This window comes from Mchenga conophoros, linkage group LG2, assembly GCF_057382185.1.
Source record: "Mchenga conophoros isolate Kocher_MC1m ecotype Shallow Benthic linkage group LG2, M_conophoros_male_GT1.1, whole genome shotgun sequence".
NCBI classification, from domain to species: domain Eukaryota; kingdom Metazoa; phylum Chordata; class Actinopteri; order Cichliformes; family Cichlidae; genus Mchenga; species Mchenga conophoros.
In genome coordinates this window covers 235633-307721 of record NC_140527.1, presented here as the reverse complement: position 1 = coordinate 307721, position 72089 = coordinate 235633, and positions in this window count along the sequence as shown.

Genomic DNA, 72089 nt, shown 5'->3' with positions numbered 1-72089 from the left:
AGTGTATCCCACTTGTTACTATGTGGGCCACTGAAGAAGGCCTCGTCAGCGTATCCCGTTTCTATGTGGATCACTGAGAAAGGCATAACACAGTCTTATAAAATAAAAGACGAGTGCCTACCTTCGTCAGGATCCCACTTCTGACACCAAAATTGAAGGAAACGGTTTCCAGGGCCTAATCCGTGGATCGGCTTCCTCCGAGGCGTGGACGTCTATCAGCAGAGAATGTACCTTCACCTATCAGCAGAGAATGTCCCTTAGTCTGTAACACAGTCAAATATATTCTCAAGTAATATTCAAGCATGCCATTCAGCGTGTTAGTACGAGCAGCTCGGGAGCAGCTTGGGAGAACAAGAAAACAGAGACTGCTTTAGATTGTCTTCCCAAAGTGACTCAACTTTATTCACAAGTACAACAGTTTATATAGAGGGTAAAATTCATGAGACAGCAGATTTATCAGTTTAAACCAGTACAGACCAAGATAAGGGAGCGTCTTCCTGCCCTTGGGTGAAGAAGCATCCTTTGTGTAGTTTATTAGTTCAGCTACAATTGTGATTATCTCAGCGACATATTTTCAAGGCACAAAACGAAGAGTTCTTTCATTAGTGAAATCTGAAACAAACCATTTGGCCTTCAACAGGCGTCTAAAAGATTAAGAAACTAATGTAGCTGAGGGAGTGATCTCTGTGGTATTTCAACCTTGTTGAATGACAGAGTTTTCCTGTATAATGTCACTATAAAACAATATCCAGTAAATGCTCCCATGGTACTAAAATACCTAACAGATATCTTAAAACAAGTTGTGAATTAGCTATTCCAAAAACTCTGTTAAGTCAAAAAAGTCTGGCACAGTATACTGTGTACATGACCTTTATTGGAAAAGAACTGTCCAAACAGTAACAAACAGTAACTTCAGTCTATCATAGTACACAAAAATTTAAAGACACATTGTAAGTGTAACTTTGTTATTTTGTGTTCCTTTTCGAACTGCTAAACCAGTTAGCTACGCAACATATAAAACATAATAAAAAGAGCATTTGCAATTTCAAACAGAATTTGCAGAACAGATGTGTTTAAAGGAAAAAGTACTTTGTATTACATTAATAAGAATTTAAAAAAAAGAATTCAAGTGTAAATTGCAACTTCAACGCTATCAGATCCAAACCTTCCAACACAGACCTCAGTTACATCTTGCTCAAACAGCTCTACGTTTCAATAAAAATTTCTACAGCCTGCCAAGACTGTTTTGTATGAGCCTGTGGTGTCTTGGTCATGGATATTGTCCTTTAACACTTAAATCTGAATGACAGACAGAAGCGCTGCCACACATTTAGGATAGGTGAGTAGTAGTATGCCATAAGATACAGCAAACCTTCTCCAAGGTCATCTGTGGCAAATGTAGTGATGGGAGTGGTTCAAACTGCAATAATGCAATGCAATGACCCTTCAAAGAGCAGAAAGGGGCTGACGCTGGATCTTCTGTTGGCAAAAAGAAAAACAAAGACAAAATTGTACAGGGTGGGCCATTTATATGGATACACCGTAATAACATGGGAATGGTTGGTGAGATTAAAGTCCTGTTTGTGGCACATTAGTATATGTGAGGGGGCAAACTCCTCAAGGTGGGTGGTGACCATGGGGGCCATTTAGAAGTTGGCCATCTTGGATACAACTTTTGTTTTTTCAATAGGAAGAGGGCCATGTGACACATCAAACTTATTGGTAATGTCACAAGAAAAACAGTGGTGTGCTTGGTTTCAACGTAACTTTATTCTTTCATGAGTTATTTACAAGTTTCTCTTTGTTCACAGCCATTGACATGTTGAAGAGGTTAACACCTGAGGAGCGGATCGAAATTGTGTTGATAGCTGGTGAACGCAGTAACCTGGTCATTGCAGCAGATTTCAATGCAAGACACCCTATGAGACCACCCATCTCCCATGCTACAGTTCGCAAACTGCTTGCTAAGTTTCGTGAAACTGGTTCAGTGTTGGATTTGGCAAAATGTGGACGCAAGAAAACTGTCACTAATGAAGAAACACCAGTGGCTGTCCTAGTTTCATTCAGCAAGAGCCCACAGCGTAGCACTTGCCGCATGTCACTGGAGAGTGGCATTAGTCGAACATCCCTTCGGCGGTTATTAGCTACTCACAAATGGCACCCTTACAAACTCCAGCTACTGCAGCATCTCAACGAGGATGACCCAGATCGGCGCACAGAATTTGCAGAATGGGCAAAACAAAAATTGGAACAGGACCCTCAGTTCACACAGAAGATTTTGTTCAGTGATGAGGCAAACTTTTATGTGAGTGGTGTTAACAAACAAAACCACCGCTATTGGTCTGACACTAACCCACATTGGATGGATCCCTCCAAGACTGCTGGACCAACAAAAGTGATGGTTTGGTGTGGCATATGGGGTACAACGATAGTGGGTCCATTCTTCATCAATGGAAACCTCAAGGCCACTGGATATTTGAAATTGCTACATGATGATGTGTTTCCCTCTTTGTGCACTGAAGCTGGCACGTTCCCTGAGTTTTTACAGCAACATGGTGCACCACCACATTATGGGTGCCAGGTCCGAGCATTCCTAGATGAACAGTTTCCTGGAAAGTGGATTGGTCATCGTGGGCCAGTTGAATGGCCCCCATGGTATCCCAATCTGACCCCCTTAGACTTTTATCTTTGGGGTCATCTGAAGGCAATTGTCTATGGTGTGAAGATACGAGATGTGCAGCACCTGAAACTACGGATACTGGATGCCTGTGCTGGCATTTCTCCTGCGGTGTTGCTATCAGTGTGTGAAGAGAGGGAGAAGAGGGTTGCATTGACAATCCAACACAATGGGCAGCACATTGAACACATTTTATAAGTGTTCAGAAACTCGTAAATAACTGTTACGTCCCCACATAAAAGCTAGGCGATGAGGGTGGGGGACAGTAACAGTTGGAGCTGGGTGAAATGAAAAGAACGCCAGGAAGAGGTATTTAACACAAAATAAATCTTTATTATAATCAAATACCTCAATAATCATATAAATAGTAACAACAAAAAGAGACAGCACCGCTGCTTTAATGATAAATCAGACAGGTCAACCCAAAGAGATAGTGACCACTTCGACAAAAGAAAACAACAACAAGGCAACAACAGCAACAACAGAAAAAGACAGCAACGCTGCTATTAACAATAACCAGGCAGGCCAAACAAAATAATGGAGGCCGCCGTCACTTAAGGGAAACCACCGCTCAGTTAAGCACTACTCACAAAGAGCCACGCACAGTGGGGCTGGTCACACACAGCAGGCCTTTTCCATACCTAAACCAGTATCACACACTGACCAACACAGAGGAAATCCACCAGCAGCCTCTCCCACACCACCACACTGCTCTTCTCCAGCTTATCACCTCTGAGGGTAATTGGTGGTAACGAGGGCAGATGAGCAGCAGGTGTGTCCTAAAGGAGAAGGCAGGGGCAGAGAGAGACAAGGGGAGGGGCAAGAGGAGGAGAGGGAGAAGACAACACCACGCCCACACACTCCCACAGCCTCACAGGATGTAACAATAACTGATGAAAGAATAAAGTTACGTTGAAACCAAGCACACCATTGTTTTTCTTGTGACATTACCAATAAGTCTGATGTGTCACATGGCCCTCTTCCTATTGAAAAAACAAAAGTTGTATCCAAGATGGCCGACTTCTAAATGGCCACCATGGTCACCACCCATCTTGAGGAGTTTGCCCCCTCACATATACTAATGTGCCACAAACAGGACTTTAACATCACCAACCATTCCCATGTTATTACGGTGTATCCATATAAATGGCCCACCCTGTACAATGTACGGAGAAACTCCAAAGCTATCATGGTAGTTCAAATACTTAACCACAAGTATGTATTAGACTTAGACTTAACTTCATTGATCCCTTTGGGTTGCATCCTTAGGGTGATACATGAATGATGACAACCATAGATCAGATGCGCTACAGACCATATTAATGTTATTTTTCTTTAGATTGACAAATACTGTATAGAAAATCCCAAATATCCATGCCATTGAAAAATGTAATAAATTCTGCCTCATCACCGTTAGGATTATGTCTTTACACACTTTAGGAAATGACACACTGCACCTGTGATAGTTAAATATATAATTATTTCCAATTTATTTTCAGCTTTAGGGGTATTATTTGATAACAAATATGAAGAAACCCAGACCTGAAGGAAAAGAATCAGTGCTTCACTGGCATGTCCCATCTTCTTGGGTGGTGCAGTTCGTGATGGGAAGAGAGTTGGTAGTGTACTGAACAGGGCTATGTTTAAACAGAACAGGAAAGAAAGAACTAAATCAACTTTCAGTTCAATATTATTGCTATAATTGTAATCTTTCACTTACAACTGTTGTCACCAGAACTGCTACTTGGTGGCAAAAGCATGTTTGATCCACTACTTGATTCTGCATCATAATCTTCTCCCTGGTGACATGGTGAGATATCCATGAGACGCCTTTTCTTTAGTTTCATCCTAAATAAGTAAACGAAAATAGTTATATTACAGGAGTCCTAAACACAATGTGTCGTGCTAGGTGTTTTTAGATCAAAAGCGGCAAAACTTGCCTCTTTGTGAACATGAGCCGAACTGTTTCCTCCTCATAAAATTTTCAGGCCCTGGAAGCAGGTCCCTTAAATCGTCCCTACTGAGGGTGTGGAGCAAGACCTCATCTATGTTGGCAGCTTTAAATAAAAGTCAGTAACTTTCAGAAATGTAAAGGTTGTACATCTCTTTAAATGTATACATTTCACTGTTCAAGAAAGGAAACAATTCCAAATGGTCATTTTGTCAAATACATTTAAATGTAATTTCAAATATTTTATTGATTTGACAACATAAAACTGATTCTATGTAGGATCACTGTCAGTGTGTGCAACACAAAATTCACTTAGACATTAATTTGCATAAATATGCATATGCTTGGCCTACCATTTAGAACCGAAAAGTTGCAATCATCCAAACCCTCCATGATTTTCTGGTGTAGCTTTTGTCAGAACCTGAGGACAGAAAAACATATATAAGTTTTGCGAGATCCCAAGTTACTCGCAAAAGTTTGTCTTAATTTTTTTTTTATCCCATGTCCCTTGCGGGGCTCCGTACATAATGAACTGGCATTAGAAAAACAAATTTTAACAAATAACCCATCAATTACTATGACTGTGGTAGTCGTCTTTACAATTACATTACATTACAAGTTAAATGCAGACTTGGTATAAACCACCCCTTCAAACTTGGTATTGACCCCTACTACTCTGCCCGCCAAGAACTTCTTTCAGGTCTTTTTTCCCAAACAAGATGGCGTGTTGGTGGTGTGGGATTTGTTTTGTTTTTGTTGCCTTAACATGAACATCTCTTTTGAGTCATATTAATACAATTCATAGCCGTAGCCCAGACTTTCGTGTGATATGTGGGATTGGTGTTTGTACGGAGGAATACAGGAACCTAACCTAGTGCTAATACAATATTTAACTTTTTAATATGAACTAGACTATGGAACACCAAAATGTTAAAAATGTGTCATTGAATTTTTGTTTTACATTATAATATTTGATTAAATATTTCTTTCACTTCGATTTTTTTTTTTTTGTAATAATAGAAACATTTTGAGACACTTGAATTTTAAGCAGCTTTTTAAGCAGCAGCCAATGAGCGTTCAGGTCCCACCCACTGACCCTGATTGCCTGACTAAGAAATTCAGTTGTTAAATGACCTGAAATAAATACACCATTATGAAAAACCCGTTTTGGCTGTTTTAACATATGGCATAGAAACTGAACATTTAACAGTGTTTCCTGAAAACCCTCTCCTGTCTGATCATTTCCTGATAACATTTACATTTACAATTATTGATTACACAGCGGTGGAGAGTAGACTTTATCACAGTAGATGTCTTTCTGAAAGCGCTGTAACTAAGTTTAAGAATATAATCCACCCACTGTTATCATCTTCAATGCCCTGTACCAACATAGAGCAGAGCAGCTATCTGAACGCTACCCCAACAGAAGTCGATTATCTTGTTAATAATTTCACCTCCTCACTACATACGACTCTGGATACTGTAGCTCCCGTGAAAACTAAGGTTTCTAATCAGAAGTACCTGACTCCGTGGTATAATTCTCAAACACGTACCCTAAAGCAGATGACTCGTAATCTGGAGAGGAAATGGCGTGTCACAAATTTAGAGGATCATCATTTAGCCTGGAGAAATAGTTTGCTGCTTTATAAGAAAGCCCTCCACAAAGCCAGAACATCTTACTATTCATCACTGATTGAAGAAAATAAGAACAACCCCAGGTTTCTCTTCAGCACTGTAGCCAGGCTGACAAAAAGTCAGAGCTCTTTTGAGCCAACAATCCCTTTAATGTTAACTAGTAATGACTTCATGAACTTCTTCACAAATAAAATTTTTATCATTAGAGAAAAAATTACCAGTAATCATCCCACAGATGTAATATTATCTACAGCTACTCTTAGTACCATTGATGTTAAGTTAGACTCTTTTTCTCTAATTGATCTTTCTGAGTTAACTTCAATAATTACTTCCTCCAAACCATCAACGTGTCTTTTAGACCCCATTCCTACAAAACTGCTCAAAGAAGTCCTGCCATTAATTAATTCTTCGATCTTAAATATGATCAACCTATCTCTAATGATCGGCTATGTACCACAGGCCTTCAAGCTGGCTGTAGTTAAACCTTTACTCAAAAAGCCATCTCTAGACCCAGCAGTCTTAGCTAATTATAGGCCAATCTCCAACCTTCCTTTCATATCAAAAATCCTTGAAAGAGTAGTTGTCAAACAGCTAACAGATCATCTGCAGAGGAATGGTTTATTTGAAGAGTTTCAGTCAGGTTTCAGAGCTCATCACAGCACAGAAACAGCTTTAGTTGAGGTTACAAATGATCTTCTTATGGCCTCTGACAGTGGACTCATCTCTGTGCTTGTCCTGCTAGACCTTAGTGCAGCATTCGATACTGTCGACCATAATATCCTATTAGAGCGATTAGAACATGCTGTAGGTATTACAGGTACTGCACTGCAGTGGTTTGTATCATATCTATCTAATAGACTCCAGTTTGTTCATGTAAATGGAGAGTCCTCTTCACACACTGAGGTTAATTATGGAGTTCCACAGGGTTCAGTGCTAGGACCAATTCTGTTTACATTATATATGCTTCCCTTAGGCAGTATCATTAGAAGACATAGCATACATTTACACTGCTATGCAGATGACACCCAGCTCTATCTGTCCATGAAGCCAGATAACACACACCAATGAGTTAAACTGCAGGAATGTCTTAAAGACATAAAGACCTGGATGGCCGCTAACTTTCTGCTTCTTAATTCAGATAAAACTGAGGTTATTGTACTCGGCCCTGAAAAGCCTAGAAATATGGTATCTAACCAGATTCTTACTCTGGATGGCATTACCTTGGCCTCCAGTAACACTGTGAGGAACCTTGGAGTCATTTTTGACCAGGACATTTCCTTCAATGCACATATTAAACAAATATGTAAGACTGCGTTCTTCCATTTGCGCAACATCTCTAAAGTTAGAAATATCCTGTCTCAGAGCGAGGCTGAAAAACTAGTTCATGCATTTATTACTTCCAGGCTGGACGACTGTAATTCATTATTATCAGGATGTCCAAAAAACTCACTGAAAAGCCTTCAGTTAATCCAAAATGCTGCAGCAAGAGTCCTGACAGGGACTAGAAAGAGAGAGCATATTTCTCCTGTTTTGGCTTCCCTTCATTGGCTTCCTGTTAAATCCAGAATTCTGCTCCTCACATACAAGGTCTTAAATAATCAGGACCCAACCCTAACCCTTTTAACCTTCATTTTAACCCTGTTCCAAACAAGCCATTAACCTTAACATTTAACATCCTTTGTAAGGACTCTTTTATTGCAGTTGACATTACACAGTTTGACCTAGGGGTGAATTTCCTGGGACTTTCACTCCTGTGAAGATTGTGACATTTTATCAGCACAGGTCTACATGCTTCAGATCAGCAAAGTGTGAAAACCTCTGCTTCTACAGAGGTGGTGACACTTCCTGAAGATCAAATGAATTTGATTATTCATGTAAGAACTTTCTTTTTCACGTGGCTGCACGTATATGAGAACTCTACAGCGAAACCATGTTTGAAACATCAATTTATTTTCTGTGGTGATGGTGACAAAAACAAGGCAACATTATTATAAATGTGATATTGTGATAAATAATTCATATACAAGTAAAAATTAAAAGGATACACAAACACAGGAAACGTACATAAGTTAATCAGCACTACACAAATTGAGATCAGAGGCACGTTGAATATGGAGTGATGTTTCTGTTTCATCTGTCACCCGCTGCTTTCAACTATCTGCATCACAAGTCTGGCACAACTTCAAAACAGGACAGAACTTTGATTCAGCTTTTCTTATCTTTACTGTGTTCCCTCGTCCTTTATTTGATCAGATATCACAATCTGTGGAGTACATGGAGTCAACAGAAGAAAAGAGGCTGGATGCATGTTAATGTCCAACACGAGAGCAATGACACAGCTCTGTGGACACATGATGGTTAGTGTAGGAAAAGGATCCAGCTAGTCCTGTTGGTGATGCCACACAATTGATGACATGTAAGTGAGGACAGTTGCTCTTGTATTGTGTACACACACACACACACATGATGTGAATCTGAAGTATGTCTGTTTTACATTTCTTTATAATTTTACGGAGCTGCTTTAGAGGCATCCAGATTTAATTATAAAACATACATAATATGCACTCTCATTAATGAAACTATCCAACATAATATACATACTATGGTTATGACTTGGCTCTTTTCCTTTATTCTTTAATTATTGGAATATTGGCTTGAAAGCATTTTTTCATCGTGTTCTTTAAAAAGCAACAAAAATTAAATGATTAAGAAACTAATCAGAAAAATCATTATGCTGGAAACTCATTAGTTGCAGTCAACATTCAACAGCCGCCCACCTCCTCTGCCAAACCACAGAAAATATCTTTGTAATGTAAAATGGCGTAGCTATTGTCATGGCTAGGTGGTCCTCACCGATTACCTTGCCATTTTTTGGGGGTGTTTGTGTGTACTGCGTCGTGTTCTCCTCTCCATCTTGTGCATGTGTTTTGCTGCGGAGACATGTACCTCCGGAAGCCGTGGCACGGCACGGCAGCTGACCGGAGGGGAGGGTCCGGAGCTGGAAGCGTCGCACCTGTACGTAATTATTTCGCCGGCTACAACTGATCTGAAGCAGCCCTATTTAACGGTGCAGTCGAGTCACAACCAACGCTGGAACGTTGAACTAAACCGGGTAGCGTAATCGTGGCTAGTATACTCAGCTTGTGAAAGAGAGAACGGTTGAGTTACCGTGCGGGTGTTTTTCTCATCTGCCCCCAGGATTCAGAGATCGGAGGAGGAGCCGGCACAAGGAGCGGTTTTGGATTATTACAGCACTGCTCTTTCTGGATTACAGACTCGAACTATTGACTCACCTTTTCACTGTGAATAAATTCACTGTCACTCTGCAAGAAGTCTCGCACCTGAGTCCTTTACTTCCATTTCTCCATGACAGAACGTTCCAGTCAAGCGGACTCAGCGGACTCGTCATCCTGGCGGCGCGAGCTGTCGCTCCAGGCGGGGCAATTAGAACGCCACGAGAAAATGTTACACCATGTCTCCAGGGAGCAATCTGCGCTAATCCAGGTTGTGACGGAGCTAAAAGGTATGCTGCTATCTCCGTCTGGAGCTGCGGGGGGCCCTTCACCAGCGCCACCCCCGATCAGCGTCGCTGCTGCTTGCCCACTGCCTCCCTCCCCTCCTCCACCGCCACGGGAACATTCATTGCCTGTCCCGGAAAAGTTTTCTGGGGAATTAGACAAGAGTAGGGGATTTTTGACGCAGTGTGCCCTCATCTTTAGGCAGCAGGCTCAGGCCTACGCCACTGATGGTTCTAAAATAGCCTTGATGGTGGAGCTGTTGACGGGCCGAGCCTTGCAGTGGGCGCAAGCGGTCCTGAACTCCCAGCCTCAGATTTCTTACACTGAGTTTTTGAACAAATTTCGTGGCGTTTTTGATAAAGGAACTAACCCTGACAGTGCTGCGCATAGGACGTTTACCTTGAAGCAGGGCCGGAGGAGCGTCGCTGACTTCTCGGTGGACTTCTGGATCCTCGCTGAGGAGACTGGTTGGGAGGAAACGGCGCTCCGGGGCGCCTTCTTGAACAGTCTGAATGAGGGACTGAAGCGTGAGTTGGCTACAAAAGACTTGCCTAACACTTTGAGTGCGTTGATTGATTTATGTATTAGGTTGGACGACCACCTGCGGGAGTTCGGCAGGCGGACACCGGGAGGCGCTAGGTGGCGGGCGGAATTGCCGGCTCTGGAATGGAGAGGGACGGACCTACGGAGGCGGAGGAGCCTATGCAGCTAGGCAGAACACGATTGAGCTCCACAGATTGGAGGAGGAGACGCCAGACGGGTGAGTGTTTTGCATGTGGGAAGAAGGGACATTTTGCTGACGCATGCCCCTCTCGGGGAAACGACCAAGCCCGTCAGTAGCTGTGGGAATACTGACGGGTGCGACCATGAACACTGCCTCCCATCTGAGTTTTCCTGCTAAGTTGGTTTTTCAATCTCACACCCATCTGTGTAGTGCGTTAGTGGATTCTGGGGCCGAACAGAGTTTTCTGGATGAATCGCTCGCTAGGAGGTTGGGTTTTCCTGCAGTCCCTCTCCAGGAGCCCCTTCAAGTGTTGGCTCTTAACGGCAGCCCGTTAGCGGAAATAACTCATCGCACAGCCGATCTGACCTTAGTTCTTTCTGGTAACCATGTCGAGAGAGTTTCCCTGTTTCTGTTTAGAGCCCCCGGCACACCATTGGTCTTGGGGTTCCCATGGCTCACACAACACAACCCGCGGATCGACTGGGCTCAGGGACGCGTGACAGGATGGAACGAGTGGTGCCATGAACATTGTTTACGTGCAGCGGTGCCCAGTTTATTGCCCCTAACTCCAGCGGCTCAAGTGAAGGCACCTGATCTTTCAGCCGTCCCTCCGGAGTACCACGATTTGGCTCAGGTATTCAGCAAAGACCTGGCAGTGTCCCTCCCGCCTCATCGCCCTTACGATTGCGGGATAGATCTGCACCCCGGCGCCCCATTACCCACCAGCCGGCTTTACAGCATCTCAAAACCCGAACGTGAGACGATGGAGCGTTACATCACAGACTCCCTTGCTGCCGGTCTAATTCGCCCATCCACGTCCCCGCTGGGGGCTGGATTCTTCTTTGTACAGAAAAAAGACAAGTCTCTCCGCCCCTGTATAGATTTCCGGGGCCTGAATAAGATTACAGTCAAGAACAGATATCCCCTCCCTCTTCTGGCCTCAGCGTTCGAACTACTCCAGGGGGCGACCATCTTTTCCAAACTCGACCTCCGTAATGCATACCATCTGGTTCGTGTTCGCAAAGGGGATGAATGGAAGACGGCGTTTAACACCCATCTGGGGCACTTCGAATATTTGGTTATGCCTTTCGGACTCACCAACGCCCCCGCTGTTTTTCAAGCTATGGTTAATGATGTGCTGCGTGACTTTATTAACCACTTTGTGTTTGTCTATTTAGACGACATCCTAATTTTCTCCAGGACCCGAGCCGAACACGTGAAACAGGTGAGACTGGTGCTGCAGCGTTTGCTGGAGAATCGGCTTTTCGTCAAGGGTGAGAAGTGCCAGTTTCATGTTCAGTCTGTGCCGTTTTTGGGGTTTATTGTGGAGAAGGGGCAGTTGCGAGCCGACCCTGCCAAAGTGAGGGCAGTGGTAGAGTGGCCCGAGCCCAAGACACGTCGGGAACTGCAAAGGTTTCTCGGGTTTGCCAACTTTTACAGGAAGTAAAAAGTCATCTACAAAGATTTAAGATGGCGGCGCGCACAGACGCAGCGGCCCGGAGCTCCTACACTTTTGCACTTTTGGTGGTACTGTGTATTATTTCACACAGTCTGGGGTTACTTCAATACAACAGAGATGATCTACTACAACTAAGCCATGGAGATCTTCAACTAACATCCGAGTATCTCATCCCCCCGGAGATCGTTAAGCAACCCCCGGGGCTACCCGCAACAGCAAGCCGCAGGAGGAGACGTTGCGAGCGGAGGCAGAAGAGAGGCAAGCGGGGAGGCCTGTGGGCACGGCTAAAGACTAGTCCGTTTAAACCACCACTCCCGATCATATTCCTCTCCAACGCCCGTTCAATCCGTTACAAACTGGATGAAATACGACTGCAGATCGCCACTCGACGGACTTTTAATAACTGTTCGTGCATGATTTTCACTGAAACCTGGCTGGACAGCGCCATTCCCGATGCGGCTATCGATCTAGCAGGCCGCACCGCCTATCGAGCCGACAGGTCTGCGGACTCGGGTAAGAAGACTGGCGGGGGGCTGTGCATCTATATTAACAACCTTTGGTGCACGAACGTCACGGTAACGGAAAAACTGTGCAGTACAGAGGTAGAACTGTTGGTGTTAAAGTGCCGTCCATTCTATCTCCCTCGGGAATTTTCTGCCGTTTACATCTGCGCTGTTTACATTCCACCAGATGCTAATGCTAAGCTAGCATTAGCACAATTGAGCAGCAGCATCAATAACAGCCTGGTAGCACACCCGGACAGTGTCTTTATTGCGGCTGGGGATTTTAACCACGCGGACCTGAAATCTGTACTTCACAATTTCCACCGTAATGTGAAGTGTGCTACCAGAGGAGATAGAACGTTGGACCAGGTGTACACCAACATGGCAAATGCGTACAGAGCCCAGGCTTATCCCCACCTGGGTCTGTCAGACTATCTCTCCCTTCTGCTACACCCAATATACACACAAAAGATCAAGAGCACTGGGATTACAACCAAAACCGTGAGAACATGGCCGCAGGACGCTATTCCGATGCTTCAGGACTGTTTCCACTGCACAGACTGGGATGTATTCAAGGTGCAGGACACTGACAATCGTGTCGCATTGGACAGTTACACCTCCACTGTCTTGGACTACATCTGTTTCTGTGTGGACAATGTAACAACTTGGAAACGATTCCGTGTGTTCCCTAATAATCCACCCTGGATGACACACGGAGTTCAACAACTTATTCGAACAAGGAACAACGCTTTCAAATCCGGGGACCAGGAGGCATACAGTGCTGCCAGGGCCAACCTGAGAAGAGGCATCAAGACTGCCAAGCAGCAGCACAGGAGGCGTATCGAGGCCAGGTTTGAGAACAACACAAACCCAAGGCAGGTCTGGGAGGGCATCAGGGCTATCACGGACTACAAAAGAAGAACACCATCACCCTCAGCCGACAGTTCTACTCTGGCTGAGGATCTAAATCTCTTTTATGCCCGTTTTGACAGGGAGAACACCGACCCTGACCTGTCCCCTCTCCCCTCAACCGACCCTGCTCTGGTCCTGAGCACTCATGAGCTGAGGCGTGTGTTCCGGAGCATTAACACCAGGAAGGCGGCCGGGCCGGATGGAGTGCTGGGCCGGGTGCTAAAAGACTGTGCTGCGGACCTGGCAGACGTCTTCACCTCTATATATAACACCTCGTTGTCCTGTTCACTGGTACCATCCTGTTTCAAAGCAGCAACCATCGTTCCCATCCCAAAACAGTCAAATGTCACATGTCTGAACGATTTCAGACCTGTGGCACTCACCCCATTCCCGCCAAATGCCTGGAGAGACTGGTCATTAAACACATCAGAGCTGCTTTTCCACCATCCCTGGACTCGCACAGTTTGCATACAGGGAGAACCGGTCAACCGAGGATGCGATCGCCACAGTGCTGCACACATTACTGAAGCACTTGGAACACAGGAACACCTATGCACGGCTCCTCTTTGTAGACTACAGCTCGGCTTTTAATACCATCCGGCCATACAAACTCCGTCCCAAACTCCACCAACTGGGACTTAACTCCTCTCTGTGCAACTGGATTGTGGACTTCCTCACTAACCGTAGACAGAGTGTCAGAGTGGGTAAGAACACCTCTTCCACCCTTGTGGTCAACACCGGTGCCCCTCAGGGGTGTGTTCTGAGCCCTCTGCTATACACTCTCTTCACCCATGACTGTATTTCCTCCTGCGCGTCCAATCTCATTGTTAAGTTTGCAGATGACACTACAGTGCTCGGACTTATATCCAACAATGATGAGACAAACTATAGGACAGAGGTGCAACAACTAGAGTCATGGTGCCACGACAATAACTTGGTCTTAAACACAAAAAAGACCAAGGAGATCATTGTAGATTTCCGGAAGAGGGGTCATAACAACCATCTGCCTCTCTTCATTGGTAGTGAGGCGGTGGAGAGGGTGAGCAGTTTAAAATTCTTGGGGGTAACTGTGACTGAGGACCTGTCCTGGGGCAACCATATCACCTCAGTTGTACGGAAGGCCCAACAGCGCCTCTACTACCTGAGGAGACTGCGGAGCGCACACATTCCCAGATCTCTGATGTTGAACTTCTACAACTGTGCCATCAGCAGCGTTCTGACGTATGGATTTCTAGTGTGGTTCCCCAGCTGCACCAAGGCCGATCAGCAAGCACTCCAGCGGGTGGTGAAAGAAGCTGGCAGAATTATTGGAACAAGTCTGCCAGAGATCAGTAATATCTTCCCCACTCGCTGTCTGAGGAGGGTGCACAGTATCCTGCGGGACCAACATCACCCTGCGCGCCACCTTTTCCATCTGCTGCCCTCAGGGAGAAGGTACAGGTCTATACAGGCCAGAACATCCAGACTGGCCAACAGCCTGTATCCACAGGCTGTGAGGCTCCTGAACTCTCTGCCCCCCTCTCACGGACAATAACCATATCCAACTTCTTAATAGCAATGAACTGGTCTGCATTGGTGCATCATATCTTTATTCTCTTCCCCCTCCTGCCCCCCCCCCTCTTTCTTAAATAGATAACTATCATATCTGATATCATATCTCACAGTACAATAATATTGAATGGGTTGCATTGTTGTATTTTGTCATGTTTCTCAGGTCTTTGTCTGAATTTCTACGAACATTATTGCTAAGGATTGTCTTATTGCATTGGAGTCACACTGGGTTAAATATGTACACTTGGGTTTTAAGGGGTATTTATTATTTTCTTCTTTTTTTTGGGTTGTATGGAAGCCCCAAACGCAATTTCATTGTTCTTGACAATGACAATAAATAAATAAATACTAAAAAAATACTAAAATACTAAGTTCATCAGAAACTTTAGTGCGGTGGTCTCTCCTCTCACACGGCTCACCTCTCCCAAGCAGCCTTTTCTCTGGTCTAGTTCAGCACAGCGGGCGTTTGCCCATTTGAAACGTCTGTTTTCCTCTGCTCCCATTTTGATCCAGGCTGACCTCACCCAACCATTCGTGGTGGAGGTGGACGCATCGGACTCAGGGGTGGGGGCCGTTCTCTCCCAGCGGGTGGAGGGCAGGCTGCACCCATGTGCCTTTTTCTCTCGACGGCTGACACCAGCGGAACGGAACTATGACGTGGGCGATCGGGAGCTCCTCGCCATCAAACTGGCCCTGGAGGAATGGCGGCACTGGTTGGAGGGAGGAGAACACCCCGTGGTGATTTGGACAGACCATAAGAACTTGGCATATATCCAGGCAGCTAAGCGTCTCAACGCTCGTCAAGCCAGGTGGGCCCTGTTCTTTACACGTTTCAATATCTCTATAACCTACAGACCGGGATCACGCAACACGAAGCCCGATGCTCTGTCACGCCAATTTTCACCCCACATGGATGACGAAGAGAGGCAGAGACCCGTTCTGCCCGCCTCATGCATCGTGGGGGCCATCACATGGGAGATTGAGAGGACGGTCAGAGAGGCCCAGCAGCAGGAGCCAGACCCAGGGACGGGCCCTGATGGACGGTTGTTCGTCCCCACAACGGTCCGGGGCAGAGTTATACACTGGGCCCACACCGCAAAGTTCTCCTGCCACCCTGGTAAGAACCGCACCATTAGTTTTTTGCGACGTTTGTTTTGGTGGCCCTCTCTCCTCAGGGATGTTCGGGACTATGTGGCGGCCGTCCCACCTGTGCTCGGAATAAGACCCCCAGTGCTCCCCAGGCCGGTCTCTTGCACCCTCTGCCCGTCCCCAAGCGCCCCTGGTCGCACATCGCTTTGGATTTTGTCACCGGTCTACCGCCGTCGTCAGGTAACACGACCATACTCACTGTGATAGACCGTTTTTCCAAGGCTGCGCACTTTGTGGCATTGCCTAAGCTCCCGACGGCCTTGGAGACTGCTCGGCTCCTCACTGATCATGTTTTTCGATTACATGGACTGCCACGGGACATTGTTTCTGATTGGGGTCCCCAGTTTACTTCTCGGGTGTGGAGGGCGTTTTGTTCGGAACTGGGGGCCGGAGTGAGTTTGTCTTCAGGTTTTCATCCTCAGACGAATGGTCAGGCGGAGCGGGCGAATCAGGAGTTGGAGTCTATGTTGCGCTGTGTGGTTTCCTCGAATCAATCCACCTGGAGTGGCCAATTAGCTTGGGTCGAGTACGCTCACAATTCCAGCATGTCAGCGGCCACTGGGGTGTCTCCGTTTGAGGCGTCACTGGGGTACCAGCCGCCTCTACTCACCATCACTGAAGGCGAGCTGGCCGTCCCCTCCGTTCAGCATCATATGAGACGCTGCAGGCAAGCGTGGCGCGCCACCCGGGCGGCTCTGTTGAGGACGGCGGAACAGAATAAGAGGCTGGCTGATCGTCGCCGCACCCCTGCCCCTGCCTATTGTGTTGGGCAGCAGGTGTGGCTCTCTTCCAGGTATGTTCCTTTGCGGACTGAATCCAGGAAGTTGGCCCCGCGTTTCATTGGGCCCTTTTCGATCCAGGCTGTTCTGAACCCAGTGACTGTTCGCTTGGCCCTTCCTCGTGCCATGAGGATTCATAATGTGTTTCATGTTTCCCAGGTGAGACCGGTCCGGACCAGCCCTTTGTGCCCGCCCTCCGGGCCCCCGCCGCCCGCCCGGGTTATCGACGGCACCCCGGCGTATTCCATCACCCGCATTATGGATGCCCGGCGCCGCGGTAGGGGCTTTCAGTTCTTGGTGGATTGGGCCGGGTATGGTCCGGAAGAACGTTCCTGGGTGCCGCGGTCTGCGATTCTCGATGACGCCATGGTGAGAGAGTTCCGCCGCCGGCACCCTGACAAGTTTGGTCGGTCGCCGGGAGGCTCCCGTTAGTGGGGGGGGTACTGTCACGGATAGGTGGTCCTCACCGATTACCTTGCCATTTTTTGGGGGTGTTTGTGTGTACTGCGTCGTGTTCTCCTCTCCATCTTGTGCATGTGTTTTGCTGCGGAGACATGTACCTCTGGAAGCCGTGGCACGGCACGGCAGCTGACCGGAGGGGAGGGTCCGGAGCTGGAAGCGTCGCACCTGTACGTAATTATTTCGCCGGCTACAACTGATCTGAAGCAGCCCTATTTAACGGTGCAGTCGAGTCACAACCAACGCTGGAACGTTGAACTAAACCGGGTAGCGTAATCGTGGCTAGTATACTCAGCTTGTGAAAGAGAGAACGGTTGAGTTACCGTGCGTGTGTTTTTCTCATCTGCCCCCAGGATTCAGAGATCGGAGGAGGAGCCGGCACAAGGAGCGGTTTTGGATTATTACAGCACTGTCACTGAGGGGAGAAGTCATAGGAGCGGTTTTGGATAATTACTGCACTGCTCTTTCTGGATTACAGACTCAAACTATTGACTCACCTTTTCACTGTGAATAAATTCACTGTCACTCTGCAAGAAGTCTCGCACCTGAGTCCTTTACTTACATTTCACCATGACAGCTATAGCTCAACACCTTTGTTATCTTTAGTACACTGTAAAAAAGACAAGATAAGACAAGACAAGAACTAACAGACTTAAAAACACCTTTGTCCCACACGCCATCAAACTGTTTAACTCCTCTCTGGAGGGGAGAGGGAGGGGAAACAGGAGGACAAAGGAGGGGGGAACAACTAAGCTGTAGTGCCTCTTCACCTCACTGTACAATACCTTGTGCAATACTTTTGTAAATAGTCAACAGTGCAATAGACTCAATACTTGAAATGTGCAATTCACTTGTATTTTTATTTTTTATTCCTATTTATTCTATTTATCCCCTTTGTATATTTTATTTATATTTGTCTCTGTATTTATATGTGTGTGTGTGTGTGTGTGTGTGTGTATATATATATATATAACAATTCTGTAACTGTAACTTCGGTCGTTGCTGTGCTTTTTGGAAGTCGAATTTCCCAGAGGAACCCACCCGAGGGATTAATAAAGTTCTATCTTATCTTATCTTATCTTAAAAAGATCCGTATATTTAACAGTGAAAGACAGTAAAAACACGACAGGAAAAACCTGTTAACTATAAAACAGTTTAAAACTGTTGATTTGATGTGAAATTGCCGTAAATAAAGAAATGTAGAAAAACTGTAATATGTACATTTTTTCTCTGAAAAAAATACATAAACCTACTGTAAATCACTCTTGCATAGTTTTTTTAACGGAAGATTCCAATAAAGTTTAGAACAGGCAAACACAATTTTTTTTACATTTATTTATTGAAAAAAATACAGGTTTTAATTGCTGAATGTAAGCATGGTTGTGCTGGTAATGGATACATGCTGTAATATGACTTTGTGATTTTTGCATTAATTTCACATAATAATAATAATGGATTAGATAGCAGTTTTCACGAAGCCCAAAGCACTTTACATTAAATCCATTCTTGATTCATAGCACATTTAATACAGCATATTCATATAACAGGTACATATGTCCCAAGATCTTTATGCTAGAAATGTATTAGGGCAATTTTTGGATGTAGTTTTTGTAAAGAATATGGGATGTAGCTGTTAAATCTACATTCTGTTGAACTCAATAAACCATGAGTTTAAAATGTAAAAGCTAACAACAACTTGAGAGACCTACAGCTAATGATAGACATACTATATTATTGAGTGAATTCATATAATCCCAAAAGTGTTAAAACAATAATCTGTTGTCTGTTCTATTTATTCATAGTTAATTATCATATGAAGAAAAAAGATTTTAAAAGCACCTCCTCCCAAAACTAGGCGTTTAGAGCACCGTTTCACATCAAGGCGCCTGATTTCAAACGGGCCAATCAGCGCACTGCATCAGGCTCCACCGCAGATAACGTCTGTACAGCTCCACACAAGTTTTGCTTTGGACTACGGCAGCACGCTATCTTCATTTTCGTGGACTTGTTTCTCATTTTTTAAAATTTAACGTCTGCCACAGCTCGTCTTCAGTCACTACGGTAAGAAAATAATCCAACTTGGTTTATTTATCGACAGCATTGTGTTGCAGGCAGTGAAGGCGCAAATGATAAATTTACGTTAGCTTTAGCTCGTTTCTAGCATTAGCTACATCAGGCTGAAAAGAGCCTTGCAAAACCAGCAGTGCGCGTTTTGAGACGGATATATTAATGGAAACCGTCTAATTAGTATAGCTACATTTGAATGCTTTGTCTAAATGCGGCCTGGATTTTCCCGCCTTGTTTGACATCCGGCTGAAGCTTTAAGTTAGCTAGCCTCGCAGCTGTGTCATATTGATTATGTATTTTTGCAGCATATGTGGAGAATCGGTTCAGTCCGTGAAAGCTTATGTTTTGCATTGCAGACTGCATCGTAATGAACCCCGGTGTATTTATGTGTTGAAGTAAGTTGTAAGCAGGTGTTTTCTGGATATGCTGCTTTAAAGTCTCACTTATACCGCCACCACACTGGTACCGCAACTGTTTCTCAGAATGCTACCTTAATGGATTTGAATTGCACTGTCTCACGTTTTGTGAATGCCAGTGTGAGGGAACTAAAGCTTTGATTGCTCACTTACAGGAACACATAGAAGAGGGACGGCATGTAACTTGTCCAGTGAGAGGATGCCAAAGTGAGTTCTCTGTAAAATCTACATTTACCTCCCATATGTCTAGAAAACACAAACGTTAGGAAAATGTGATTTGTGGTTTAAACAAAGATACTCAGAGAGTCCATCTACAAGTGCCACCATACAGGAAGGTGCCAGTGTATCAGATATAGAAGACCCTGGTATGGATGGGTCTAATTTCAGTGACCTGTATCTCAGAAATGTATGTATGTTTTACATTAAACTACAGGGACAGCATCTTCTGCCAGCATCTTCTAAAAGATATGTCAGTTTCAGATGAAGACATAAAAATCTGTGACACAGTAAAACAATCTGACTTGTTCTCAGCTTGTCACACAGGGCCCATGAGAACTGCTTATTCAAGAGTTCAGTGCTTTAAAGATGTGTTCAAGTATGTTGAACCCAGAAAAGTGTTTTTGGGCAGGGACGAGAACAGGATGGAGAGATTTGCCTATTATGTTCCTCCGCTAAATATTTTGAAGGGTATGCTGGAATCAAGTTTTTGGCAAGGTCTCATATCAGTGAATCCTAATAATGTTTCAAGACCAGATATTCTCAGGGACTGTTGTGATGGTAACGTGTTTGTGTCAAACAAATTTTTTCAGGAAAATCCACATTGCCTCAAGCTGGTTCTATACCAGGATGCATTTGAAGTAGTGAACCCACTTGGTTCTGCCAAAAAGAAGCACAAGGTTTTGGCTGTGTACTTCTCTCTACTCAACATCCCACTAACACCCTTCATCATTGTTTGCGGTAAGCTGAAAGAGCAAAATTCAACTTTTTTTTTTTTCTGTTGTAACTGCCACGTTCTTTGTACTCTTGGCTTGTTTAGTTTCATGTTCTGTTGCTTCCTCACTAATACACTGGATAACACAACCATATAAGTTCAACTAGTAACAAAACTCATCCTATGATCCATGTAACAAGTATCTCTGCATTTGTATATATGACTGACATTAAAGCTCTTGTTATTAAAGTTTTTAATTTGTTGTTGTTGTTGTGTTAATTCTCAGGTTCTTCCTGCTTCGCTGCTGAAACATTCATGTTGAGCATTGATAAGAAGACTGTCAACGACCGCATCACAACCTTCCAACCCGTTCTCACTCCCAAAGCGTAACATTTTACGCTAGGTGACAAATCGTCACCATATTACGTTTTCGGCTACCCACCACGTTCCTAAATGACGACCTCGGAAAACAGAGGAAATATGAGAACCCTCTGGACTGAATCTACACATGTTCGCTCTTTTTCTTCAAATCGCTTAGAAACACGCTATTTAACATCATTTAACATATATCCAACAATGATGAGACAAACTATAGGACAGAGGTGCAACAACTAGAGTCATGGTGCCACGACAATAACTTGGTCTTAAACACCAAAAAGACCAAGGAATCATTGTAGATTTCCGGAAGAGGGGCCATAACAACCATCTGCCTCTCTTCATTGGTAGTGAGGCGGTGGAGAGGGTGAGCAGTTTAAAATTCTTGGGGGTAACTGTGACCGAGGACCTGTCCTGGGGCAACCATATCACCTCAGTTGTACGGAAGGCCCAACAGCGCCTCTACTACCTGAGGAGACTGCGGAGCGCACACATTCCCAGATCTCTGATGTTGAACTTCTACAACTGTGCCATCAGCAGCGTTCTGACGTATGGATTTCTAGTGTGGTTCCCCAGCTGCACCAAGGCCGATCAGCAAGCACTCCAGCGGATGGTGAAAGAAGCTGGCAGAATTATTGGAACAAGTCTGCCAGAGATCAGTAATATCTTCCCCACTCGCTGTCTGAGGAGGGTGCACAGTATCCTGCGGGACCAACATCACCCTGCGCGCCACCTTTTCCATATGCTGCCCTCAGGGAGAAGGTACAGGTCTATACAGGCCAGAACATCCAGACTGGCCAACAGCCTGTATCCACAGGCTGTGAGGCTCCTGAACTCTCTGCCCCCCTCTCACGGACAATAACCATATCCAACTTCTTAATAGCAATGAACTGGTCTGCATTGGTGCATCATATCTTTATTCTCTTCCCCCTCCTGCCCCCCCCCCCTCTTTCTTAAATAGATAACTATCATATCTGATATCATATCTCACAGTACAATAATATTGAATGGGTGCATTGTTGTATTTTGTCATGTTTCTCAGGTCTTTGTCTGAATTTCTACGAACATTATTGCTAAGGATTGTCTTATTGCATTGGAGTCACACTGGGTTAAATATGTACACTTGGGTTTTAAGGGGTATTTATTATTTTCTTCTTTTTTGGGGTTGTATGGAAGCCCCAAACGCAATTTCATTGTTCTTGACAATGACAATAAATAAATACTACTACTACTTACTAAATTAAAGTCCTGGTTAAGGTCAGGAATAAGGTTATGGTCAGGGCTAGGGATAAGGTTAGGTTTAGGGCTGGAATACAGGGCTGGAACGTCTATTACCGCGGGAGCGTCATTGCACTGGATTCCAGCCATAACCCGCCGCGTACCCTAAGAACGCCGAAGGTCTCCTTTCACGTTCCTCAGGAACGCCGTGGGACGAGACAAAACGTCGACATGTTACGCCTCGGGAGTGAGAACGCTCTGAACCTTCACCTCTGCTATCTGCCTAATGTTTGGCAGTTACTACTGCTTTAACATACACTACCCTGTAGAACTACGATCAACACTGGAATTCCTTCAACGGTAAAATTTATTTTATTATGGATTTATTTTTGTGCTTTTCAAACTTGGCCATTTGATATCCCACCTCAGGTTGTTAATTTCCTCAATCTCTCTCGCCCTTTTTTCATGAAGGTGTCTCTTTTCCATAAATCCTGAGAGAGGCACCAAGGTTGAATCCAAGAAGAAAAAAGTGTTCTCAGTCAATCCCAGAGTCCTCACTCTCATCTCAGACATTGCTGACCATGAGTGGATCTAGTCCTACCCCTCTTGTTTGAGACAAAGTGATAAAGGTATACTATGTTACATACTCTACAGGTGTTCTGTTTTTGAAACAATTGTTACATTTCTGATTGTGAGTGGGAAGTTTAACAATGTGAAGTTTTACTAGACACAATTTGTAAAAGTACATGGTCTACTTTTGATTCACTGTTTTATATCTGAAAAATTTATCTGGTAAAAATGTGGTAAACCTGCGATTTTGTTTCTTGGATTTTAATTTTCCCAGTTTTAAAGATATTTGTATTCCAATAGTGTAAAAGTATGCTGCATGTACATTGCTGGCATTTTGTAGTTACCCAAAAAATTGCAGTTGAAATTCTCAAAACAAGTGTAAAGTTTTTGTTTGTACCTGATGCAGTTTTAAGATGTACATTTTCAGGTTTACTGCTCAGTTCTGTGTGCAAAATATGTGGGTGTAAACTTGTTCCTGTAATTTCTTCAATTCAGATTTTCTTTCAATTATAGAAAAAATGTTTAATTCTCTATATTTGTATTTGGGCAATTTGAAAAGTCAAGATTTTACATGTACTGACATTTATGTAGTGAGAACAGCACCAAAACACTTAAAGGTGTCTGAATTGTCTGCTAAAGGTAATGTGAAGTATAATGTGTGCTCAACTTACAGCACTGGTTTTGCACAGTTTGAACAGAACTTGTAAGAATTCTGTGATTCCTCACTGTTACTGTCATGGAGATAACTAGTAACTATTCGTGATTTGTTGAGTACAAATGTAAATGTTTGATGTTCAAAACATCAAAGATGTTAAATAAAATACTTTTTTTGGAAATTTAAGGTGGACATTTTTGTGTTACATTTAGTAATTTGAATAAAATCATGATTTGTGTATTAAGCTTACAGAGTAGAACACTTTTTTTTTTTTTCTTTTTTTTTTTCTAAATGACATCAGAAACAGCAGTATGCGACATTACGTGATGGCAGAGCTTCAGTTCATCCTTTGTCATTTTTTTTTTTTTTTTTTTTTTTAATAAATAGGACAGGGGGAATGAATGAGAGAGAGAGGGGGAGAGAAAGAAAGAAAACCAAAGGGGAGAAGAGACGGTGAGAAGGGGGGGGAAGAGAGACAAAAAAAAAAAAAACAAAAAAAAAACTCCTGGGTCACCTGTATGGAGAAAAAAACAAACAAACAAACAAACAAAAACAAACAGAGGAGACAGCAAACAACAAAGAGCAACATAATAATAGAGAAAACAAAGCACCATCACGATAAACTAGCTAGTCATAGATATCAGTATTTACTAAGTAATAAACGATATTGTGCAGCACGCAAGATAGACAGCGCACAGTGTGCTTTGAGGCAGCAGCCAAGAAAGCTTTAGTCCGCGTCTGTGAATACCCATGTGTGCATACCTGTGTGGATCAGCATGCTTGCATTCCAAAGGTTTCTCCATGTAATGATCTGCTAGGGAGTGTGGGGGGGCCACAGCCCCGTCCTCCAGGGTGTGAAGCGGGTATGGAGGAGATCAAAACTCCAGACCTCCAGAGGCCCCCAGAACACAAGAGACCATGGAAGACCAACAGAGGGGCAGCCGCGCCACTGTCCCAGTAAGAGCTGAGGAGAGTCCCAGATGAGGGCTCGCCCAGCAGCCGCGGAGCAGAAGTCAGGGGGAGTTGCAGTGACGCGCCCGTGAGCTCCGCCGGCCCCCAGCTGCGCCTGAGTGACCGAGCCCTAGGCCGAGAGGCCAGGGGCACCCCACCTCCAAAGGGGCCCGAGCGAGCCCCAGGCCCCAGGCACAGAGTAGAACACTTAAGAGCACTCTAGTCTAAAAACGGTTACAGAATAAAATTGTATTTTTTTATTTTTTGATAGTTAATTTTACAGGGAAAAAATGTTTTCTGGCACAAACTTTATTTTATATGTTATTTTCATGTTAATTCTAGGGAAAAACATTTTTTCTTCAAGTTAAAACATTTTCTTCTACGGTAAAATATTGACCCTAGCACTGTTTTTAACCGTAAAATCAACAATAACAATACCTTGTTACCGTTAAAGAAGAAAATGTTTCACCCGTAATTTTACGGTAGATTTCTGGCAACCACAGCTGCCAGCGTTTTACCGTAAAATCTACAGTTTTGTTTTTTTTACAGTGTAGACACACCCCTACACTCATTTCCAAAACTCTCTGACTCCGTAGTGAAGGTGGGTCAGTTCTCCTGCTGCATGGACATATTAAACAGCTGATAATGACTTATTAAGTCATGCTATAAGCTGATAGTATTGGTTTCTTAGCGTTGCCTTGTGTCTGGCTGTCTGAATCTGTGTTTTTGAGACTCTCATTGATACACAGCAGTTCAAAGCCAGAAACACTCAGCCATGGTGTTGACTGCTTCTTTTCCAACTAACAGTGTTTGGCAGTTATTGTGAGTCTCTCCTGTTTGTATTCTTTTCCACAGTTCCGTTGTTTTAGGTCATCCTTGGTTACTGATGCACAGTCCTGCTATTGATTTGTCTGATGGTTGTGTTATCAGTTGGAGTAATTTTTCTTTATCTACTTGCTCACAGTCTGCTGTTCCTTTGAGTGCCGATAAATTTACACCTCCTCCCCCAGATCAGTGCGCTGTAGCAGGAATCTGTCATGACGTGGGGGACGTCTTGAGCAACACTCAAGCCTCGTCTCTGCTATTCCAGCTTCCTTTTGACTTGCCCAAAGATCTTCTACTCTGCGTCCCGCTTCCTCCTAGCCACCTATATAACCTCTTCGTCAGAGGTTATATAGAGGTTTCATATAGAGGTTTCATATAGGAAGCTTTGAAAACAGTAGGCGTAATCTGCCCACCTTCCCCTCCATGGAGAAGAAAGATATAACCCTGCATGCTTGTACTGATTATAGGATGCTTTAATCAAAACATGTAACTACCCAAGTATTTAAAGAAGTATATACTTCGACTCATTAACTCTGCTTTTGAGCTTCTGCAGGCAGCCGCTCTATTCACAGAGCTGGATCTGAGAAACGCTTATCGTCCAGAGGTGAATGAAAAACTGCATTAAGTACACCACTGTCTAACCACTGACTAACCACTGCTACAGCAGTCTTTGAGGTCAATGATGTATCCAAAGACTTTTTGAACCTCTCTGTCTTTGTGTTTTTGAATCCTCATCCTTTACCATGGTTTTTCCAGTCTGTCAGGACTCTGTTGGATCCTATGGGGCTTTTTGTTGTTGTTGTTTGTGTGTTTTCTGCTAGGTCTGTTTCTGTGGCTTCTCCTACTTTAGCACCTGGTTTATATTCTTGCTAGCTAGTTAGTGTTAGCCTAGCGTTGCTGCTGCCGCTGGGCTCATGTTACCTAAAAATTAACACCACAGCCTTAAAAACCTTAAATGAAAATATGTCTGGGAAATGTTCTGTTGATTGTTTCAAATAAAAAAGTGAGATGAGAGCCCAGACAAAATTCTTCGGGAGGTGCAGCCGTTAGGGGCGGGGTGTATTTTCAATCCATAGCCATAACTAACTAACTATAAATATCATGTTTAACCTGAGTAGCAAAAGACCGCAAGGGGGTTGAAAACAATACGCCAGGAGTCAGCTGTGCTCGCCGGCTCTATCGAGCCTTGAGCTCCCGGTCAGCTATCACCCTGGTGGATAACAGAGCTCTCCGAAAACGTGGAAGCACTTTTGCAAATATGTGATATTTTGATAAATTAAGTATTTATTTGAGCATTACACACCTACATTCTTGCCTGAAAATATCTTAAAAGGTTATTTTGTGACCCAGAAAGGGTAGTCTGGGGAAAAGGAGGATTGCATTTATCGGCCGGTTGTCGGAGCCTGTGCGTACTTGTAAGCGTGGCAATGGTGGAGGAGAGCAGCTAAAAAACGTATTACTTTTTCTGGGTCACAAAATAAACTTTTAAGATATTTTCAGGCGAGAATGTAGCTGTGTAAAGTTCAAATATCTGCTCGATTTATCAAGACATCACATATTTGCAAAAATGCTCCAATGTTTTCGGAGAAGTCTATTTTTTTCATGCTTTGCGTCAGCTTTTGAACATCTGTGGCATCTATTAATGTCAAATCTAGCCTTTGTTTAACAACATAAGGAAACTGCTTTTATATTTAACTGACTTTTCTGTTTTATTACATTTTAAATAACAACAATAATAATAATAATAATAGTATTTATTTTGTTAAAAATGTGTTTAAAAACAAGTTTTGTTGTGAAAGCTATAATCCAGATTAGTGGCCTGTTAAATGGTTAAAGTCTAGGTTGGCTTTATACTTGAGAATAAAGTAATATAGGTTGTGTTTCTAAAGAATTAAGTTAAATTACACAGTTGAATCATAAGAAACCATATGTTAGATCTGGTCATTTTGCTTATTAGAAACTTTATATATTGGAAGTTAACTTTCAACAAGCATGTAATGATTATATTTAAATTAGGTGGTCTTTTTTTAAACACATGTCTCTTTAGGCCTAAACTGACAGTGCCAATACTACACATTCAGACACAGTAGTGTCAAGGGCAGTGTCGTGGATGAGAGAAGGAGGACCCAAACGCTGGACTCACAGGCAGGTAGGTGAAGGTGGATGTTTATTGCCGAAGGAGTGAGCAAACAGTACAGAGGGAGGAAATGGCTGGCTGACTGAACGAACAAAGGACTGACTGACTGACTGACTGACTGACTGACTGACTGACTGACTGACTGACTGACTGACTGGACATACAGACGACATTGACATCAGACATACATCATTAATGACCCGACATTGAATGGGTAGAACAGAGGGCTTAAATACACGGACTGGTGATAATGATGATAATGAGAGACCGGTGAGTACACAGCTGAACATAATGAACTAATGATAATGGGAAAAGGACTGAACATAATGCACACAGACCAAGGCTAACACAATAAAACAGGAAGTGGAACAGGCAGTAGATAAACAGTGAACATGAACTAAGAATACTGGGTCAAAGACCCAGAAACCCTGACAGTACCCCCCCCCCCCCCCCCCCCGCCAAGGCCGGCACCCGACGGCCAAAAGAACGAAAAACCAGAACAGGGCGGGCGGAGGGGGCCCAGGACGGAGGGACGGAGTCCACACAGAGACAGTTCAGGAGGGCGGCCACGTGGAAGGCAGCAGTGACCACTGAGCCGGTCTGGTGGGCGGCTGCGGCGGTCGAGACGAGACAGTTCAGGGGGCCGACCGTGCGGACGGCAACGGCGGCGATGACAGCGCTGGTCCGGGGGCCGACCGTGCGGAAGGCGACGGCGGCCACTCAGGCGAAGAGGGTCCGGGGGCCGGCCGTGCGGAAGGCGGCGGCGGCCACTCAGGCGAAGGCCCTCCTGAACTGTCTCTGTGTGGAAGAGAGACAGAGGTTAATAACAGATATGATTCAATGCAGAGAGGACTATTAACACATAGTGAGTGAGGAAGGTGACTGGAAAGGAAAAACTCAATGCATCATGGGAATAGCCTACGTCTATTGCAGCATAACTAAGGGAGGATTCGGGGTCACCTGGTCCAGCCCTAGCTATATGCTTTATGGGGGAACAGCTGACACACATGAACATAACGACGTCACAGTGGAAGAGTAAAACTAACCATGATGAACACAGGAACACAAGACCTCCTCGCATGATAAAAATGAACTTAGAAAACCTGAAGGGTTTAAACATAAACTAAAACTCAAAACGCTGGGTCAAAAGACCTAGGATCGTGACAGTAAGATTATAACAGTGATGGCAATATAATTGTTTGTTGTTCAGCAGAACAGTGTCCAGTATGTTGGCTGTTATACTTTGTTGTGTTTGAAAATAAAAGTTGGGCTGATTTTAACATCATTACAAAAAGTGTTGTTAATTATTTTTAGTCATATTCAGGTTACCACAATTTTTTTTTCATTTAGTTGAACTTGAAATGTTTGTCAGTAGGTAAACAATTAGTATTGTACAGTCAGAAATATCAAGTTATTCTCAATACTGCAGACTTGCAATGAAGAAGTTGTCCTAACAGTCATCTTAAGTAAGCTTTACTTCGTTTTTTTGAGGCAACGAGTTTGCATTTTTTTTTTTTAATTCTGGAAGCTACATAGGCTTTTACTCTATACTCAAAATGAATAAGTTGCCTTAACTTAGTCATCTTATGTAAACTTTACTCATTTTTTTGAGTTCTGTGAACTAATGAGGCTGTACAGTGTACTCAAAATGGGTAAGTTGCCCTAGCTTAATCATCTTAAGTAAAACTTTACTCAATTTTTTCGAGGCAATGAATTTAAATAGTTTTTTTGAGTTCTGTGAACTAATGAGGCTGTACAGTGTACTCAAAATGGGTAAGTTGCCCTAGCTTAATGATCTTAAGTAAAACTTTACTCAATTTTTTCGAGGCAATGAATTTAAATAGTTTTTTTGAGTTCTGTGAACTAATTGTTCTGTGAACTGTCTTTATTGGACCGATACACCTGTCCTTCATTATTCAGCAGACCTGTGTGTATTTATGAACCAGCTCTCCTGTCACTCGTCGCCAGTTTGTCACAGCTATTTCTGCGCAGGGTTGGGTGATACAGCCTTGGAATATATCACTGTGTTTCAAGGAAATCAAGGTTAAAGGTTCAAGGTTCTTTATTCGTCACATGCATAGTTATACAGGTATAACACACAGTGAAATGTAACCTGACATGCTCCTCGACTTGCAAAAAAAGAGGGGGGGGGGAAGGAAGAACATAACATAATATATACATTAGGTGGATGTGCAGTAGTAGCATGTAAGCAGCAAGCAGGTGAATTCTGTACATTAAGCGAATTAAATAAGAATAGACAATCTGACTATTTTACAAAATAGACAGTATGAACATTTAAAATTAAAGGAATTTCAATTCAATTTTATTTATATAGTGCTAAATCACAACAACAGCCGCCTCAAGGTGCTTTATATTGTACAGTAGATCGTACAATAATAGATAGAGAGAAAAACCCAACAATCATATGACCCACTATGAGCAAGCACTTTGGCGACAGTGGGAAGGAAAAACTCCCTTTTAACAGGGCCCAGATGGCTTGGGGATAGAAGCTCCTCTTGAGTCTCTCTGTCCTTGCCCGGATGATGCGGAACCTTCTGCCGGATTGCAGAAGTTAGAACAGTTTGTTGCCAGGATGGGACGGGTCCTTCAGTATCTGCGCTGCTCTAGTCCGGCATCTCCTGGTGTAGGTGTCCTGAAGAGGGGGGAGAGCAATCCTGCAGCAGCGTTCTGCTGTACAGATCACTCTCTAGAGAGCTCTTTGGTCCTTAACACAGCTGTTTCCATTCCAGGATGTGATGTTCTGTGTGAGGATGCTCTCCACAGCACCTGTATAGAAAATCCTGAGCATCTCTGGAGAGACCCGGAACTTCCTCAGTTGTCGTAGGTGATACAGGCGCTGCCTAGCCTTTTTGGTCTGGACCTGAATGTGGGCAGACCATGTCAGGTCTGAGGAAATGTGGACATCGAGATACTTGAAGGACTGCACCCTCTCCACTGGAGCTCCATTGATGATAATGGGCTTGTAGTCTCTGTGCTGACCCCTTCTGAAGTCCACCACCAGCTCCTTGGTCTTGTCAACGTTCAGCTGGAGGTGGTTGTCCTGGCACCATGATGCCAGATTCTTCACTTAATCCATGTAGGCCGCCTCATCGTTGTTGGAGATGGTGCCCAACACCCCTGTGTTGTCAGCAAACTTCACAATGGTGTTGGAGCCATGGGTGGCCACACAATCTAAAGTGTAGAGGCAGTAGAGGGCGAGAGGACAAATCCTGTGGTGCTCCTGTGTTGATGGTGATGCTGTTAGAGACGCATCTACCCACCCTCACCACCTGAGTTCTGCCAGTGAGGAAGTCCAACACCCATGCACACAGATGGCTGTTGATCCCTCGGCTTTGTGAACAGTCTACTGGGCACTATAGTGTTAAATGCTGAACTGTAATCAACACACAGCATTCTCACATAGTTACCCTGTTTCTTGTCCACGTGGCTGAGGGTGGTGTGCAGGAAGTGGGCGATGGCGTCCTCTGTGGATCTGTTGGCTCGGTAGGCAAACTGGAGCGGATCTGTGGTGTCTGGGATGGCGGAGGAGATGATGTTCTTCAGCAGCCTCTCGAACACCTTCATTACTACCGAGGTCAGTGCAACTGGCCGGTAATCGTTCATGGATGGGTGTTTGCTGTTCTTGGGCACAGGGATGACGGTGGATCTTTTGAAGCATGTGGGGACCACAGACTTCGCCAGGGACTCGTTGAAGATGGAAGTGAACACACCTGCTAGCTGGTCAGCACAGCAGCACAGCAGCACTGCAAAAACTCAAAATCTTACCAAGTATATTTGTCTTATTTCTAGTCAAAATTATCTCATTACACTTAAAATAAGACACAATCAGCTACAGGGCAACATTTCAGTAAGCTAAAGGAACTTGTTTCAAGACAGTGAATCTTGAAACTAGAGAAAAACTAGAGATTTTTCACTTGTTCCACTGGCTGATTTTTTCACTTATTTTAAGCTAAAATATCTTGTATTAAGTGAAAAAATCTGCCAGTGGAACAAGTGAAAAATCTCTAGTTTTTCTCTAGTTTCAAGATTCACTGTCTTGAAACAAGTTCCTTTAGCTTACTGAAATGTTGCCCTGTAGCTGATTGTGTCTTATTTTAAGTGTAATGAGATAATTTTGACTAGAAATAAGACAAATATACTTGGTAAGATTTTGAGTTTTTGCAGTGAGACGGCCGGTGATGCCGTCTGGCCCCGCTGCTTTCCTTGTGTTCACTCTCCTCAGTGTCGCTCAGACGTCGTGCTCCGCGATGTTGATCACCGGTCTCTCACTGGTGACGTCAGTGTCCTCGGTAGTCAGGCGGTAGTTAGCATTAGCCGCGTGGCTAACCTCGAAACGGGCATAGAACTGGTTCAGCTCGTTGGTGAATGCAGAGTCGGCGTTGATCGGCACAGTGTCCCTGGCTTTGTAGTCGGTAATGGTGCGTAGTCCGTGCCACATACTCCGTGTGCCACCCTGGTGGAAGCGAGACTCCACGTGTACCGGTGTTTGGCATCTCTCACTGCGCGCTGTACGCCGTATGAGGCTGGTTTGTAGGCGCTCATATCGCCAGTGGCGAAACACACGTTGCAGGTGGCGGTCCTGGCATTCACTGCAGCGCGGATCGATCTGTCCACCCATGGTTTCTGGTTCGGGAATGTGGTGACTCTCGCAGTGGGGATAATCTCCTCCGCTAGCATATTGATGAAGCATACTGCGACTTCCATAAACTCGTTGATGTCGACTGCGCATGCTCTGAACATGTCCCAGTCTACGTCATTGAATGCCTCCTGTAGCGTAGCTTCTGATTGGGCAGACCTACGTTTCACCTCCCTCATGGTTACTTCTTCCGTCCGTATGTTTTGTTTATACTGGGGAATGGGGAAGATCTGAGATAATATTTATGGTGATGAAGAGATACAATACTGTACAATGTTTTACATTAATTACAACTTCCAGGCAGCAGCATTTAGAATTGCATTTTCCAGTCTTGTTTGCCACTGAGCTGTTGTTATTAATGACATACTATCCAGTTCAAAGGTGCTCTTCAAAAGAACATGTGAAGTAAACTTATAACGTAACCACTTAAGACTTTAACAGTATCTAAAGCAACTTCACCTTCAGCAGTCTACACAAACATGTCACACAATCAGATTAAAATGGAAACATTTAATATATATATATATTAGGGGTGCAGCAATACACAAAATTCACGGTTCGGTTCGATTCGATACTTTGGTGTCACAGTTCGATATTTTTTCGATACAAAAAAAAGTTCATGCTTTTTTAATTTGTCATTTATTAAAATTATAAATATATATTTTAACTCAAAAGTACAGTTTTTAAATTTAATGTTGCTGAAACAACAAAATAATAAAAAACAAATAAATATATCTGATCGAGAAATCACTCATCTTTGGAAAAGAGAGTTTATTACAGAGAAATGGCTCTTTCCAAAATAAAAGCTATACTATCCGCTTCTTCTGGGCTATATTCTCAGCAGCATATTAAACATATCAGGTCCCCATAAGGAGAATCATGTGCTAACGGCCGTTTAAATGACTTGGGTAAAGTTTGCAGCATGCGTGCTTGTTGTTTTTGTCTGCTTCCACTTGTCTTTGCACTAGGATGCTGTCAGAGTAAATGTGCAGTCATATTCGTTGTGTTCCCACTACTGCTGTCAGCGTTAATCTCGTTGAAATGACGTTAAAGCCACAACACGGCAAATCTCCGTTAACAAGCTACCGCGGATCGCCCCGTGCGTGGGGCTGGACCGCCAACATGTTAACGAGCTAACTGCGCTAACACACTAGTTCCCACCAATGTAATTGAGCATTGCGTGGAACATCCGACATACTGTTTTACTTTAGTCCATGACGCGCTTACCTTCAGGGTCATATGTCATATGACCAAAATAGTTCCAAACGCCAGATCTGAATGAGGGTGGGGGAGGTTCAATTTGCCATGTTGCAAGGAGAGCTTAACTTCTGTCTCGCTAGCTTGTCCTGCGCTCAGTGAATCTGCTTTCGACTACTCCGCCTAGGCTGCACTGTCAAGCGTAGATCCACTGAGCGCTCAACACAGACAGAATTGTCAGAAGGAAAGTGTCATGGTCCTGGGTCGGTGACCCAGCGCTTTTAGTTATCATTTTCTAGTTTATGATGATGATTATTATTGTTTGAGTTCTATGTGTTATATTTGGTCTGCCTTGGAGTCTGTTTCTCTGTCTGTCTATGGTGTCACCCCATCTGTTTGTGAATCTGTCTGTTTAGTTCAATGTCTTGTCTGGTTCCATGTGTCTGAGTTTCCTGTTTTATTGTGAAGGTCTGTGTCGTATGTGAGTGTGCTCAGTTTACGTTTCCCCTGTCTCGTCAGCTGTGATTTCTCCCAGGTGTGTTCCCCTCCTGTCTCTAATCCCTTGATTACTGCCATCTGTGTATTTAAGCCCTGTGTTTCTCTGCGTCAGTGTCGCGTCGTACCCTCAACTAGCTGTGTGTTCTGCTTCTATGTTCCTAGTGTTTGGTCTCCTGCTCCAGTTTAGTGTTTCTTTCCAGTGTTTCAGTCCTTGGTTCCTCTGTTCTGACTTTTGGTTTTCTTTTGGTGAGTTTAGTTTGTAGGAGGTTTTTCCCAGCAATAAAGCTGCGCTTTAAGTTTCACTTCCGTGTCTGAGTTCTGCATTTTGGGTCCACCACTCCTGCTTGCCTGCCACACAGCGATTCATGACAGAACGACACGACCAGTATGGATCCAGCAGACTCACTGAGGAAGCGCAGCTCAGCCTTTGACGGGACCCGGCTAGCGCTTGGAGGGCCTCCATGCTGCCGTTCCTCACTAGCTGCTTACCTGTCATGGCGGGGTGCGCCGATGTGTGAGGAAGCAGGACCCAAAAGCAGATGATGGACGAGGAGTTGTAAGTTGTAACAAAAAAGTGATCCTTTATTAATGACGGCACAGGAAACCAAAGCAAACTGACAAAAACACTAAGAAACTAAAACACTAAGAGGGACTGAGACCAAAAAACTATAACTGTGGTGGAAAATAACAGGCAAAGACTATGACTTAAACTACCATAGAATAACTGACAAAAACCATGACTGTGACTGAGGTCAAATAAACAGACGAACCGACAATGACAAGCAGAAAACAGAAGGCTTAAATACCCACATGAGGTGATCAGTGGAAGTGGAGACACATGAGGGAACAGCTGACAGACATAGCCCTAATGACAGGACCAAGAAAGGAAAGCTAACTATAATGAACAAGGAACACAAGACACTGTCAAAATAAAACAGGAACACTAAAACTAAGTATGGCAACACAAACTTAACAGACCTAAATTCATAATGATAAATACCAAAACCCCAAAACATAGAAAACCAAGGAACAATAAACAATAACAACCCAAACTAAAGACAGATAGGAACTGACACAAAAACTAATAACATATCAAAAATGAAACAAATACAAAAGAGAGGCTCAGAGCGCTGGGTCAGACAGAGCCCCCCCCCTCAAGGGCGGATTCCAGATGCCCGAAAAAGAAAAAACAACAAGAAAACACAACACAAAGCCAAAAACAACCCCCCCAGGGCGGGCGGAGGGGGACCAGGAAGGAGGGCCAGAAACAAAACCACAAAAAACAAAGCAGCGAAAACACACAGAGCAAACACAACAAGGGCACAAGAGTCCGAGACCCAGCTTCAGGAGGGCGACCAGGAACCCGGCAGAGCAGGAGCAAATGGCGAAGCAGTTCAGGCGGCCGCCCCGGAGGTCGACAGAAAAGCAAAACAGAGTACAAAAGTTCGGGAGGCCGACCAGGAGGCCAACGGTCCAGCAGTCCAAAATCCATGAGTTCCGGGGGCCGACCCGGAGGTCGAGAGCACAGCAGGCCAGAGATCAAAAGTTCAGGGGGCCGACCCGGACGGCAATGATGTCCAACAAACGGCCCGGAAAGCGGCCGGCGATCCCGAGGGGCAACACGAGGCTTGGGCGACAGCAACACAACCGCAGAACCAGGCGAGGCCGACACAGAAATTGAGGCCGAAGCCGGACCAGGCGGAGGCGAAGCAGGAACAAAAGCCGAGGCTGGAACTGACGACAGCGAAACAGGAGTCGAGGCCGAAGCCGGACCAGGCGAAACACAGACTGAAGCCGAGGCTGGACCAGGTGACAACGAAGCAGGAGCCGGACCAGGCGAGGCTGAAGCCGAGGCTGGACCAGGTGACAACGAAGCAGGAGCCGGACCAGGCGAGGCTGAAGCAGAGGCCGGACCAGGCGAGGCAGAAGCAGAGGCCGGACCAGGCGACGGCGAAGCAGGAGCCGAGGCTGAGGCCGGACCAGGCGACAGCGAAGCAGGAGCCGAGGCTGAGGCCGGACCAGGCGACGGCGAAGCAGGAGCTGAGGCTGAAGCCGGACCAGGCAAAGCACAGGCTGAAGCTGGACCACGCGTAGCAGAAGCAGAGGCAGAGGCTGGACCAGGCGTAGCAGAGGCAGAGGCTGGACCAGGCATAGCAGAGGCAGAGGCTGGACCAGGCGTAGCAGAGGCAGCCGCAGGTGGTGGCTGGATGGGCTCCTCGGGCCCTCCAGCTGACGTGACGTGGGACTGGACAGGCTCCTCGGGCCCTCCAGCTGACGTGACGTGGGACTGGACGGGCTCCTCGGGCCCCCCAGCTGACGTGGCAGGAGGCTGGACGGGCTCCTCGGGCCCCCCAGCTGATGTGGCAGAAGGGTGGATGGGCTCCTCGGGCCCTCCAGCTGACGAGGCAGGTTGCTCTTCAAGTTGCAGCAACACACAGTCTATAGTGGGTGAAATGAGTTTGTATGAGTTCTCAGACTGAGGTGTGGCAGAACCAGGCGAGGCGTCAGGCTGAGGCGCAGAAGCAGCAAGCAGTAGCGCAGCAGGTGGTGGTCCTGCAGGCGGCGGCATGGGAGCCGCAGGAGGTGGCGCTGCAGCCACAGGTGGTGAAGCAGAAGGTGGCCAGACGGGCTCCTCAGGCCCTCCAGCTGACGTGGCGTGAGGCTGAACGGGCTCCTCGGACCCTGCAGCTGACGTGGCGTGAGGCTGAACGGGCTCCTCGGACCCTGCAGCTGACGTGGCGTGAGGCTGAACGGGCTACTCGGGCCCTCCAGCTGACGTGGCGTGAGGCTGAACGGGCTCCTCGGGCCCTCCAGCTGACGAGGCGTGAGGCTGAACGGGCTCCTCGGGCCCTCCAGCTGACGAGGCGTGAGGCTGGACGGGTTCGCCCGAACCTCCAGCAGATGAAACATGAAGCTGGCTGGGTTCGCCCGAACCTCCAGCAGACGAAACATGAAGCGGGCTGGGTTCTCCCGAACCTCCAGCAAACGAGACGTGAGGCCGGACGGGCTCCCCGGGCCCTCCAGCTGACACTGAAATAGGCTGCACAAGTTGCACCTCCGTCTCCGGCTCCAAACCGGCCTGGATAGCAGTCCCACAACAGCTTAGCTGAGCCTGATGGCTAGCATTTCCAGTGAAAACAGTCTCATCATAGCCGGGCTCATGACCCGGAAAGGCAGTGTCCGTTCCAATAATCTCCGGAGAAAAAACATGAGGAGCCAAGATATAGTCACTCACTTGTGTTCGTGGTGTGGAGCGTCGATGGCACGCACGCCGCTTTTTCTTGAGAGTGGAAGACGGCGGTGCAATAGGTGGAAGTCCCTGGTAACTCCGAGGTCCCCTGAGAGCCAGTCGAGTACCCCGGAAAGAGGGCTCGTGCTCCGGAATGAGCCATGGCTTCCACCGGAGCTCCTCCTCCAATAGAGCGCAGAATATCGACTGACGCTCGTCGTGGTCCAAATCAATGGTGTCCAGCGCTTCCTCGCGCTGGACAGTGGCAGGAGTATGGCGAGACTGTGATGAGGGCATGGAAACTGGTGAGCTGAGAGGTGGTGACGCTGCGGCGAATCTCAGCGAACCGACACGAACACACTCAGGTTCCGGAGGCAGCAATGGAGATGACTGATTGTGGGGTTGTTGTGACTGGTAGGTGCTGGAAGCCATTTCCTGACTCGACAGTTCCTGGGCCTGCAGCATCTCTTTTACCCTTGTAAAAGCATCCACTATAGCAGGTGAGCCCGGGAGCTGAAGGAGGCAGGGATCCCTCTCCATAATAGCTTCAGCAACGTTAACCATCACAAGCTTGCTCTTCAAATCGGGTGCTGTAAAGATGCGGTCGAGGATCGCTTGGATCCAAGCCGTCTTCTCCAGACACTCGGTGAGAGCTGAATCCGCTGGGTCCATGACTGGTCGGTTCGTTCTGTCACGGCGGGGTGCGCCGATGTGTGAGGAAGCAGGACCCAAAAGCAGATGATGGACGAGGAGTTGTAAGTTGTAACAAAAAAGTGATCCTTTATTAATGACGGCACAGGAAACCAAAGCAAACTGACAAAAACACTAAGAAACTAAAACACTAAGAGGGACTGAGACCAAAAAACTATAACTATAACTGTGGTGGAAGATAACAGGCAAAGACTATGACTTAAACTACCGTAGAATAACTGACAAAAACCATGACTGTGACTGAGGTCAAATAAACAGACGAACCAACAATGACAAGCAGAAAACAGAAGGCTTAAATACCCACATGAGGTGATCAGTGGAAGTGGAGACACATGAGGGAACAGCTGACAGACATAGCCCTAATGACAGGACCAAGAAAGGAAAGCTAACTATAATGAACAAGGAACACAAGACACTGTCAAAATAAAACAGGAACACTAAAACTAAGTATGGCAACACAAACTTAACAGACCTAAATTCATAATGATAAATACCAAAGCCCCAAAACATAGAAAACCAAGGAACAATAAACAATAACAACCCAAACTAAAGACAGATTGGAACTGACACAAAAACTAATAACATATCAAAAATGAAACAAATACAAAAGAGAGGCTCAGAGCGCTGGGTCAGAGACCCAGCCTGTGACATTACCCTTCAGTCCACTCACCTGCTTCTTCCCCCCGGATTGCCCCGGTCTCACAGAAAACGCTCCTGCCGATTACTATGAGACCGCGAGCAACCAGCTTACACCAGCTCAAGCTTTCTTCAAGATGTTAGGGATCATTATAGCGCCACCCGACTCACCCAGCATTTCCACATCACAGCAGGAGCAGCCACAGCCGAGTCATTCCTTGTCGCATTCTGCCAGCGCTGCTCCCTCTTCTACTTGGAAGCGCCGAACGTGCCGCCAGCACTCACGGCTCCAGTAGGAGCCTGGGACTTTTCTCGACCAACCGCCTAGGGTGAGTGACAAAGTCCCCCTACATTCGCCTTCTGTGTCGAGGGATAAACGTACCGTTTCCCCCAAGGCCGCTAACGTCAGCTTCATGAACTCTAGAACTCCTGTTCCTCCTGTTCGAGAAAATGACAGTATTCATTTTGAGAGCGATCGTTTCCGCTTTGGTTCAAAAGACTGTGCTTCTGATGCTCCTTCGGACCCAGGAGTTAAGACTGTTTCATCTGGAACTGTTTATTCTGGGGCTATGTCAGCTCAGTTAGCCACCCGGCCCGAAGCTCAGTCGCCACCTCCACCACATTCAGCCTCGCTTCCCATAGCACAGTCACATCCACAGCCTGACTTACTACAAACCTTATTTCAATCCTTAGCCCAGTCAATAGTTCAGTTGGTAGAGGAATCATCAGCCTTATCGTCAGCTCGGTTTCCAACTTCACAACCATCATTTTCCCGACCTTTTCTTCAGTCGCCCTCAGCTCAGCCACCTATACAGCCATCATCTTCACCTACACCTCCGGTACAGCAAGCTATGTCTATCCAACTCTTACAGAACTGTTCCACAACCTCGAATCCTAATCAGAGAGACAAACCAAACAATATTGTTATCAGTCCTCAAAAGCTGGCCAGTTCTGAGACTGAGATTCACTCCAGGGCCTCCCCAGAGGCTGGGTTTCAGCCCCCAGCAGACTCTGGACCCCTGGCGGTTAAGAAGCCAGCTGAGGACCGCATCCGGCCGTTGCTGCCGTTGCTAAGATAAGTGAGGGTGTAGATAGTTTCTTTTTTTTTTTTTTTTTTTTTTTTTTTTTCTGCCTGTCCCATTTGGTTCTTTAGCCATCAGAATTGTTGTCTGAAGACCAACAAGGATACCCAATGGATTTACTTTCCAAATGGATCATCGTGGCATTGCCGTATTGGTCCATTTGGTCGATCTTTGTTTTTATTATTTATTATATTTTATTTTCAGATGTTACAGACGGGACAGACATGAGTGAGGGATAGGAAAGGGAGAAAGAAAGAGGAAGGAAAGGAAAAACAGAAGGGGAGAGGGACAGTGAGAAAGGGGGGGAGAGAAAAAATAAAAATCTCCTGGATCACCTGTTGAGAGAGGAATAGAAAACAAGCAAAAAAGACAAAAAAAACAAAACAAAGCAACATACTAAACACAACACCATCGCATTAATCTAGCTAAGTGTAAACAGCAGTAAATACTAAATATTCAATGTTGTTGTGCAGCACGCAGGACAGATGTGCTTCGAAGTAGCAGCCAAGAAAGGTGTAATTTGGGTCTACGAGCAGTGAACACCCATGTGCATACCTGTGTGGATCAGCGCGCTTGTATTCCAAAGGTTTCTCCATGTAACGATCTGCTAGGGAGTGTGGGGGGGCCACAGCCCCGTCCTCCAGGGTGTGAAGCAGGTATGGAGGAGATCAAAACTCCAGACCTCCAGAGGCCCCCAGAACACAAGAGACCAAGGAAGACCAACAGAGGGGCAGCCGCGCCACTGTTCCAGTAAGAGCTGAGGAGAGTCCCAGATGAGGGTTCACTCAGCAGCCGCGAAGCAGAAGCCAGGGGGAGTTGCAGTGACGCGCCCATGAGCTCCGCCGGCCGCCAGCTGTGCCTGAGTGACCGAGCCCCAGGCCGAGAGGCCGGGGGCACCCCACCTCCGAAGGGGCCCGAGCGAGCCCCAGGCTCCAGGCCCCGATAAGCGGCCGCCAAGGAGTGAGCCGGTGTATACCTGGACGCCCACCCCCAGACACAAAGAACCACCAACGCACCGACACCTGAGGGAGTCCGCCACTGGCAGGGGAAGTGGTGGTGGGTGGAGATAGGCCTCCAAACCTTGGAGGGCCTGAGGTGTCCCCAGAGAGGTGGTGTCTGATACCCAACCTGACATATAGACACAGACATACAGGCACACACAGACACAAACATCCATTCCCCCCCCCTCATGCTCTCATATGCACTCACTCCACACTCAACCAACGTGGAGACAGACATAAAGAGACGCTGTACACACGATCACACTCCCCAAGCGTACTCTACAAACCGGGTCTAGGTACCCTTGCCCCTGGAGGGGGGAACTGCACCCAGACCCAGGTGGTGTTACCCTTTTCCCTGCGGTGGGGAGAGGCAGACCACCCCGACTCCGTAGCAGCAGGGAGGCCCCACACTCCAGACCGCAGTCGGACGGCCAACTCCTCCTAGCCCTCCCGCTCCAGCAGGCCGCAGAGAATGGGGGTGGGAGAAGACTCCAAACCTCCCTCCACCCGCTCATTGTAGTGTTGATGCATGTGTGTTCTAAAGTGCAATTAAAACCCAGGAGGGCATGGAGCTACCTGCCAAGGAGCAGCAGGTAAGCGCATAGTCCCTCCTGATAGCCCTCAATGTCTAAGTGTATTTAAAATTGAGAGGTGGGCAACGACGCCAGGGGTGAGGTGTACACCCTGATGGTAATTTGGACTCCGTGATTGTGCCCACCCCCAAGATCCTATATGTATGTGTAATGAGAGTGTGAATAATGTGAATGTCTAAGTTGTGGGATAAAATTGAGGCAGAGGCAGCCAGAAGGGGACAGAGGGGGGGTAGTACTCGCGCCAGCTCCCCCGCTGACCCCAGTAGGCACTCTCACACTCCGCGACCCGCCAGGGAAAGGGGGCCCAGGCCCATCCAGACCGGGGCCCAGTGCAGCAGTGCCTCCCGGCCCCACAGAGCCTGGGACAGTCCACACAACCCCACCACAGAGAAAACTGCACCCACCCCACCATCCACTCATCTTCCAGACTACATAAGACAGTAAACGCCCAGGCTGAGATCTTCCTCCACCTCTCCTGTATCTCCCCCTCCTGCAGAGAGAGTTCCTGAAGAGAGGAAAGCTCCTGCAAGATGTGACCATCTCCCCCACCAGTTGAAGAGCCCCCCAGGTGGCTCGACACACCGGCGGCACCCTGCTCCAGGGCTGGGCCCCCATGCACCCACCCGCCCACAACCCCGGCAACACACCAACCAGGACCCAAGCCCCCGAGGCCCGGCCCGGGCCCCAGCCCAGAGACGGAGCGCCCCCAGAATCTCACGCCCATCCCGGACCCACCCAGGGACAGCCAGGCTACCAGGTCAGTAACCCACGTCAGTCAGCACAGACCCTCCCCTAGCCCCGCTGCACACAGCCGCGAGGAAACAGTCACCTGAGAGCCAACAGAGCCCCCAACCGGACAGGACCGCTATCCCGGGTTGAGCCCCCCAAGGAAGATGCCTCCGGGGAACCCCCCGACGCCCTAAGCCTGTCCCTACCCCCACACCAATCACAACAGTGAAGGCGGGACCAAACTATGACCCCCCACCCCCACTAGGTGATGGAGCTGACAAAAGGAGCCCAGAGCAATTGATCTGATGTGGTGGCAGAGGCTGTGTCAAGACTAATGTAATCTAATAGATAATTTCTATATTGGTTAGAATTAAGATTATTTTTATTTTTCCAGTTCATGAGGACTGTTTTCTTGGCTATGCATAGGGCAGTGAAAATCATATGGGCTATATTCTTTTCTGAAGTGACATTATCTAAGCTGCCCAGTAAACACACTAAGGGGGAAGTTGGAATGTTACATTTCAGACACTTTGATAAGTCTTCACATATCTCGCGCCAAAACTTTTGCACTGGTGGACAGAACCAAAGAGCGTAGATGTAATTGTCTGGTGTATTGCCTTGACAGTGTGAGCAGTTGTTGGAAGATGTAAAGCCCATCTTGAACATCCGATGACCTGTATAGTGCACTCTATGTAGTATTTTGTATTGTATTAATTGCAGACTGGGATTTTTAATTACTTTAAAGGTTTTTAAGCAAATCTGAGACCAGAAGTTTTGGTCTAAGCTGACTGATAAATCTGCTTCCCACTTTGCAATAGGAAGGGATATTGATTCATCTAATTTAGAAAGTGTTCTGTATATTTTAGATAATAATTTGGGGGATTTAAGAGTAAGAAAATGTGCCGCACTTAGTGGTGTTTGTAATTCAACTTGACTGAGGTTAAATTTCTTTTTTACTATGGATTTAATTTGTTGATATTCTAAAAATCTTGTCTTGTTGATCCCATATTGTGCAACTAGTCTGTCAAATGGAATAAATTCTGTTCCCTCTAATATATGTTCTAAGTATTTAATTCCTTTACAACACCATTCTGGGAAATTAGTCATGTTATTGTTTTGTAATATGTCAGGGTTATTCCAGATAGGTGTACGTTTGCATGGGATTAATGAAGACTCCGTTATTTTTAGAAACTCCCACCATGCTGTCAGAGAAAAGCTGATGTTGATACTTTTAAAGCATTCATGTCTTTTGATGTTTGAGCTAATAAATGGTAGGTCTGAAATCTCTAGATCCTTGCATAGTGCCTGTTCAACATCTAGCCAGGGCTCAACTAAGAAGGTATGTTTTAACCATTCTGAGATGAACTGAAGCCTGTTGGCTAAGAAGTATTGGTGAAAATTAGGCAGATCTAATCCTCCTCTATCCTTGGTTCTTTGTAACGTTTTTAAGCTGATACGCGGGGGTTTATCTTTCCAAAGGAATTTGGAAATATATGAATCCAGAGATCTGAACCCATCTTGTGATGGTTTGTTAGGGATTATCAAAAATAAGTAATTTATTTTTGGCAATATCATCATTTTTATAGTGGCGACCCTTCCCATGAGCAGTGTTGGGAAGGTTACTTTTAAAATGTATTCCATTACAGAATACAGAATACATGCCCCAAAATGTATTCTGTAACGTATTCCGTTACGTTACTCAAAGACAGTAACGTATTCTGAATACTTTGGATTACTTAATATATTATCATGATTTTTACAACAACATGAATGTACTATTGCTGTGTGATTTATTACTATTACTGAAGGTCCGCGACTCCGAACTGTAGTAAAGGGACCTCTGACTAATACGGCGGGGTCCCTGTTGGCTCGTAGCCGAAAAATAGCTTTACTTTGTTGTGTGGGTCAACTTTTATTGACAGAGAGAGGCGTTGAAAGGCTGCTCCAACGGAACTTATTGTTTTCGGAGGAAAACACGAACACGGTGTACAGTCGAGTCTTAATAGCTTACTTACAACTGGGCTCGTCAGGCACTCTTCTTGGCTGAAGTGGTTATTATTATATTTAGATGCTTCCAGCTCCTGTTTTTCCTCGATGACAACTCGTACCTTTCCACTCCCCCTTTTCTCCCTCCTCGCGCTCACAGACCCATAACGTGTATGGCAGTCCATTCTCCCTGCAACACGGACTACACTGCCCATGATGCTACATTCTTTAGAGCTATCCTCGTAGCATTCTGCCTGTTAGCTTAGCACAACAACAACAACGAAAAGGCGCTCTCTCACCCAGGAAACACACAGTCACAGAGAGAGAGAGAGAGCGTCGCCCTGTAACCATGGCAACCATAACGCTGCCGCCTGGAACAAAAGAACGTAGCTGTCAAACAAAACCCAAACAGTCCTGACCCGCGACAAAATGAAACAGGAAAGTACCGCAGTGTAATCCATTTATTTCAACAAAGTAACTGTATTCTGAATACCACCTTTTTAAACGGTAACTGTAACGGAATACAGTTACTCATATTTTGTATTTTAAATACGTAACGGCGGTACATGTATTCCGTTACTCCCCAACACTGCCCATGAGTGATATGGGTAAAGATTTCCATCTCGTCAGATCGCCTTCTACTTTCTTTAGAAGTGGGATGTGGTTTAATTTAGTTAAGTCTGAAAGCTTAGGAGAGACATTAATACCTAAATATTTAATATTTCCGAATTGCAGTGGGGCAGAGGAAGAATTATGGAAGGAGCAGTTAATGGGGAGAACTGTAGATTTTGACCAGTTAATTGAATAATCTGAAACTCTTGAAAACCAGTTTATTAAAATAATTACCTCAGAGAGGTTGGTTTGTGTGTTTTGCAGAAAAAGCAACACATCATCCGCATAGAGACTGATTTTATGTTCTATGTTCTTACATTTTATGCCCTTAATTGTTGTAGCCTGTCTAAATGCTGCTGCTAGAGGTTCGATAAAAATTGCAAAAAGTGAAGGGGAGAGTGGGCATCCCTGTCTGGTGCCCCTCAGGAGACAGAAGCTGGAGGATGTCTGGTCATTTGTTCTGATACGAGCTGTTGGGGAATTATATAATATTCTTATCCAGTTTATGAAAGAGTTTCCAAAACCAAATTTGTGTAAAGTTGCGAATAAAAATTTCCAGTTAACTCTGTCAAATGCTTTTTCTGCATCTAGAGATAATATTATGGTTTCGATGTTTTTATCGTATGAGTAGTCTATTAAATTAAGTAATCTACGAGTGTTTGTTGAGGAGTGCCGACCTTTTATGAAACCAGTTTGGTCAGGATGAATTAAGAGGGGGGTCATTTTCTCTAATCTCTTTGAGAGAGCTTTGCAGATTATTTTAAGGTCTACATTTAAAAGAGAAATTGGACGATAGCTTGAGGGAAATAAAGGGTCTTTGCCTGGTTTTAGTAGGAGACTAATGTTGGCAGAATTCATATTTGGTAGTAGTCTGCCATTTTCCTCGATTTCCTGCAACATTCCGTGGAATACTGGTGCCAAAATTGTCCAGAATTCTTTGTAGAATTCTGCAGGGAAGCCGTCTGGACCTGGAGCCTTATTATTGGGCATACTTATCAGGGCTTCCTGGAGTTCACTTGGCATCAGTGGCGAATCCAGTTCCATTGCTTGACTGTCTAGTAATTTTGGAAGAGTTACGTTGTCAAGAAACAGATCAATTTCATTTTTAGATGGGTTTATTTGTGGTGAGTATAAAGTTTCATAGAAATCCCTAAAAATGTTGTTTATTCTTCCAGGATCATATATTGTGTTCCCCGATAAATCTTTAGCAGCACATATAGTTGTTTTTTCTTTATTTATTTTTAGCTGGTTTGCTAGAAATCGACCTGATTTCTTACTGTGTTCAAAATTCTGCAAGCGTAGTCTTTGTATAAGGAATTGTGTTTTTTTATTAATAATTTCATTTAATTCTAGTTTTGTTTTGCATATTTTGTTCAATGTTTCCTGATCTTGGTTGCACGCGTAGGCTTCTTCTAGTGATTTGATGTTTTTTTCTAATTCCTGAATATTTTTGTTTTCTTCTTTCTTTTTGTGTGATGAGAAAGAAATTATTTTACCTCTCATCACAGCTTTCCCTGCTTCCCATAGAACAGAAGCAGATATTCCGGGAGTGTCATTAAAGTCTAAATATGAAGTCCATTCCTTTTTAAAATATTTAATAAAGTCTTCATCTTTAAGTAGTGATATATTAAATCTCCAGTTTTTTCTTGGCGTAGTGTTATTCTTGTGCATTAGTGTTAAAGATACAGGAGCATGATCGCTGACAGCTATAGGATGAATCTCAGTGTCTGAAATGTCACACAGCAGTGAGCTGCTGACCAGGGTGTAGATAGTTTCTACAGAGGCTATATAAAGTGCTAGTGGTTGTGAGTGGTGGTTCAGTCCGTGTTATTATTGTGTGTTTGAGGGTACAGTTGTCCATTGTGTGTGTGTGTAGGTGGTTGTGTGTGTGTGTGTATGTTCAGTCCATGAGTTTAACGTGGGTCAGATGTCAGGAGGCAGAGTTCAGGAGTCTGACAGCTGTGGGGAAGAAGCTGGTCCGGTACCTGGTGGTCTTAGTCCGGAGGCTCCTGTAGCGCCTCCCAGAGGGCAGGAGGGTGAAGAGTCCATGTGATGGGTGACTGGGGTCTTTGATGATTTTCCCAGCCCTTTTCAGACACCGCTTCCTGTAGATGTCTTTTATGGCAGGAAGTGGTGCTCCAGCAATGCGCTGGGCAGTTTTCACGACCCTCTGCAACGCCTTCCGGTCCGAGGCAGAGCAGTTCCCGTACCAGACTGTTATACAGTTGGTCAGGATGCTCTCGATGGTGCAGCGATAGAAGTTCACCAGGATGTCTGAGGACAGGTGGTTCTTCCTCAGAGTCCTCAAGAAGAAGAGGCGCTGGTGAGCCTTCTTGACCACCTTGGAGCAGTTGGTTGTCCAGGTGAGATCCTCGGAGATGTGGACTCCCAGGAACTTGAAGCTGCTCACACGCTCCACAGCCATCCCCTTAATGTGGATGGGTGGATGTGGGTCAGCATTCCTCCTGTAGTCCACGATGAGCTCCTTGGTCTTCTCGGTGTTAAGCAGCAGGTTGTTTGTGTTGCACCACTCAGCCAGACGATCCACCTCCTCCCTGTAGGCGGCCTCATCGTTGTCACTGATGAGGCCAATCACCGTGGTGTCATCTGCAAACTTAATGATGGTGTTGGAACCATCAGCAGGTCTGCAGTCGTGGGTGAAGAGGGAGTAGAGGAAAGGGCTCATCACACAGCCTTGTGGTACACAATGTTCATCGTGATTGTAGATGAGCAGCGGTTATCCAGCCGGACATGTTGGGGGCGGCTGGTCAGGAAGTCCAGTAACCATTTGCAGATGAGGGAACTGATGCCCAGGTCTGTCAGTTTCTTGATGAGTTGTGAGGGGTGGATTGTATTGAATGCTGAACTGAAGTCTATAAACAGCATTCTGGCGTAGGTGTTGTTGTTGTCCAGGTGTGAGAGGACAGAGTGCAGTGCGATGGAGACTGCGTCCTCTGTGCTCCTGTTCTGGCGGTATGCGAATTGGTGGGGTTCCAGGGTGGGGGGAAGACAGGATTTGAAGTGTGCTAGGACCAGCTGCTCTAAGCACTTCGTGATGATGGGGGTGAGTGCTACTGGGCGGTAATCATTGAGGCAAGATGGGTTGCAGTTTTTGGGTATCGGGACGATGGAGGTGGATTTGAAGCAGGCCGGTACCACAGCGTGGGCCAAGGACAGATTGAATATGTCTGTGAGCACTCCTGCAAGCTCCCCAGAACACACTCTGAGAACACGCCCGGGTATGTCATCGGGACCTGCAGCCTTGTGGACATTGATCCTGCTCAGCACCGCACCTACATCGGTGGGGGAGAGAGTCAGAGGTTGGTGGTCTGGCGTCATGTCTGCTTTGGTTGTGGTTGTGGGGTTCCCTCACCCAAAATGAGCATAAAAGTTGTTGAGCTCGTTGAGGAAGGAGACATCAGAGGATGCGGGGGAGGGTTTGGTGGTCCTGTAGTCTGTAATGGTCTGGAGTCCTTGCCACATGCGTCGGGGGTTGGAGTCGGAGAAGTGTTCTTCTACCTTCTTTTTGTAATGGTGTTTGGCTTTTTTGATGCCCTCCTTTAGATTAGCCCTGGCTGTACTGTAGGCATGTGCATCTCCTGACCTAAAGGCGGTGTTGCGGGCCTTCAGGAGGAGACGAACATCCCGGTTCATCCAAGGCTTCTGGTTGGGGTACATGGTGATCCGTTTCGGGGTGGTGACACTGTCTGTGGCTTCGGAGATGTAATCCAGTACAGATGAGGCGTACTGGTCCAGGTCTGTGTGGGTGAACATATTCCAGTCTGTGTTTTTAAATCTGTCCTGGGGTAAAGGCAGCTGGTGTGGTGTTAGCTTTAGCTTAGCCCGTAGCCCTCCGCGCCTACCTTGCCTTTGTTTATGATCTCGGGGCCGTCTGCATGCACTTCCGCCCGGCCGGGGAGAGTGGGCAGCCTCCGGTGTCCTGGAGATCTCTGGGATGAGTCGGAGATCGGCGATAAAACTGTTGGAGTTATGAGTCCAGATGTTCAGAAGCTCTTGTCTGCTGTAGGTCAGCAATGCACAGCAATTCTGGACGAATAATCCGGTTAAAAGTAGAAAAAAACCCGCTAAATAGCAGATTCTGGAGAGACACTGAGCCTCACGTTGTTCACGCGCCGCCATCTTAAAGTAACGATGTAAAGTAAAGATGCTTGGTTACTTGGGTCATAACTGGGATATTTCAACATTCACTGGATTACTGTGACAAATCACCAGAGATTCCTTTCAAAAGTCAATGTTAAGACACCAATTTGGCAATTTGGGGGCACAGTCATTCTCTACACATGTTCAGATGCATCTATGTTTCTATGCATCATATCTGTTATTAATCTCTGTCTCTCTTCCACAACATGTCTTTATCCTGTCTTCCTTCTCTCACCCCAACCAATCATAGCAGACGGCCCCACACCTCCCTGAGCCTGGTTCTGTTGGAGGTTTCTTCCTGTTAAAAGGGAGTTTTTCCTTCCCACTGTCACCAAAGTGCTTGCTTGCTCATAGGGGGTCATATGATTGTTGGGTGTCCTCTGTATGTATTATTGTAGGGTCTACCTTACAATATAAAGCACCTTGAGGCAGCTGTTGTTGTGATTTGGCGCTGTATAAATCAAATTGAATTGAAATCTAAAGAATGTCCAAAAAAAGCACCAGATTGGTGAGCTTAAAGACTAGGGATGGGTATCGAAAACCGGTTCTTGTTGAAAACCGGTTCCCACTGTTTCAATTCCTTGGAATTGTTTGCCATTTTTTCAAACAATAATAATAATATTATATAGCGCTTTTCAAGACACCCAAAGCGCTTTACAATGCCACCATTCATTCACTCTTACATTCACACACTGGTGGAGGCAGCTACAGTTGTAGCCACAGCCAAGGCTGGACTGGGACAAAAAATCGGCCCGGGCATTTTAACTAGAGACCGGCCCACCAGGATAAAGATTGAAAATGTGACGTCATTCAGGGGTAAAACCGCAAAGGATTCTGGGAACTTGTGGCAAGAGGTACTAGCGCACGCAGGCTTTCAATTGAACTCAGTTACACAGCGATAAAAAGAAACCCAAAAAATGGCAAGAAGCTGTTGTATTATTAACTGCAATAGCCGGTCGCATGACAGCCACGGGAAGCCGACGGGTAAAGAGATCGTTTTTTTTATCGGATTACGTCGTTGAAGAGAAATTTTTTAAGCCATGTTTCCGAAGTAAGAGCCGACGGATGGTCTGGATATACCAAATATAGCGTCTCAGAACACTGCAGCTCACATGTTAGTCTGCTCCCAGCATTCCCACAAAGGTCAGAGTTTTGTAGTAGTTAATACGTCATTTTTCTTAACATAATTGGTGATATAGGTTACAAGCAAGTCTGGCGCTGAACAGAAATTGTCGCGCTATGCTCCTTTGTTTATTGTGCATAAATAGTGAATTGTCCTGACACAATATTGTGTTTCGCTTCTGTTATTACCATGGTACATTGACAAAAACATATACTTTTATTCACAGGATAAAACAGTTGTTTTGTATCACTAATTGTCCAGTGCAATTACAACATACAATATTATTGTCACTGCTACATTTCTGTAATGCTACCAGAAATTATTTCCACTACTAATTAATTACCGTTGAGCTCAAAGGTTATATTAATAAACGGTTAACGAATGTGTATTTATGACGACGATTTGTGAGACTGGAAATCTTACGTTTGTTCGTACGATGGTCTTTACTTTCTACACGGTGCATTTCAAGGTCCTGTACCCATCCGTCGGTAAACTGTACCTGGGCTTGTTGCAGTGACCTGAAGTTACTAAACTTCATGAGTGTATGCACTCACTCCAAGAACCGTATAATTATAAATCTGCGCGTGGTGAAAATTGGGCATCACTCTAACGTCTTTTGTCCACTCTGTGTGCTCGTAAGGGTCTGACCCTTTCACTCCTTTGATTTTTTCCTCGTATCTTTTCTTTGACTTTTCGTCGAGTCTGTCTTTGTACGGACCGGCATTGTTGTCCTTTTGTTTTGTACATTCCTTTTTTGTGCGGCAAAGAAAAAACAAGAAGGTATTGGAACCGGAGAATGAACGTTTTGCGGTGCTGCAAATGCTTGCATTAGATGCGGTACTTGGATTGTTTTGCCACGAGTTCCCGGCATGCAATGCGCGAAAATCACGTGATTGCTAAACAAGGGGGAGGGTGCATCCGGCCTCCTCGGCTGTAATTGGTCCAGCCCAGAGTCGATCATGACCAATTGGCCAATCCAACGCCTTTCATTATATATATCCTTACTAAAAAATATATATATATATCCATCGGCCCATAAAAACAAAAAATCGCCAGCGGCCCACCGGGCAAATGCCCGGTATGCCCGATGGCCAGTCCAGCTATGGCCACAGCTGTCCTGGGGAAGACTGACAGAAGCGAGGCCACCATGTTGCGGAGCGTCATTTACCTGGCAGGAAACACGGCGCCTACTTTGTTATTGCTACAGAAGAATATTTATTTTATTATTTTACATTTACAATTTTTTTTTTCTGGGGACCCTGTGACACCCCATTGAAGAGCCGTAGGCTGTGGATCTCTTAAGATGTCACTGTTGGGTTTGTAAGGCCATGTTACTCCTAAATTTCTATCTTGTTCAAAGAGAAGATATGAAACAAAGTTCTAAGCTAATCAACCTTAGTGTTCTCCTTTTTTAAAAAGAATTGATAAGAGAATCGATAAAGAATCGAATCGTTAAACAGTATGAAAAATGGAATCGGAATCGTGAAAATCTTATCAATACCCATCCCTATTAAAGACTTACTAGACAAGATGTTAGTAACTGGTGACAGCATTCATGTCAAAATGTAGCATAGAAACCAGCACAGGGGTAGACTGCCTTCATCCATCACTGTTTTATGTGTTTTCTGCTTTGAAGGCCAGATTGCTGTCTCTGAGGACACATTTGTTCAGCACCTATGGATCAGGGCATGTACACCACAGGGCAAAGCAGGTGCTCTCTCATTACAAAATGATTCGACATTGTTCCTTTTTTTGTTTATCTGAATAAAATGCGGCTTCATTTGCTGTGTATGGGAGTGAGAGACAACAAAAAGAGGTGCTCCCCCAGCCCTTCACTGTTGTCCTCCAGGCAAAACGGAAGCAATTTTATATGGCCCGCATCGTTCTACTGATTCTCCAGATGTTGATTTTGGTGATTTGACCTCTCATCTGAAAAGTTCAGTCACTAATCTTGGTGTTAAACTTGATTCTGCGCTTACTTTTGAAGGTCATGTAAGTGGGGTGGTAAAATCAGCTTTTTATCACCTCAGACGCCTGTCGAAGGTTAAGCCTTTCCTTTCCAAACCCAATTTGGAAACTCTTATTCATGCTTTTATCACCTCACATCTGGACTATTGTAATTCCCTTTTAATAGGGGTCAGGTCGGGCACCTTGTCACGCCTGCAGTTAGTGCAAAACGCGGCGGCGCGATTTTTAACCGGTAGTAGGAAATTCGATCACATCACTCCGGTTCTGGCTTCCTTGCATTGGCTTCCCATTGATTTTAGGGTTCGTTTTAAGGTCCTTTTATTGGTTTTTAAATCTTTAAATGGTCTGGCTCCTGTGTACTTATCTGACTTGCTGAAGCCACATGTTCCTCCTCGCTCGCTCCGTTCAGCTGAGCAGCTTCTGCTGTCGGTCCCTAAGTCGCGGCTGAAATGCAGAGGAGACCGTGCCTTTTCAATTGCGGCTCCGATGCTCTAGAATAACCTTCCCCTCCAAATTAGACAAGCGTCATCAGTGCAGGTCTTTAAGTCCAGATTGAAAACCTATTTTTATTCCCTGGCTTTTAACTCTGTAGGAAACTGACACCTTCTTATTTATTTTATTGTTTGTAATGATTTTATGGTATTTTTAATTTGGTTGTTGTTTTGATCTGTCATTTTTCGGATGTCTACGTCAGGTGCAGGGGATTTATATGACTAATAAATATAATATTTTTTTACATATACCAAATTGTTTTCATCAAAATGATACATATAAATACAGATTATTTAAAAAATGACTGTGATGTGACTGTGTTAGACTATTAATTTATTTGTACATGTGGGTGTTTTTTGTTATTTTACATTTTCCTGTTTTTTTGTAAATGGTTTATTTTAAATAACAGGTTAAAACTGCCATTTATTAAAATGTGTTGAAATGCTGAAAACGTTCAAATCCATGTTAAACTGTTTAAATATTAATGGTACTGTGAAAAGTGCAATGTGTTAGTTTAGAAGAGCATTTTCATCATACATGGTTCATTTTTACAAGTATCCGGTTTTATTGTGACGAGCTCATGATTATGAGAGGAAGCATGACCGGCAGCAGTACTGAGAGACACTCGAACGGAAAATGTATGTGTTTGAACTGGACTATCTGCTCATTCTGTAGAAGTTGACAAAAATATGTTGCCTGGTGTTACAAAACAACCAAATCCAACATTCAGAAATGACACATTCAATTCAATTCAATTCAATTTTATTTATATAGCGCCAAATCACAACATAAGTCGCCTCAAGGCGCTTCATAGATACAGAGAAAAACCCAACAATCATATGACCCCCTATGAGCAGCACTTTGGCAACAGTGGGAAGGAAAAACTCCCTTTTAACAGGAAGAAACCTCCGGCAGAACCAGGCTCAGGGAGGGGCGGCCATCTGCTGTGACCGATTGGGGTGAGAGAAGGAAGACAGGATAAAGACATGCTGTGGAAGAGAGACAGAGGTTAATAACAGATATGATTCAATGCAGAGAGGTCTGTTAACACATAGTGAGTGAGAAAGGTGACTGGAAAGGAAAAACTCAATGCATCATGGGAATCCCCCGGCAGCCTATGTCTATTGCAGCATAACTAAGGGAGGATTCAGGGTCACCTGGTCCAGCCCTAACTATATGCTTTAGCAAAAAGGAAAGTTTTAAGCCTAATCTTGAAAGTAGAGATAGTGTCTGTCTCCCGAATCCAAACTGGAAGCTCGTTCCACAGAAGAGGGGCCTGAAAACTGAAGGCTCTGCCTCCCATTCTACTTTTAAATACTCTAGGAACAACAAGTAGGCCTACAGAGCGAGAGCGAAGTGCTCTAATAGGGTGATATGGTACTACAAGGTCATTAAGATAAGATGGGGCCTGATTATTTAAGACCTTGTATGTGAGGAGCAGGATTTTGAATTCAATTCTGGATTTAACAGGAAGCCAATGAAGGGAAGCCAAAACAGGAGAAATATGCTCTCTCTTTCTAGTCCCTGTCAGGACTCTTGCTGCAGCATTTTGGATTAGTTGAAGGCTTTTCAGTGAGTTTTTTGGACATCCTGATAATAATGAATTACAGTCGTCCAGCCTGGAAGTAATAAATGCATGAACTCGTTTTTCAGCGTCACTCTGAGACAGGATATTTCTAATTTTAGAGATGTTGCGCAAATGGAAGAACGCAGTCTTACATATTTGTTTAATATCAAATCAAATCACTTTTATTGTCACATCACATGTGCAGGTACATTGGTACAGTACATGTGAGTGAAATTCTTGTGTGTGAGCTTCACAAGCAACAGAGTTGTGCAAAATACATTAATGTAAACAAGCAAAATACAAGAATGGCTACATCTGAAACTAATAAATATATGTACAATATATAATAGTATATGCATTTCTGGATGTGTATACTAAATATTTTTCTACGTGTGTGTGTGTGTGTGTGTGTGTGTGTGTGTGTACACATATTTTACAAATTAAATAGAGTCAACAATAAATAAAATATATAAAAATATACAGAGTTGAGACATGTGCAAAACAGTGGCATTTATATACAGTGTGGAGTGCATAATGTTGAAGTTCCAGTAGTGAAGGTGAGGTGTCTATGACGTGTTCAGCAGTCTGATGGCCTGGTGGAAGAAGCTGTCTCTCAGTCTGCTGGTACGGGACCGGATGCTGCAGAACCTCCTTCCTGATGGAAGTAGTCTGAACAGTTTATGGCTGGGGTGACTGGAGTCCTTGATGATCCTCCCCGCTTTCCTCAGGCAGTGCTTCCTGTAGATGTCTTGGAGGGAGGAAAGCTCACCTCCAATTATCCGTTCAGAGCACCGCACTACTCGCTGGAGAGCTTTGCAGTTGTAGGCGGTGCTGTTGCCATACCAGGTGGTGATGCATCCAGTGAGGATGCTCTCAATGGCACAGTGATAGAAGGTCCTGAGGATGCGGGGGCTCATGCCAAATCTTTTCAGTCTCCTGAGAAAGAAGAGGCGCTGCTGCGCCTTATTCACTGTTTTGTTTGTGTGTACTGACCACGTAAGATCCTCAGCCAGATGTACACCAAGGAAGCGGAAGCTGCTCACTCTCTCCACAGCAGCGCCGTTGATGGGGATGGGGGTGTGTACTTCTCTGCACCTCCGGAAGTCCACTATCAACTCCTTTGTCTTTGCGACGTTGAGGGTGAGATGGTTGTCTTGACACCAGTGGGTCAGGCCGCTGACCTCCTCCCTGTAGGCCGTCTCATCACCATTGGTGATAAGACCCACCACTGTAGTGTCGTCCGCAAACTTCACAATGATGTTGGAGTTGTTAGTGGCCGTGCAGTCGTAGGTGTAGAGTGAGTACAGGAGAGGGCTCAGTACACACCCCTGTGGAGCACCAGTGTTCAGTGTGATGGGGGATGAGGTGATGCTGCCCAGTCTGACCACTTGGCGTCTGTCAGACAGGAAGCTAAGGATCCAGCTGCAGAGGGAGCTGCTCAGTCCTAGATCCTGCAGTTTCCTGTCCAGCTTCGAGGGAACGATGGTATTGAATGCTGAGCTGTAATCTACAAACAGCATTCTCACATACGTGTCTCTCTTCTCCAGGTGTGACAGGGCAGTATGTAGTGTCAGGGCTATGGCATCATCAGTGGACCTGTTGTGGCGGTATGCGAACTGTAGAGGGTCCAGTGAGTCGGGTAGTGCAGAGCGGATGAAGTCCCTGACCAGCTTCTCAAAGCATTTGCTCACGATGGGGGTCAGGGCTACAGGTCGCCAGTCGTTCAATGAGGAGATGGTGGAGGATTTGGGTACAGGGACGACGGTGGCCATTTTGAAGCAGGCTGGGACTACAGACAGAGAGAGGGAAAGGTTGAAGATGTGCGTGAACACTCCAGCCAGCTGAGCCGCGCATGACTTGAGGACGCGGCCGGGAATCCCGTCCGGACCAGTAGCTTTGCATGCGTTCACCTTCCTGAAGCACTTCCGCACATCCTCCTCAGACACAGTGTGCGCACTGACGTCATCCGCAGTGCGCACACTGTCCGGTCTCGTGGTGTTCGCTGTGTCGAATCTAGCGTAGAATACGTTTAGATCCTCACACAGAGAGGCCGTGGTCTGCGGTGTGCTGGGTTTCCCTCTGAAGTCTGTGATCATGTTTAGTCCCTGCCACATACTCCGAGGGTTGTCAAACTGTTGCTCCACCTGTCCCTGTACTCACGTTTGGCTGCTTTGATCGTCTTCCGGAGTTGGTAATGTGTGTGTTTGTAGTCCGATGTGTTCGCGGAGGCAAAGGCGGTGCTCCGTGCCGCGCGAACATCTCCGTTAATCCAGGGTTTTTGATTTGGGAAGGATTTAACTGTTCTGGATGGGACGACATCTTCCACGCATTTCCTGATAAATCCGCAGACTGAGTCTTTGTACTCATCAATGTCCCTAGCAGCCACGTGAAACATTTCCCAGTCCGCGTGATCAAAACAGTCCTGTGTGTATTTAAGGACATGTCCTGGTCAAAAATGACTCCAGATAGAGCTGGGTGTCATCTGCATAGCAGTGAAAATGTATGCTATGTCTTCTAATGATACTGCCTAAGGGAAGCATGTATAATGTAAACAGAATTGGTCCTAGCACTGAACCCTGTGGAACTCCATAATTAACCTCAGTGTGTGAAGAGGACTCTCCATTTACATGAACAAATTGAAGTCTATTAGATAGATATGATACAAACCACTGCAGTGCAGTACCTGTAATACCTACAGCATGTTCTAATCGCTCTAATAGGATATTATGGTCGACAGTATCGAATGCTGCACTAAGGTCTAGCAGGACAAGCACAGAGATGAGTCCACTGTCAGAGGCCATAAGAAGATCATTTGTAACCTTCACTAAAGCTGTTTCTGTGCTGTGATGAGCTCTGAAACCTGACTGAAACTCTTCAAATAAACCATTCCTCTGCAGATGATCTGTTAGCTGTTTGACAACTACTCTTTCAAGGATTTTTGATATGAAAGGAAGGTTGGAGATTGGCCTATAATTAGCTAAGACTGCTGGGTCTAGAGATGGCTTTTTGAGTAAAGGTTTAACTACAGCCAGCTTGAAGGCCTGTGGTACATAGCCGATCATTAGAGATAGGTTGATCATATTTAAGATCGAAGAATTAATTAATGGCAGGACTTCTTTGAGCAGTTTTGTAGGAATGGGGTCTAAAAGACACGTTGATGGTTTGGAGGAAGTAATTATTGAAGTTAACTCAGAAAGATCAATTAGAGAAAAAGAGTCTAACTTAACATCAATGGTACTAAGAGTAGCTGTAGATAATATTACATCTGTGGGATGATTACTCGTAATTTTTTCTCTAATGATAAAAATTTTATTTGTGAAGAAGTTCATGAAGTCATTACTAGTTAACGTTAAAGGGATTGTTGGCTCAAAAGAGCTCTGACTTTTTGTCAGCCTGGCTACAGTGCTGAAGAGAAACCTGGGGTTGTTCTTATTTTCTTCAATCAGTGATGAATAGTAAGATGTTCTGGCTTTGCGGAGGGCTTACTTATAAAGCAGCAAACTATTTCTCCAGGCTAAATGATGATCCTCTAAAATTGTGACACGCCATTTCCTCTCCAGATTACGAGTCATCTGCTTTAGGGTACGTGTTTGAAAATTATACCACGGAGTCAGGTACTTCTGATTAGAAACCTTAGTTTTCACAGGAGCTACAGTATCCAGAGTCGTACGTAGTGAGGAGGTGAAATTATTAACAAGATAATCGACTTCTGTTGGGGTAGCGTTCAGATAGCTGCTCTGCTCTATGTTGGTACAGGGCATTGGAGATGATAACAGTGGGTGGATTATAGTCTTAAACTTAGTTACAGCGCTTTCAGAAAGACATCTACTTTGATAAAGTCTACTCTCCACCGCTGTGTAATCAATTATTGTAAATGTAAATGTTATCAGGAAATGATCAGACAGGAGAGGGTTTTCAGGAAACACTGTTAAATGTTCAGTTTCTATGCCATATGTTAAAACAAGATCTAGAGTGTGATTAAAGTGGTGGGTGGGTTCTTTTACATTTTGAGAGAAACCAATTGATTCTAATAACAGATTAAATGCCATGTTGAGGCTGTCATTTTTAGCATCTACATGGATGTTAAAATCACCCACAATAATTATTTTATCTGAGCTCAGAACTAAATTAGATATAAAGTCTGAGAAATCAGACAGAAACTCTGTGTAAGGCCCAGGTGGACGATAGATGATAACAAGTAAGACTGGTTTCTGAATTTTACAGCTGGGGTGGACGAGGCTAAGCATCAGGCTTTCAAATGAATTAAAAGTCTGTCTTGGTCTTTCATTAATTAATAGGCTGGTGTGAAAAATTGCTGCCACACCGCCCCCTCGGCCTGTGCTTCAAGATTTCTGGTAGTTAGAATGACTCGGGGATGTTGATTCATTTAAACTAACATAATCATCCTGCTGCAACCAGGTTTCTGTAAGGCAGAGTAAATCAATTTGTTGATCAATTATTAAGTCATGTACTAACAGAGACTTGGAGGAGAGAGACCTAATATTTAATAATCCACATTTCACTGTTTTACTCTTTGGTTCAGATGTGGATACTGTATTGTTCTTTCTTTGTAATTGTTTATGTTTAAGTTGTTTGTTGCTGGTTTTTAGTTTGTTTTTTGTCTGTTTGGGAGCTGACACAGTCTCTATGGAGATGGGTTTTTGGGGGGGTAGCAGGAGGAGAGAAGCTGCAGAGAAGCGTGTAAGACTGCAACTCTGCTTCCTGGTCCCAACTCTGGATAGTCATATTTTGGGGGGTTTAATAAATTTGTCCATATTTCTAGAAATGAGAGCTGCTCCATCCAAAGTGGGATGGATGCCGTCTCTCCTAACAAGACCAGGTTTCCTCCAGAAGGTTTTCCAATTATCTATGAAGCCCACATCGTTTCTGGGACACCACTCAGGCAGGCAGCAATTTAAGAAGAAAATGCGGCTAAACATGTCACTCCTGGTCTGATTGGGGAGGGGACCAGAGAAAACTACAGAGTCCGACATTGTCTTGGCAAAGTTACACACCGATTCAATATTGATTTCAGTGACCTCCGATTGGCGTAACCGGGTGTCATTACTGCCGACGTGAATTATGATCTTACTGAATTTACGTTTACCCTTAGCCAGCAGTTTTAAATTTACTTCAATGTCGCCTGCTCTGGCCCCTGGAAGACAATTGACTATGGTTGCCGGTGTCTCTAGCTTCACATGTCTGAGAACAGAATCACCAATTACCAGAGTTTGACCCCCGGCGGGTGTGTCGCCGAGTGGGGAAAAACGGTTAGACACATGAACGGGTTGGTGGTGTACCTGGGGCTTCTGTTTAGGACTATGCTTCCTCCTCACCGTGACCCAGCCGCCCTCTTTCCCCAGCTGCTTGGGGTCTGCCGGGGAACAGCTAGCGGGGCCTACGCTATCTTCAGCTGCACCAGCTACAGGGGCCTGGTTAGCTATGGGTGAATGAAGGGTACGAAGCTACATTTGTTACAGATATCATTACTGCTAAAGGAGGCCGAGGAGTAACTAAACATCTGACACAATGAGCAAGAAAGTGCAGGAGGGACAGGTGAAGTAGCCATGGTGCTAACGAGTCGGCTACGAGCTAAGCTAAGCTAAGCTAAGCTCGCGAAACAGTACAGAGACAGTGAGTGAATACTTTGGCTATAAATTAGGTAGTGAGTACACAGAAAGTGTGCTTCGGATGAAGCACGTGAAGATTATACTATGAAAAAGAATGTATTTAAAAGTTGTTAATTAAATTGCTAAGCAAATAAGCTACTCAGAAACACCACTGTGTTTGAGCAGGAACAGGAAGTGATACTCTACCGCAGAGCGAGCGAACACCCTGTGTGTATATATGTGCATGTAAGCTGCAGGAAAGATCATGTATCCCTTCAGGTCTGTGCAGTAATCAGGATGTTTCCAACAGAAAATAACACAACAGCACTTAAACGTCCAAAATATATGACCTGGAGGGACATTTAGAGGATGTACCTAAACTCTCAGCTCTTACCCCTGATGTGCAGCTTTCCCATATTCCCTCCTCCCCATCACTCTGCTTTAACCTCCTAAGACCCGAACTCTTCCACGGCATGCATCTTTAATTTCTCTTTGATATTTGGGCTGATGGGGACCTGATGAATGTAAAAACAAAGAATAACCAGATTTTTTTTTACCTGATTTTTGTTTTATAAGAAAAATCAGAGCAACATATCAAGATATTTGTTTAAAATTTCGATAGAACACTAGCAGTATAATGTCCTCGTACGTGGATATCAGGCCCCTGTAGAGCAAATTGGAGTATTTTGGAGTATTTTGGTCTAAATAATCCACATATGTGGACGCCAGGTCCTAAGAGGTTAATTCTTTATTTTTTTTCACCTGTCCCGTTTGGTTCTTTTGCCATCAGAATTATTGTCTAAAGGCAAAGAAAGAAGCCCAACGGATTTACTTTACCAACTGGACCCTCGTTGCCTTGCCCTATTGGTCTATTTGATTCACCTTTGCTTTTATTGTTTATTTTATTTTATTTTCACTTGCTACACATGGGACAGACATGACTGGGGGAAAGAAAAGGGAGAAAGAAAGAGGGAAAGAAAAACAGCGGGGAAGAGGAACGGGGATAAAGGGCAAAAACCAACAAAACAAACAGACAAAAAATACATCTATCAATCACCTGGATCACCTGTTGAGAAAGAAAAAAGAGAAAACAAGCAGAAAAAAAGAGCAACATAATACACAACATCATGATGATCTATGTGAATATAACAGTAAATACTAAATATTGAACATTATTGTGCAGCACGTAGGATCGACAGCGCACAGTGTGCTTTGAGGTAGGAGCCAAAAAGGGTGTAGTTTGTGTGTGTGAGCACCCGTGTGTACACCTGTGAGCATGGACGCGCTTGTATTTAAAAAGTTCCTTCATGTAATGATCTGCTAGAGGGTATGGGGGGGCCACAGCCCCGTCCTCCTGGGCATGAAGCAGGTATGGAGGAGATCAAAACTCCAGACATCCAGAGGCCCCCAGAACACAATAGACCAACAGAGGGGCAACTGTGCTACTCTCCCGGAAAGAGGTGAGGAGAGCAGCCGCGGAGCAGAAGCCAGGGGGAGTTACAGTGACGTACCCGTGAGCTCCACCGGCAGCCAGCTGTGCCAGAGTGACCGAGCCCCAGGCTGAGAGGCCGAGGGCACCCCACCCCAAGCAGTCACCAGGAGTAAGCCGGTGCGCACCTGGACGCAAGGGGGCCCAGGCCCATCCGGACCGGGACCCAGTTCAGCAGCGCCGCCCGGCCCCACAGAGCCCGGGACAGCCCACCCGACCCCACCACAGAGAAACTGCACCCACCCCATCATCCAATCACGTTCAAGACTACACAAGTCTATAGACACCCAGGCTGAGTTTTTCCTCCACCTCTCCTATATCTCTCCCCACCTGCAGAGTGAGTACCTGAAGAGTGGAGACCTCCTGCAAAACGTAACAGCCTCCCCCACCAGTTGAAGAGCCCCTCAGGTGGCTCGATGCACTGGCGGCTCCCCGCACCAGGGCTGAGCCCCCATACACCCACCTCCTCACAACCCCGGCGACACACCAACCAGGACCCAAGGCCCAGCCAGGGCCCCAGCCCAGAGACGGAGTGCCCCCAGAACCTCACGCCTATCCCGGACCCACCCAGGGGCAGCCAGGCTACCAGGTCATTAACCCACGTCCGTCAGCACACACCCTCCACTAGCCCCGCTGTCTGACGGAGGGTGAGAGGTAAGTGACGGAAGTGACGGACAAGGTATGTGACTCATGTTGTAACTGACGTCAGTCGCCGGAGATTTTGGTGGAAAATTAAAGCGAATGGTAGCTTAGAATTGAACAAATTCCTTTAAGCTTAAATTTTACCAAATACACTTAGCAATTGTCTTATAACTAACAACATTTGTCTAAATCATCTCCAACACCCTGGAGAACAACGGGGAGAGTTTAGTTTAGGGCGCAGTTTAGTTTATCAGTTAACTTAGACCAAAACTTCTGGTCTCAGATATGCTTGAAAGCCTTTCATTTAATTAGAAATCCCAGTCTTCAATTAATTCAATACAAAATACTACATAGAGTGCACTATACAGGTCATCGGATGTACAAGATGGGCTTTACGTCTACCAACAACTGCTCACACTGCCAAACCAATTCACCGGACAATTATATCCACGCTCTTTGGTTCTGTCCACCAGTGCAAAAGTTTTGGCGCGAGATATGTGAAGATTTATCGAAGTGTCTGAAATGTAACATTCCAACTTCCCCCTTAGTGTGTTTGTTGGGCAGCTTAGATAATGTCACTACAGAAAAGAATATAGCCCATATGGTTTTCACTGCCCTATGCATAGCCAAGAAAACAGTCCTCATGAACTGGAAAAATAAAAATAATCTTAATTCTAACCAATATAGAAATTATCTATTAGATTACATTAGTCTTGACACAGCCTCTGCCACCACATCAGATCAATTGCTCTGGGCTCCTTTTGTCAGCTCCATCACCTAGTGGGGGTGGGGGGTCATAGTTTGGTCCCGCCTTCACTGTTGTGATTGGTGTGGGGGTAGGGACAGGCTTAGGGCGTCGGAGGATTCCCCAGGAGCATCTTCCTTGGAGGGCTCAACCCGGGTGGCGGCCATGGCCTGTTAAGGGCTCTGTTGATGGTTTGCTCTGCTTTAAATTTGAGTAGCAGGAGATGCCAGCTCAGGGCCTGCTGTCATGTAAAACATCCTCTACGATTTCCTAAGTTTGAAATTAATTAATTAATTAATTAAATTTATTAAGTTTGAAATGTAAAAAGTGGTATGAGTCTCACAGGGAGAACATTATGGCTTCATGACAGAAGAATAAGAATAACTTTATTGATCCCTTAGAGAAATTCACGTCTGACATAGATTATCTGCTATTTAACTATTAACACTGAGCTCCTTATGGTCCATGCACTCTATTAAGGCAAACAATTTTTAGAGATTACCTGAATATCAGCTGCAGTTATGTTTTCCCATTACCATTTATATGATCATATGTAGCAAGGATCAAATGTGCTTATATTTCCAGGTCGGCGCCCCACTGTTGCAGGTAAGGAGAGACTGAGTGGAACAGCTACTCCCACATTCAGCTTTTCACCACAACTACTGGCTCTTGGCCTACCAGTATCTGTTAGCTGTCTCTAGAGTACCACGAGCCAAATTTGATAGCACATTGCCTGTCTCAGCAGCTTCTGGTGCAGCAACAACAGACCAAGGGAGCTGGGCTGATCTAATGACCTGCAGATATGGGCAGTGTTGGGGAGTAACGGAATACATGTACCGCTGTTATGTATTTAAAATACAAAATATGAGTAACTGTATTCCGTTACAGTTACCGTTTAAAAAGGTGGTATTCAGAATACAGTTACTTTGTTGAAATAAATGGATTACACTGCGGTACTTTCCTGTTTCATTTTGTCGCGGGTCAGGACTGTTTCGGTTTTGTTTGACAGCTATGTTCTGTTGTTCCAGGCGGCAGCGTTACGGTTGCCATGGTTACAGGGCGACACGCTCTCTCTCTCTCTCTGCGACTGTGTGTTTCCTGGGTGAGAGAGCGCCTTTTCGTTGTTGTTGTTGTTGTGCTAAGCTAACAGGCAGAATGCTACAAGCATAGCTCTAAAGAATGTAGCATCATGGGCAGTGTAGTCCGTGCTGCAGGGAGAATGGACTGCCATACACATTATGTGTCTGTGAGCGCGAGGAGGGAGAAAAAGGGGAGTGGAAAGGTACGAGTTGTCATCGAGGAAAAATGGGAGCTGGAAGCATGTAAATATAATAATAACCACTTCAGCCAAGAAGAGTGCCTGACGAGCCCAGTTGTAAGTAAGCTATTAAGACACTACTGTACACCGTGTTCGTGTTTTCCTCCAAAAAAATAAGTTCCGTTGGAACAGCCTTTCAACGCCTCTCTCTCTCTCTTTCGCAAGAAAAGTTGACCCACACAACAAAGTAAAGCTAGTTTTCGGCTACGAGCCGACAGGGACCCCGCCGTATTAGTCAGAGGTCCCTTTACTACAGTTCGGAGTCGCGGACCTTCAGTAACAGTAATAAATCACACAGCAATAGTACATTCACGTTGTTGTAAAAAGCATGATAATATATTAAGTAATCCAAAGTATTCTGAATACGTTACAGAATACATTTTGGGGCATGTATTCTGTATTCTGTAATGGAATACATTTTAAAAGTAACCTTCCCAACACTGGATATGGGATCAACTATACACACACTAATGCACCATGAGCAATTAGAGGTTCATTACCTTGGCCAAAGCCATGTCAGGATGCAGATCAAACAAAGAATCAAACTACCAGCCTTCCAGAGATATGAACCAGTGTGTGAATGTGTGTGTGAATGGGTGGATGACTGGATATGTAAAGCGCTTTGGGGTCCTTAGGGACTAGTAAAAGCGCTATATAAATACAGGCCATTTACCATTTACCATATCCTTCTGTCTGTGAAACAGTGGACTGATAAAAACTCTTATTCTTCATACCTGCCTCTTTCAGCAAACCAACTATTCTTGAAGATGAGTCTTTATCTGTTAAAAGAGTTTGTTGTTCGTAGCTGTAAGTCCTGCAGTCATGCAGTTGCAAGGGCTACCCCACAGGGTCAGCACAAGTCTCTATTAAAGGAAATAATAATGCAAAATGTATATATTTGTAGAGCATCTGTTTCTTTTTGCAGAATACAAACCAGTTACCCTATCTATAGACAATGTTATTTTGTTAACAGTTAGTAAATGTAACACAACTACTCGCTGCTCTGACAGCGGTAGACCGAGTGGAGGGGACACAAGCTATGCCTTGCTGAAAGCAAAAGACAAACAATTTCCCAAAATGATTTTTGACCTGGTTCTGATGAAAGCTAAAATCTTTCTGTCCTTTCTCTCTTTGCCAGAAAACCTTTTGTAGTCATGGCAACCAGATTTATGAGAACTGATGCTACTATACTGTGATGCTGCTGGTTTGATACGCTTATGTGGTCATGTAGTTGACCTATCAGGGATTCAGTAAATACAGACTGCCGTGGATGACTTAAGTAATCAAATGGTATTTGAATCAGATTTGTTTGGCTCAGATAAGTTTCTGGGGGAATGTCCACCATCTGTACTGTAGCGTAATAATAACTTACTCCTATTCATTTTATTTAAGATCACAGCTATGAAAAAATGCTGCTGAGCTTGTGGACCTCGTTAAATGACCTTCATCACCCAGAAGACAACCACAACAGAGTCTGTGTCCTTAAGTTGATCTTAAAGGTGATCAGAGTCTGATCGCCTTGAACTGAAATCTTAAAACGTTAAGACCCAGTCTCTGTCAAGATTTCAGTCAGATACAGTCATAGTTAGGTTTCATACAGTTTAGCACCAATTGACAACAACAAACAGCTGCCTCAAGGCTCTGTATATTTTAAGGTAAAGACTCTGCAATAATACAGGGCAAGATTCTTACGTTACACCTCATGGATCCACCAAAATGTCAGTGTGTAAATGTTAGGTGAACAGCACAAGTGTTAATGAGGACTGTAGTACTACAGCACTTAGGAGGGTGCTAAATACTGTACCACTGTACAAAGACAATACACAGCACACGCCAAAGAAAGGAAGAGGAATACTTGTAGAGCCTGAGGGTGCAGGAGCCACACGCTGGGAACCGGAAAAGTTAAACAGGTTTAAAGTTTGTCACAGTCGGTGATACTGTATGTGGTAAGGTATTGCAAGCCGTCCTTGACAACATACACACTCACTGTCTCTTAGGCTTACTGGTTTCTGGATTTGCATAGAGGTCTGCACAGCAACAATGATTAATGCAGGACAAGATGAACAGACTGAACCGAGCACGTTACCTGGCTAACGCAACAATCTGGCAATGACTGATGTCTGCCACAGTCTATTATAGCTTTTATGGTTGTGCATTTAAACACTAAAATCTGATTGAAAACTGGTTTTCTATGGTGATGATGTACACAACAACCAACTTAATTTGTGCTTTAATAAAAATGTATTTAAAAGTAAATTTTGCCCTCACCAGCAGTAAAAGTTATTCAGCTGCGGTAATGGTCTGTAGACCATTTACAAAGAAAACACCAGGGTGAATTCACTCTTATCTCACTGGGGCACCAGTGGTGGACCTGCCAATTCTAGTATTCTATGACAACTGTCAATCCAGATCCACGGTGCTAGGCAGTGAGCACTAGAGGAGGTCTGTTGAAGTCTGTTCTGATTGTCTGGCCAGAGACATTCACACCAGTGGCCTGCTGAAGGTCATTTTGTAGCTCTGGGAGTGGTCATCCTGTTTCTCCTTGGACAAATTAGTCCACCAATCCTGCTGATGGATAAAGGACCTTCTATGTACAGCTCTCCTAGAGTAACTGCTTGTCTCCTGGAAACGTCTCCATACTCTTTAGACTGTGCTGTGAGACTTGCAAACCTTCTGTCACTGGTACATAATGATGTGACTTGCTGGAGGAGGTGGACTAGCTGTGCACCCTCTGTATGGTCCTGGTATTGTCTCATGTTACCAGCAGGTACACATTTCTCAGAGGAATTCTAGCCAAATGCAAAAGAAAGTAGAAAACAGTCAACAAGTAAACCTGTAAAACCATTCCTGTTCTGGGGGTTGTCTCTTTGTTGCCCCTCTAGTGCATGTGATGTTAACTTCATTAAAACTAAAGCAGCTGAATGTGATTGATAACCTCTGCTGCTTAAATGACCAGATCAATATCCAAGAAGTTTAACTGACTTGATGCTAGGCTCTGATTAAAACATCCTCCTTTCATTTATATTTATTTTTTGAGCAGTATGTAAAAGCTTCTTGACCTCTGATAGCTCATTGTCATCTATGTCCACAGAGAAATGCACCAGGTCTTACTGTTCATTAAGCAGCTGTCATGTGTTAATGTTAGAAAATCAATAAAATTTATATATTAACTGTAATCCTGTTTTGTAAATGTTTGACAGATATACAGGTCGGTGTGCTGCTGTACATATGTATGCAAATAAGTATGTTTTTGCATGCATTTCTAGTTTGTGAGTGTGCGTGGGCATGTGATCGTCTCAGATCTCAGTGGTGTCAGCAACAGATGAGGGGGAGACGCTTTGTGGCAGTCTGTCATAATGAAGTCAGATCTGATCAAAACATCTCTCCTGAAGCTGCAATTTACTCTATATGTTTGTCTCAAACTACTTCAGCACCAAAACTTTGAGTGTTCAACATTACACTACCAGTCAAAAGTTTTAGAACAACCAAGTTTTTCCAGTTATTTATTGTAATTCAAGTCATTCCAGTCCAATGAACAGCTTGCAATGGTAAAAAGGAAGGTGGTGAACTGCGAGAGGTTAAAAAGAAGCCCAAAACTAAAAAAAGAAATTACACGTCAGAATTCTACAAAAAGGCAGTTTTCACAAAATTTTTAACAATTTAAAAAAATCATTTAAACAATGTTCTGCAGGAATTGAGGTTGATCAAGCCGTGAAGGCTGGTGCTACTAATTCCTACTTCTGCAACAGTTATGGAAGAACTCTGAAGAACATTTGATTTGTAGAAAGAATTCACGGGTGTGGTCAGCTGTTCTTTCTGACAGAGGAGGCGACTGTGATGAGTCAAAGTTTAAAATTCATTTGGTCTATAAACTGATTCTGTGATTTCTGTTTTAATTCCAGTTGCTTTTTGGTACTATGCTTTCATTTCAGAGTGCAGTGAGACATTAAACTGCATAAATTTCAATACAAACTGAACTACAGCATTACGGGCGACCGTGGCTCAGGGGGTTGGTAATTGCATCTGTAACCGAAAGGTCGCCGGTTCGATCCCTGGGCTCTCTGTCCTGGTCGTTGGTCCCTGGGCAAGACACTTTACCCTACTTGCCTACTGGTGTTGGCCAGAGGGGCCGATGGTGCGATATGGCAGCCTCGCTTCTGTCAGTCTGCCCCAGGGCAGCTGTGGCTACAACTGTAGCTGCCTCCACCAGTGTGTGGATGTGAGAGTGAATGAATAGTGGCATTGTAAAGCGCTTTGGGTGCCTTGAAAAGTGCTATATAAATCCAATCCATTATTATTATTACCAGCATTTCAGTGAAGAATGGGTTTCAGTGCTGTGGACTCACTGATAATTAAGACAATTTTCTGTTCCACACAATAAATAACACTGAACGCTGGTCAAAGACAGGCTCATTTCACTGACGCCCATGTGAAAATAAAACAGGGCCAAATATTTCTGATGATGACAGATCAATTTGTCCTAAAGCTATAACAGCTCATATAAAGTGTCAGAGCAGTAGCTTTAGATTGGGTCCAGAGTTATTTAGGTGACAGGAAACAGTTTGAGAAATTAAATGGTGGTTTCTCCTTATGTATGGACAGTGCTTGTGGTGTACCCCAAGGGTCAGTTTTGGGTCCAAAATTCTTCAACTTGTACATTGACGACATCTGTAAAGTGTCCAAAGTATTAAAAATGGTTCTCTTTGCTCACAATACAAACACTTTTTGCTCTGGTGTTGATCTGCAGAATTTATTGGAGGATATGAAATAAGTAAAATGAAGTTCCGACTTCATAAAAACAAATTATCATTAAATTTGAATAAATCTAAACTTATGTTACAGGGAGTGCAGAATTATTAGGCAAATGAGTATTTTGTCCACATCATCCTCTCCATGCATGTTGTCTTACTCCAAGCTGTATAGGCTTGAAAGCCTACTACCAATTAAGCATATTAGGGGATGTGCATCTCTGTAATGAGAAGGGGTGTGGTCTAATGACATCAACACTTGAGAGGCTCAGAAAAGTCAAAAACAGTGAGATATCTTGCAGAGGGATGCAGCAGTCTCAAAATTGCAAAGCTTCTGAAGCGTGATCATCGAACAATCAAGCGTTTCATTCAAAATAGTCAACAGGGTCGCAAGAAGCGTGTGGAAAAATCAAGGCGCAAAATAACTGCCCATGAACTGAGAAAAGTCAAGCGTGCAGCTGCCAAGATGCCACTTGCCACCAGTTTGGCCATATTTCAGAGCTGCAACATCACTGGAGTGCCCAAAAGCACAAGGTGTGCAATACTCAGAGACATGGCCAAGGTAAGAAAGGCTGAAAGACGACCACCACTGAACAAGACACACAAGCTGAAACGTCAAGACTGGGCCAAGAAATATCTCAAGACTGATTTTTCTAAGGTTTTATGGACTGATGAAATGAGAGTGAGTCTTGATGGGCCAGATGGATGGGCCCGTGGCTGGATTGGTAAAGGGCAGAGAGCTCCAGTCCGACTCAGACGCCAGCAAGGTGGAGGTGGAGTACTGGTTTGGGCTGGTATCATCAAAGATGAGCTTGTGGGGCCTTTTCGGGTTGAGGATGGAGTCAAGCTCAACTCCCAGTCCTACTGCCAGTTTCTGGAAGACACCTTCTTCAAGCAGTGGTACAGGAAGAAGTCTGCATCCTTCAAGAAAAACATGATTTTCATGCAGGACAATGCTCCATCACACGCGTCCAAGTACTCCACAGCGTGGCTGGCAAGAAAGGGTATAAAAGAAGAAAAACTAATGACATGGCCACCTTGTTCACTTGATCTGAACGCCATTGAGAACCTGTGGTCCATCATCAAATGTGAGATTTACAAGGAGGGAAAACAGTACACCTCTCTGAACAGTGTCTGGGAGGCTGTGGTTGCTGCTGCACGCAATGTTGATGGTGAACAGATCAAAACACTGACAGAATCCATGGATGGCAGGCTTTTGAGTGTCCTTGCAAAGAAAGGTGGCTATATTGGTCGCTGATTCTGTTTTGAATGTCAGAAATGTATATTTGTGAATGTGGAGATGTTATATTGGTGTCACTGGTAAAAATAAATAATTGAAATGGGTATATATTTGTTTTTTGTTAAGTTGCCTAATAATTATACACAGTAATAGTCACCTGCACACACAGATATCCCCCTAAAATAGCTAAAACTAAAAACAAACTAAAAACTACTTCCAAAAACATTCAGCTTTGACATTAATGAGTTTTTTGGGTTCATTGAGAACATGGTTGTTGTTCAATAATAAAATTATTCCTCAAAAATACAACTTGCCTAATAATTCTGCACTCCCTGTATTTGGAAATAGTAGTTTAAATACAAATGCAAAGATTCAAATAAATGGTGTTGATATTGAAAGAGTCAGTAAAAATAAATTTCTGGGGGTAATAATAGCTGGAAAAACTTAACTGGAGAGCTCACGTAAGAAATATTCATTCCAACGTATCACGAAGCATTGCAGTACTAAACAAGGCAAAGCAGGTATTAGACATAACATCACTTCATATTCTCTACTGTTCACTGGTTTCACCATACTTAAGCTATTGTGCAGAGGTCTGGGGCAACAACTATAAAACCACATTACATTCACTTTTTACTCTTCAAAAAAAAGCAATTCGAATCATCCACAATGCAGGTTATAGGGAACATACAAACTCATTATTTTTGCAGTCGATCTAGTGAAATTCCAGACAGCACAAATTCTATTCAAAGCAAAAAATAAAGAACTGCCAGGTAATATTCAGAGTATGTTTTTTTGAAAGAAGGAAGTTATAATTTAAGGGGTTTTTGTAACTTCAAAACAGGGAAGGTTCGTACTACAAGAAAAAGTTTTTGTGTTTCTGTTCATGGACTGAAACTGTGGAACAGTCTGAATATATAGAATTAAAGCAACGTCCAAACATAAAACTGTTCAAAAAGCGTTATAAAAATATGATCTTCTCGAACTATAAAGAAAAGGAAAATATTTAAATTAAATGAATGTCTCTATTTAAAAAAAAAAAAAAAAAAAAACTCATGATGTGATATTATAGTATATAGTATATCAGAAATCTGTTTACTATTTTTATTACAAATTATATCAGTAAGGAAGCTGACTAAATATTAACTGCTAATTTATGGCAAAGGGGTGGGATTAAATAATGTTTACTTCTTCCCTTTCAACATGTAAATTAATCAGAACGGCAGCGATATTGAAATGTATTGAATTTTTTTGTATAGTATTTTTTTTCTCTCTTATTTTCTTTTCTAAATGTACCTGTATATTGTTTACATGTTTGAAATAAATTACCAATCAATCAATCAAGATATAAAAATATATGCTTTTTATGATAGTTACAGAAACCTTACAGCCATTTTGAGATCAATGTTGAATCAGGTCTTGGTTGTGACTGGCCCACTCAAAGACAGAGTGAGCCCCCACTCCTGTGTTATCTTGGCTGTGTTCTTGGGAGCATGGTCCTTTTTCGTCCCTGGTCAGCAGGCCAGAGGATCCAAACTACTTCCATTTATGGGTGACGGAGGTCACTGTGCTCATTTAGAGTGTCATGTCTGAGTGTGGGCAGGCAGGAAGAGAGGACCCAAAATGCAGGACTCACTGAGGCGGAAGTAATTCAAAACACACAGCTTTATTGCTGGTAAGAAGCAGAACAGAAAAACACTAACTAAACTGGAAGAACGGAATAAGTAGGCAGGAAGGCTGGCTGGCAAACGGAGCACACAGAGGAAGCGAGGGTGAACAGACGTTAACGATGCGACACCGAGTAGGGGAAGACACAGACACTAAATACAAGAGGTGAACGGAGCAAAGAGGAAACAGCTTGGAGACACGGCTGACGTTGATTACACTGACGAGACAGGGAGAGCACAAAGCTGAACGCACTGACAAAGGGCACAGACCTACAAAATAAAACAGGAAGCACACGCCAGACAGAGACAGACTCGTAAACAGGCATAATGATGTCATGGACAAACAGAGGGACATACGGGCAGAGAAGACTAAGCACAGGCAACCTAAACCAAACATAAGGGCAAGATAACAAAACCTAAACCAGAAATAATCATCATCAACATCATCATCAGATAACTAAAGAATCAGAATATAATTGTAATCAAAACAGTATCACCAGAGAATAACTAATCCATAATGCAAAATAAACCAAAACATAAGAAACTCAAAATACTGGGTCGACCCGACCCAGGACCGTGACAGTACCCCCCCCCCCCCTCAAGGGCGGGCCCCAGACCGCCCAACAGAAGCACAAAAAACGGCCAAAAACAGAGAACAACCCAACCAGGGCGGGCGGCGGGGGACCAGGAAGGAGGGACAGAGCCCAGAAAGACCCAGAAGGTCAAGTTCAGGGGGCCGACCCGGAGGCCGACAGCGCAGGAGGCCAAAACAGTTCAGTTCTGGGGGCCGACCGTGTGGACGGCGACTGCGGCGACGGGCAAACAGTTCCGGGGGCCGGCCACGCGGAAGGCAGTGGCGGCGACTGAGCAGACCCAGGGGCCGGCCACGCGGAAGGCAGTGGCGGCGACAGAGCAGATCCGGGGGCC